This window comes from Stenella coeruleoalba (genome assembly GCF_951394435.1).
Source record: "Stenella coeruleoalba genome assembly, chromosome: 1".
Taxonomy (NCBI): domain Eukaryota; kingdom Metazoa; phylum Chordata; class Mammalia; order Artiodactyla; family Delphinidae; genus Stenella; species Stenella coeruleoalba.
The window spans coordinates 102,726,320-102,783,745 of NC_137169.1; the positions used below are offsets into that span (position 1 = coordinate 102,726,320).

At 43.4% G+C, this 57,426-nt stretch overlaps 1 protein-coding gene and 1 pseudogene across 2 annotated transcripts; both read left to right on the forward strand.

Annotated features, from left to right (window-relative positions):
• Positions 1 to 1,144: 1,144 nt before the first annotated feature.
• CD101 (CD101 molecule) lies at positions 1,145 to 35,217 on the forward strand (the record flags this gene model as incomplete). Its single annotated transcript, XM_079942469.1, has 9 exons — positions 1,145 to 1,187; positions 8,433 to 8,813; positions 10,131 to 10,547; positions 14,569 to 14,955; positions 18,332 to 18,712; positions 19,416 to 19,820; positions 23,211 to 23,621; positions 26,461 to 26,856; positions 34,534 to 35,217. The coding sequence occupies 9 exons, from the start codon at positions 1,145 to 1,147 to the stop codon at positions 34,767 to 34,769; spliced, it is 3,057 nt and encodes a 1,018-aa protein (XP_079798595.1). The 3' UTR covers positions 34,770 to 35,217.
• A 13,304-nt stretch (positions 35,218 to 48,521) lies between these two features.
• Positions 48,522 to 50,017, forward strand: LOC307195965 (WW domain binding protein 1-like; annotated as a pseudogene). The gene has a single exon. The product of its transcript is annotated as a WW domain binding protein 1-like (transcript).
• Positions 50,018 to 57,426: the final 7,409 nt, after the last annotated feature.

Here is a 57,426-nt window from a genome sequence, read left to right on the forward strand (position 1 = left end):
CTGCACCTCGGTCCCCCTTCCTCCCTGGTTGTCTCATGTGGCCCAGCCAATCTTGACCCTCCCTCCCACCCACTCACTTCCCCCCACTCCCTTTAGGTGCCGCACTGATGTGCTTCCAAAATTACCTTGTGGTTATCTGAGTAAACGGAAGTTTCCTGAGAACAAAGGCTTCGTATGTGCAGCACTTACAATAGCACCCAGAAGATTAAAAAAAATTGTTGGAAAGGTGGATGGAACAGGGATCTGCCGTAACTGTGGCCTGAAGCAGACTAGGCTGTTACTGACCCATCTAAATGGAGGCTCGGCCTGGGGAACTAACGTCCTCAGTAAGCTCGTCCCGTGTATGTTCTTGTCTTCGCAGACCAGGATTAAGTTGGCCTGGGTTCGGGGCCAGGCTAACTTAATCCTAGTCTGCGAAGTCACTCCCCCACCATCCTTTGTGCCCAGGCCCATGCTGGGCAGATGAAGATTCCCTTAAATGTCTCTGATATGCATTGAGCACTTTCTATGTACTAGATGTTGTTCTAAGTGCTTTCAGTGAATTAGTTCATTCAATTCTCACAGCAATCTTATGGGGCACATACTGTTAGTATCTCCCTTTTGTCGATGAGGGTTAGAAAAGATTAATTCACTGTTCTAAGATCAACTATTAAAAATACAGTCTGTGCAGACCCAGGCACACCCACCTAGAGTGTGTTATCATCACCATCACCGCATGTCTCCCCAGGTTCATGTCTTCTAAGGGCACTTCTCTCGTCCTTCTCAGTCCTTTCCTCTGCCATGATGGGAGGCGAGGTAAGGGCTAAGAAGAGAAAATTGCTGCTTGATTATTTATTCTGTTTACTTAAATTCCCTTATCATTACCTAATGATATGTATTTAACCAGGAGGAGGCTCATCTTTTCTTATTTTTATCTATGTTTACCTACCCATGAAGATAACTTCATAAGCAGGTAAATGTGAATGATTAGCAAAGAGCCATGTAAAGCAAACTGTATTGCTCTTGGTAAGCCGTCTCTGTTTCTCAGTGGGCTGGAAACCGCACCATCGCTTCCTCTTTATCTTTGTAGTGAGAGCGCAACATCTGTCACTCGGCGTCTGAGCAACTTCAGTGACACCACCAGGAAAGGTCTCTGCTGGTCCAAATGGCACGCTTCCCACGAGTGGCATCTTTTTTTCTCTTTCTGAGTAAGTGTCATCATTCTGTAGGTTACTGTTGTCAAGGAGCTAGTCAAATGGAGACTGTTGGATGATAAAATGGGACAATTTGGTCTCTACAGGAAAAACCATGCCACACATCTCTGGTGCTGGCAATCATTTTTGACTTTTGATGATGTTCTTGGCTACCTAGACATCCTTGAGTTCCAGGAGGTGCAATGTGAGGTTGAGTCCCATGAATCTGATCCCACTGGTTTTTACATTTGTGTGTGTGGCCAGAGCTGCTGATTTTGCTGGCCCTGCCTCCACCTTAAGTTCTTGGGCTAACTCATCCCTGGAGATAGGAAGAGGCTTAACTCCTCAGACTGAGAGGTGATGCCTGATGTTAGAACTCGTCTAGATAAATGTGCCTTGGGGATGTGGCCGGATGGAAGGAAGTGTCATGAGAGCACTTAGGAGTTTTAGGCTAACCTAAAAGAAGGTTCTGGACTTCATCTGTGAGATGAAGTGGGAAATGACTACTAAGAGCCTGAGAAAGGGGCAGGAAGATTCACTTGGCTCTGCTGAGGGGCAAGTGGAAGGACCTCAGCTGGCCCAGGGGCATTTGTACATGGTTGAACAGGATGGCGAAAGGGGAAGCTTGGGGGGAGATGCGTGAACAGATGAACTGGGGAAGGAATGAAATAGTCTCAGAGCAGACAGAGCAGGTAGCAGCTACTTTTTAGTGCTCTGGGTTCTCTTAGCATCTGGTGAAGCCCACAGACCCCAACTTCGAATAATTTTTAAATGTGTGAATTAAAATGTATACGATTATAGGGAAAATCAATCATATTGAAATAGGGTTATTGAAATACTTTCAAGTAAATTTTGATGTAGTCATTTATTTGCTTCATTATTTATGTATTACATAAGAAGATCTGGAGGTGGTCTATGAACCACCAAACTTCAAAGTCGTAATGAGTATGAACAATATTTCAAGATATCTGCAATAGATGTGGTGTGATGTGAAAATATCTATGATGTATTGTCTACCTTCATGACTGAAGAAAATGCTAAATTTCCATTAAGATTAGTGAAAATAAAGATGTGGGTTTTTTTTCCCACCCAAGTTTATGAATCTTTTCATCCCCCATGTGGACCCAAGTTTAAAACTTCTGCTTTAAAGAGACTGGATGGCGTTAGTGAAGGGACTTGGACAATAGGGGAACTAAAAGAGCTTAGAATCAGTGTGACCAAGGCTGTGGCTAATACATGAAAAGGGTGCAGCATTCAGCTCAACGGGGTGCTTAGTAAACCTTGGCTTGAGTTGAATGGGGTTCATGTCTCAAAAGACATTGGGTAGTGTAAGGTAAAGATCAGATATGGGACCTGCTGGGGTGAGAGGTGGCCTGCAGGAGGTTACTGGGACCAGTTGCTGGGTAATCAGTGCCCACTAGACTGGCTTGGCAGACGTTAATGACCAGGTTCACTGGTGGGGCCCTTTGGGGACTGTTGGCTGGTGTCCTGTTCAGGTGTCTGAGTGTGATTCTCAAGTGTCTGTGCTTTGTGTCTGTGAACCATGTGTTTGGCTTGTGTATGGGGAAACTGGGCTTACATTGTGCAATAAGTCAGACCACTGCAAATTCTCTCTTTGTCTTTTTTTTTTTTCCCTAGTGAGTAAGATGAAAGGCCTGGGAAAAGGAGAGTAATAACCAAGGTTCAAAAAGGGGAAGCTTCAAGCCTTTCCATACCCCGTTTAAACCATTACCTAAACTGGGTTATATAATTATTTCTTCTAAATTTAAACTCTTCCTAAGCACAAATTTTGTGTAGAGCCACAGTTTTTATGTGAAAAACATATATATCAGGAAGTAACTTGAAAACAATTTTGGAAGCCTGCTATCTGTCATTACAAATACAGAGGGAAAAATGAAGGAAATTAATTAAATTATGGATGATCAACTGACCAATTGCATTGTTTGGCAAATGTATACCTTGTCCTAATTAATTTTTTAAATAAATATGTAAAGACTGATGAATCCTATTAGAATATGGGGCCAGATGAGGTTAATGTCATGGGTAAATGAGCTCTTAGACTTAGCCTTGTCTGATTGGTCTGTCACCCCTCACCCTGAATAGCTGCCCTACAGATAAAAGTCATTAACATGGGAGGGTCCTGGGGAGGGGCTACTGTTTGTCTTACTGGGGCTGCATTCACGAAAAAAAAAAATCCACTGAATTATGGATGGAAGCATTCTCAGCCTCCAAGCAAAAAGGGATTTTATATGGGTAAAGAAAGAGAAGTCGCTTGTTGTGTTTGGTGTTCTCCAGCTAGGTTTTGTATAAGGTGGAAGCATTGGAAGTTGCTGTTTTTGCGTATCAAAAGTGGCCAGGTGTTGGCCACATTTTATATAGGTCAAATAGCTTCCATTCAAATAATACTGAAATAGAAAATTTGGCAATCCCATTAATGTTTTTGGAAAAAGTCCACACCATTAGGGAATTCTTTGTGTTACAAAAATGGGACTCCAATGCAGTATGTCAATGCCAAGCTCTGTGTCCATCAGTCAACAAGAATCTGACCTGCTGTGCAGAGGTGCCTAACCCTCTGTCTATTAAAAGAGAAAGCAACGGGTCAGTCCTCTGAGGTATTTCACTCTTTAGGAGGAGAGATATGTACAACATCCCACAGGAAACAGATGTATAATAAGATGCTTCAGTGTATGTATGATTCCCCATGCATGGCCATTTGAATTGGCCTCTGTCAGTCATTCCTTTTTATCTCCACAATACCTGTTAAACCTTCACACTGTTTCTTCCGCTTTTCTGAGTACCCTCCCAATCATGTTCTTGACCTCGTGCCTCTACTAGCACCTTATGCCATTCATCATCCTCTCTCTGGCTTCATCCATGTCTCCCCTCTACAGCTCCTCTGCCCGTAGACATGTAGAGGTACCCGTGTCTATCCTCCCTCACTGCTCTGCCCACGTCCATCTACTCTTTCTAAATGCCACCCTATTCTATCTCTTTCCCTTCTCCATGACGCTTCTTGAAGTAGTTTATGCTTCTTGCAGTTGCTTCTTACCCTTGAAATACTCTGCTTCTGCTCTTTGGAAATCTCTTTTACAAAGATTTCCACTGACCTCCTCATCATCAAACTACAAAGACTTTCGTCTGCCTTTAGAGTCCTTACCCTCTCAGCCGCATTCCAGTGCTGACAAGCTCTTTCTGCTTGGACCGTTTTGCTCCTTTGGTTTTCAAGCTACTGCGTCCTTGCTGCCCTGCCAGCTGATTCTTCCCTCCCTGATTCTTCCTTCTGTAGGTTTTGTTCCTCATCCTATCCCCTAAAGAGAGAGATCCTCTAATAATCTCTCTTCAGCCCTCTCCTTACATTCCTGAACGCTTCCCAGTGTTTACATGTAACTGACATAATCTGCATCTACAGCCCAGAACTCTCCCTAGTTAACAAGCATTTACAGGAAGCAGTGAGGAAACAATGGACACAGCCAGGAATTTGACATGTGTAAATCCAAGTTCAGTTCTGGCTGTACCATTTACAACTTTGACATTGCTAAATATGGGAACATCTCAGAGTTCTTAAGAGGACTGGATTACAAATATTTTCAAAGGGTTGAGTAGATTTTAAAGTATAGATAGATAGATATAGCTACAGATATAGACATATTTAAATATTATTTCCAAATGTTTGCTGGATTTCCTTCCTGATTTTTCCATGGTACTCTAATTTAGTATTTCCAAAATTAAATGCACCATCTTCTCCTTCACCTTCGAAGGTACACAACAGTACCTTTTCCTGAGATCCTTATTCCTGTAAACAGTGCCATTACTCCCAGTCACCCTTACAAAACCTGGTATCATCTTTGATTTCCTCCTGCCTTCCATCCCTCCATCTACCCCTTCTACTTCCAAGCATCTAAGACACTGAAAAACTGTATAGATCTTATCTCCACAGTGGCTCTTAAATTATAGCCACTTTCTTTCCATTTCTATTGCCTTTATCACTCCTCTTCTGGGCTACTATCATTACCTGATGTCTACTTCTAACTCCATCATCCTACACACTTCAGGTTAATTTTACTAAGACCTTTCAAATACTTTCAGTGGGTTCCCCATTGCCTAATCAATCAAGTCCAAACTTTTAAACATGATAGTCAAGCCCTTCATGCTTTGGACTCAAAATTCCTACCCACTCTTACCTCTTTCTATTAATCTTCATGTAACTCTCCCCTTAATCCAACTGATTACTCTCTATTTCCTGAACAATTCTTTTGATTACTACTTATACAGTCTTTTCATGAAATCTCCTTCACCTAAAAGGCCCTGTCTCTCCACTTAACTTGTCATAACCTTCTCCAAAGTCCATTTTTAATACTATATCTTCCATACACCTTACCTATTTCCATCCCCCAAAATGTAATGTCTCCTTCCTTCAAATTCCTCAAAGCGCTTTTATCATATTTCTTTCCAGGACAGATGACTACCACCCTACTTGAATAAACTGTAAAATCAAGAAGTCAGAGACTATCCCAAACTCATCTTCATATCTTAGTCCTTGAAGCATCAGAAACACTATAAGTGATTGAACAAATATTTATTGAATTAGTAGGCGAAGCAGTAGAAAATGAAGTGCTAGTTTTCAAAATAAAATGTTTCACATGTGGTACCATCTCTCCGAAAAGTCATAAAAAATGTTAAGTGTTGCCTAGACACCAAAAATAACATTGTGGAAACATGTCCTGACATAAACATCTTAGTGGTACCTCAGAAATCATATTTTTTAAAACATTTTTATCTTGAAATATAACATATAAGAAAAGTTAATAAAACATAAATGTGCAATTTAACTAATACATAAAAAGTAAAAACCATGTAATCACTATGCAGGTCAAGAAATAGAACATTGCTAGGACACTAGAAGCACCCACCCACCTTGCCACATGTCCCATCCAGACACACACACACACAATCACTTTGCTGACTTTCGTGGTACCTACTTCCTAGCTTTTTTTTTTAATAGTTTTACCCATTACGTTTGCATCACTAAACAATACAGTGTGGTTTTCTTGCCTTTCTTTAAATTTTATGGAGAGTATAGTCAAAAAGATTCTAAAGTGTTCAGCATCTTTCATTAAACACAGTGATCCACGTTTCTGCAACCAGTTGCAATTCACTCACTTTCCTTTCTGTATAAGATTCCATTTTATGAATGTACCACAGTCTGCCTGTTCTACTGTTGATGGACATATGAATGGTCTCTAGTTTGGGGGCTGTAATGAACACTGCTGCTATGGATACTTTTTCACGTGTAGCCTGGTGCAGTGCTCACGTTTCTCTAAGATGTATGTCTCTAAGCCTGGCTAGCATTGCTGACAATGTTTTAAATTGCCTTTGTAGTACAATTTTTTGGTAAATAATATTTTAAAATTTTACTACTGTATGGCATGGGGAACTATATTCAATATATTGTAATAACCTATAATAGAAAAGGATCTGAAAAAGAATATATATATGTGTGTAACTGAATCACTTTGCTGTACACCAGAAACTAACACAATATTGTAAATCAACTATACTTCAATAAAAAGTCATCTGTTTTGAAAAAAAATTAAAAATTTTTTCTCCTATGGTCCAACTTCTATTCCTAAATGCGTATTACAAAAAGAGCCTAACATACATATATCACATTAACTGGGATTTATGAATAAATTAGTATATTTTAAATGATTACTGGAAATTTGTGTGATTGGTTGACTGATTGCATATTTGTTTTCCAGTTTTGCATTGATTGTATCCATATGCAATTTTTAGTTGACTGTATCAGGTGATCTCTTACCCTTTCTCCCTATGTTTTTGCAGGTCCCCTCCTATCAGAATTGTCTTCATTCTAAAATACTCAGCCTATACTCATGGTCTCTGTAATGTCATTTTCCCCTCTCTCACTTTTTTTTCACTCTGGTCTCCTTTACTCTTTGTCCTTGTGGATTCAACAAATTCAGCAGATGCTCTACTTCTTCCATGCCTACTTATGAACTCTATTCTGTTAATTCTGTAATACCAGCAATTGCTCCCTGTTGGACCCTTCTGATGTCTTTCCACTGGGCCCTAGGCCCCGAGTGAAAGATCTAGCTCACCCTGTGGCATCTCTGTCATTTGTTCTTTGTTCTTTCTGTTACACAAAATAAACTGGGCTTTAATGTTAACATAATAAATAAATACATACCTTTTAATTTCTAAAGAAGTCTTGATTTTGAAAAGGTGTATGTCAAAGGAAATGTTACCATTGAATAAGATTTTCTCCTTTAAACCTAATACTTAAGATTTGTCCCAACAGGAAACATTCCATAGTGGTCCCAACTGAAAACTTGGGGTAAGAGAACAACTAAACTAAATCTGATCCCAGATCCTGTTGGACTTGACAGTCATCTTGTATGAAGCTTTTCAACAAAGCTGTAGTGGCTCTTTAAAAAATTACAAAATGAAAAACCCTCCACGGTATAGAAAGGAAGTGCTGCTGCTTCTTCAGATGCTAATTTTAGCTAGTCTTGCATCACACCTGGCCGGGAGCTACAGATATTTCCAACCAACCAGCAGGAAAAAGCATGGCACCAGGAGCAGTGCCATAAACTCTGCCTCTCCAGCAATCATTTCTGTGAGAAAAGCTCGATTACAGGTACCTAGGAATTGGAGGCTTGAGGAAGTATATCGAGGAATTTTCCCCTAAAATAATGTAAAAGGTGAATTATTATACATCGTATTTACTTCAGGTGCACTTAGATAAGCAGATATGTTTTATGAAAGTGGTCATGTTACATTGATGAAGCTAAACATTTTTTTTTTAAGAGACTAGAGATTACTATGGAAGTTAAACTTATAAAAGAACAATTAACTCAGGCTTCCCTGGTGGCGCAGTGGTTGAGAGTCCGCCTGCCAATGCAGGGGACACGGGTTCGTGCCGCGGTCCGGGAAGATCCCACGTGCCGCGGAGCGGCTGGGCCCGCGAGCCATGGCCGCTGAACCTGCGCGTCCGGAGCCTGTGCTCGGCAACGGGAGAGGCCCGCGTACCGCAAAAAAAAAAAAAAAAAAAGAAAAATTAACTCATCAAGCCATTCCACTGCTCCTCATCCTGAAGAAGGTATTGAACATTTGAGTTGATTATAGCTAATAACCTGCGATCTCATTTTCTAGAATTGTAATACAGGGAGCTACATAATGTGGCACATTGGGAACTGGAGCACTAATCTATTTTTATTCCCCTTTCTTTCTCCTACTTGCAAGCTAAGCTCAGCACTGCCCAGAGAGAAGTAACAGTTCAGAAAGGACCGCTGTTCAGAGCTGAAGGTTACCCCATTAGCATCGGCTGCAACGTAACTGGCTACCGGGGACCTTCTGAGCAGCATTTCCAGTGGTCTGTTTACCTGCCGACAGCCCCGACCCAAGAAATCCAGATCATTAGCACCAAGGATGCCACCTTCTCTTATGCAGCGTATGCACGGCGGGTGCAAAGTAAGGAAATCTACGTGGAGAAGGTCCAGGGTAACTCAGTCTTTTTGCACATCGCCAAGCTCCAGATGAAGGATTCCGGCGAGTATGAGTGTCACACACCCAACACTGATGGAAAATACTATGGGAGTTACAGTGCAAAGACGAATCTAATTGGTAAGCTGTGTGCCCTCCTCTTCTAGCCAGCCCCTGAGAAGCCAGATTCTCTCCATCAACACGATGCCTTGCAACGTGACATGACTTTATATTGTGCTGTTTGTTTTGGCAAAAGAGCCCACATACCCCTCTGGATATTTTGGAGTTTGTCACAAATAGGTATCTCATATTCCCTAAAGCTCTTAATTCATTTTCCCAATCGACTTTGTCATGAAGAGTTAGATAGTACGTGGTCTTCCTAGGCCTTGCCCACAGCTATTCATAGGTCGATAATAGCACAGCATTAGACAAAGCTTTGAGAGTTCTCATGTCTCTTCTCAGAGGCAGAATATTAACTTGATAGAAGAGCCAGTATTAATATATTTAATATATGTTTATATATAATTAATATAATACCATAGGAAGTAAGTCATTAACTTGGAAGTAATTACTCTCAAACTACCATTCTCTAACATAGTTACCTATGGGGCAAGGGTCATATTATTTGAAATTACCCTTTTGTCCCTTTGCCTAGCAAACTCCTACATATACTTCTGAACCCAGTTTAGGTATTACCTCTTCTGTGAAACCCATTCTGTCTCAGGCAGTATTCCCATCTTTGTTCTTTCTTGATGCTCTGTTCACACTACTGTTATTAGTACTCACCCAGTTTATGTGGTAATTGGCTACTTACATGACCCTCTCTGACCTCACCTTGAGCTCCATGAGAAGAGAACATTTACCTCACTCTCTAGCACAGTGGTTAGCTCTGAGTAGATGCTCAATAAACATTCATTTTTGAATCTAAGTGTTGCTTTCACATAAACTTAGGCTGTGTGATTTCCTTTGAGGAAGGAAAGAATGGTAGGGTAGTAAGATGGTTTTCGAAACTTTGGTAAGGGTTGCATTTTGGCTCTGAATGATAAATTGTAACAGATTATTTCAGAACTTTATTTGATAAAGGAGCAGGTGAAGGCCCAAGGAAGTGAGGTAACTTCCTCCAATTCATGGAGTCAAATAGGGACAAATATAGGATCAGAATATAGTCTTCCAACTCCCATTTAAAACCTCTGTGTCTGAATAGCTAAATTGGTTACAGCCTATGCTAAAAATGTAAAATCAGGGTCAGTACAACAGTGAACCAATAGCTTTGCCGAGTTCCCTAGTCTGTATGTATATAGATGCCAGTGTTCCTGTTAGCAATAGGGAAAGCATATGGCTGGTGGAAAACCGACTCAAAGTATGTACTGTACAGATGTTGGGTCAGGGCGCCATCTTCATCTAAGGAGGCTAGTCTGACAGGTACTCAGTCAATTACAATCATTCCTTTGCATCCAGTCATTCCAGATACCCTCTCTGCTGCCATGACTTCCCAGACTCTCAGTAAGGAGGAAGGTGAGCCATTGGAACTTACCTGTGAGTCATCCAAAGCCACAGCTCAACATACTCACCTCTCTGTCACCTGGTACCTGATGCAAGATGGAGAAAGAAGCCAAGCCAGCAAGATTATTTCCCTCTCCAAAGATTTTATGCTGCTCCCTGGGCCCTTGTATACAGAGAGGTTTGCAGCTGGTGACGTGCGGCTCGACAAGCTTGGGGTCACTACCTTCAGGCTGTCCATAGGGAGACTTCGGCCCTCAGATCAGGGTCAGCTGTTCTGTGAGGCAACTGAATGGATTCAGGATCCAGATGAAACCTGGACTTCCATCACGAAAAAGCAGACAGATCAAACAACTCTGAGGGTCCATCCAGCAGGTAATTATCTTCTCGGGAAATTCATTAACAGCTAGTAGTGGGTATTTGGATGTCTTTCTTCTTTTTTTTTTTTTTTTTTTTTTTTTTTTTGGCTGTGCCACGTGGCTTACGGGATCTTAGTTCCCCGACCAGGGATTGAATCCGCGCTCTCGGCAGTGAAAGCGCGGAGTCCTAACCACTGGAGCGCGAGGGAGTTTTCTCTTTTTGTTTTTTTCTAATCTTTTGTTGGATCAAAAATATCATTAGAGGGCTTCCCCGGTGGCTCAGTGGTTGAGAGTCCGTCTGCTGATGCAGGGGACACGGGTTCGTGCCCCGGTCCGGGAAGATCCCACGTGCCGCGGAGCGGCTGGGCCCGTGAGCCATGGCCGCTGAGCCTGTGCGTCCGGAGCCTGTGCTCCGCAACGGGAGAGGCCGCAACAGTGAGAGGCCCGCGTACCGCGAAAAAAAAAAAAAATCATTAGAAAGTTTGAGTAAATTTTGTTTTTGTCATCTGGGAAGCATAAGTAAGGACAGATTTGGGGCTCCGTCCACGGGAGGTTTTCTATGGGATAAAATCTGTTGAATGTTAGGTAGATTCCACAGCCATGCATGGAAATAGTTTTGTTGCCATTCTTGCCAGGCTCTGTGTAAGCACTTTATCTATAATACATTATCGAATTTAGTCCTAACAACCACCCTCTGAGGCAACTAGTCAAGTCCCCATTTTTGAAACATGACCCTGAGCCTCAGCTAAATGCTCTGCCTTAGCTCGCTCTGCTGGAGCTGGCGTTGGAAGACAGATGTATCTCTCCAAGGCCCTCTCCCCACAGACACCTGCGCCTCAGAGTAGCCTATTTCCAACGTGAAGCCTTGTCTTAGTCACTGCTCCTTCCGCCTTACCCCGTTTCCTTGGAACGGTGTCACTCTTCATGAGCCATTGACACTTTCGCCAAAGCAAGCAGGAAGCCTCCATTTTGATTCCTGGTCTCTCCACATGGACTTTGGTCCAGTAGGAGGAGGTCTATAACCATATATATCCCTGCTAAAAGCAATGATCCAATAGTGGATCATTGAAGTTTTCTTTCTTTTTTTTTAGGAGTGTTATTCTATTCTATTAAAAATTGTCCTGATGGTGGTACGTGTCCAAATTATACTCAGGGAGTCCTTTGGAGACACATCACATGTGCTTCTTTCCCCTCCCTTTGAAAACAATTTTTAAAAATGTAAAACTCTTTATTTTAAAATTTTATTTATTTAGATCAATAAAAGTTGTATACGTTTAAGGTGTGCAATATGATGTTTTGATATCTGTATGCACTGTGAAATGACTACAATGAAGTTCACTAACATACCCATCACCTCACGTGGTTGTGTTGTGTATGTGGTGAGAATTCTTAAGATCCTTCTTAGCAAATTTCAAGTAATACCACACAGTATTACTAACTGTAGTCACCATGCTGTACATTAGATCTCCAGAACTTATTCATCCTGCATAACTGAAACTTTGTACCCTTTGACCAATATCTCCCCATTGTTGCCACTCCCCCAACCCCTGGTAACCACCATTCTACTCTCCACTTCTATGTATTCATTTTGTCAATTTTTAGTTTCCACAATATTTGTCTTTCTGTGTCTGGCTTATTTCACATAGCAAAATGTCCTCCAGGTTGATCCCTGTTTTTGAAAATGGCAAGATTTTCCTTTTTTTCATGGCTGAATAATATTCCATTGTGTATATATACCACATTTTCTTCATACATTTATCCCTTGATGGACACTTAGGTTGTTTTCATATCTTGGCTATTATGAATAATGAACATAGGGGTGCAGATATCTCTTTGAGATACTGATTTCATTTCCTTTGGATATGTACGTGGAAGTGGGATTGCTGGGTTATATGGTAGTTCTACTTTTAGTTTTTGAGGAACCTCCATACTGTTTTCTATCATGGCCATACCAATTGACATTCCTTGTACACTAACAGTGTACAAGGTTTCCTTTTTCTTGTCCATCCTCACCAACACTTGATATGTTTTGTCTTTTTGATAATTGCCATCCTAACAGATGTGAGGTGATATCTTGTGGCTTCAATTTGCATTTCCCTGATGATTAGTGATGAGCATCTTTTTCCATATTTTTGGTCACTTGTATGTCTTCCTTTGAGAAATGTCCCTTCAGATCCTTTGCTCATCTTTATATTAAGTTATTTGGGGTTTTTTTTTTTTTTGGTTTGCTATTAATTTGTATGAGTTTCTTATCGATTTTGGCTAGTAACCCTTTTTCAAATACATGGTGTGCAAATATTTTCTCCCATTTTGTAGATTGTCTCTTCACTCTGTTGATTGTTTCTTTTGTGTGCAGGATCTTTTTAGTTTGATGCGATCCCACAATCTATTTTTACTTTTGTTGCCTGTGCTTGTGGGGTCATATCCAGAAAATCATTGCCCAAAATAATGTCAAGAATGTTTTCCTTCTATTTTCTTTTCTTTTTCTTTTTCTTTTTTTTTGGCTGTGCCATGTGGCATGTGGGATCTTAGTTCCCTGACCAGAGACTGAACGTGTGCCCCCTGCAGTGGAAGTGCAGAGTCTTAACCACTGGACTGCCAGGGAATTCCCCCTTCTGTTTTCTTCTAGTAGTTTTTCAGTTTCAGGTCTTATGTTTAAATCTTTGATCCATTTTGAGTTTATTTTTTTAATATGGCACGAGATAGGGGTCCAACTTCATTCTTCTGCATGTGGATATCCAGTTTATTCAACACCATTTATTTGAAGAGACTATCTTTTCCCTGTTGTGTATTCTTGGCACCCTTATTGGAGATTAATTGACATAGATTCATGGATTTGTTTTTGGGTTCTCTTTTCTGTTTCATTGGTCTATATGGCTTTATACCAGCACCATACTGTTTTGATTACTGTAGCTTTGTAATGTATTTTGAAATCAGGCATGTGATACCTACAGCTCTTGCTCAAAATTCTTTGGCTCTTCAGGGTCTTTTGTGGTTCCATATGAATTTTAGAATTCTTTTTGTCTATTTTAAAATGCCATTAGAATTTTGATAGGGATTGCAATGAATCTGTAGATTGCTTCGGGTGGTATGGACATTTTAACAATATTAATTCTTCCGACCCATGAACATGGGATATCTTTCCATTTATTTGTTTCATCTTCAGTTAGTTTCATCAGTATTCTATAGTTTTCATTGTACATGTCTTTCACCTCCTTGGTTAAATTTATCCCTAAGTATCTTCTTCCTTTTGATGCTATTGTAAATGGGATTGTTTTCTTAATTTCTTTTTTGGATAGTTCATTGTTAGGGTATAGAGATGCAACTGATTTTTTTTTTGTATGTTGATTTTGTATCCTGCAATTTTACTGAAATTCTTTATTAGTTTTAACATCTTTTGGTGGAGTTTTTTTTGGTTTCTATATGTAAGATCATGTCATCTGCCAACAGTGACAGTTTTACTTCCTTTTTTTCCAATTTGGATGCCTTTAATTTCTTTTTCTGTCTAACTGCTCTGGCTAGGACTTCCAATACTGTGTTGAATAGAAGTGGTGAGAGTGGTCATCCTTGTCTTATTCTTGATCTTAGAGGAAAAGCTTTCAGCTTTTCACTGTTAAGTGTGATGTTAGCTGTGGACTTGCCATATATCACATATGCTTTTAACTTCGGAAAATTCCACTGGATATGCTCAGCCAAAAATGAGAGCAAGAAATCACAATTTACATCGATTCAACATAGTATAAAATATTTTATTTAAAAAGATACATTACTGTGTACTTTACACATTATGCATACATCTTGCTTAATAGGATTGCATTCAGAAAATCATGTATGTTGTTCTTTCTAGGTGATTTAAAGAGTAGTCAAGGGCATTTTTTAATTCTAGGCATTTCTTTGGCTTACCTTCTCCTCAGAACTGATCTCCCACATGAAATTCAATCCCTGTACTATCCTAACAGGAGGTACCATCTCTCTCTGGTATTGAAAGGACAGATGCAGTGGCCTCTCTATATATCTGCCTTGCTTTTGTTTCCTAGTGAGAGATTTTCAAGTCAACATCACGGCTGAGAGCACGGTTCCTGAAGGAAAACCCTTAGAACTGGTTTGCCTGGTCATGGGCGGTGGCCGGGACCCACAGCTTCATGGCACTTGGTTCTTCAATGATATTGAAATGGCCCACATTGATGCTGGTGGAGTTCTGGGTCTGAAGGAAAACTATCAAGAAAGAGCAAGTCAAGGACAGCTCCAGGTTTCAAAGTTAAGCCCCAAGTCTTTCTCTCTCAAGATCTTCTCTGTGGGGCCAAGGGATGAAGGTGCCTACAGATGTGCCGTGGCGGAGGTGACAAGAGCTCAGATGGGCTCCTGGCAGGTGCTCCAGAAAAAACAGTCACCAGACAGCTACGTGCACCTGAGGAAGCCAGCAGGTATGTGAAGTCGGGGCCAGACACGATTGGGCTGCTTTTAGATGCCCTCCTTTGTGAGTACAGGATGCCTTCATGGACACAGGGGAGGTCTTCTGAAGTCAGGTGTCAATCAGATCACTTTGAGGTGGAGTGGAGTACTGCAAAGGAAAGCACCCAAACCAGCTGAAGACCTGAGTCCTATTCCTGAGCCATTAAATGGGCCATGATCATGAACACACTATGTACTTCACCTCTAAATCTCAGCTTCTTCAACTGTAAGATAATGACATCTAATCTGACTGTCCTTAAGTACCTTCTTGCCATCTTAGATTCTTTGATTCTATTTGCTGTTATTTCTAATTTTTGTCCATTGGGTATTCTTTCAGCAGAGAACACCTGTATTAATGAAGCCCTCTGTCTCCTTGTTGCGCGCGCGCGCGTATGTGTGTGTGTTTTGAGTAGATTAAGAGGCAAGAGCTTACACTTGCCCCCTTCCTGGGAAATAAACACCCACGTTACCCCTCCTACTCCTGCGACATCTTTCATCAATTCTCTATTATCTTAAACTGATACTAAGTCTTAATTCTGCACCAAAGCATGACTCAGAGTAAGAAAAGAAGAAGTAAATGATAGTGGGCAGACTCTATTGCCTGTATGTTGTTATGATGTCGTGAGATGCCTATCCCAATGGGTCTGAGTACCTGGAAGGCCACTCAGGTCTTGTTTAGTTTCTGAAGGCTGGGTGACCTTAAACGTGTTTGAATTATCAGTGCTTTTTGTGTGGAGAGAAAACTGATAAATCCGCAAGTAATATTAGGATCCTCTGGGCTGGGTATTAAATTCAAAGTCTAGAAAAATGAATTGCCCCAAATTTTTGGTTTTGCAAAAACCAAAATCAAAAACAAACTAAAAATGAAGATATCCTTGTTGTACTTGCTCACTGGAGGCCTCTCCAAAGATAGAAACATTCCCCTTCCATCCTCTTCTCCATCACCCCCTTTGCTGGGAGTGAAGACGCACAGCTTTGGCCTAGAGTGGCGAGCCAGGAAGTGTGTTGGTGGTAATTTTGACACTAAACATTTGTTCTGACTTGCTAGGATTCAGAAAAAAACTATGTAGGCGTGTTTACATATTTACACAGAGCTAAATCTCAACTTCGTGTATCTGTCTCTGCTGGAGCAGATCTGTAAATCTTTCATAAACTCAGGACATAGGAATTTGTGCTAAAGAGACCTAAAGGTGTGCTTCATGGCACACAGATCACGAGCCTATCAAGTAGTTGGTCTTCCCAAGCTAAAAATAATCCTTTGTGCAGGCTGGAGTCCAGCCTGTTTCTTTTTACGTAGAATAAAAAAAGGTTATTAACAGATTTATTAAAGATCCTGTTGAGCATTTGGTTTTGAAACTCAAACCATTACTTCAAGTATGAGCAGAGTTTTATCACTCCGTGAATGTTTTAAACAGAAGAGGGTACTCCCTACTGCTATGCATGTATACCTTACGCATGCGTGGTGAGTGTGTTACTTCTTACCGAGAGGCAGTAACGACCACAGTAAACTAAGGAAACCACAGTTAAAAAGACAAAACAAAACAAAACTGAAGCTGGTTGAAGCTAATCATAATGGTTATATTTGAGTAGTGAGATTATGAGTAATAATTTCCCCTCTAATTTCTAAACTTTAGTTATGAGTCTTTTTTTTTTATTTTGTTTTTATTTTTGCGGTACGTGGGCCTCTCACTGTTGTGGCCTCTCCCGTTGCAGAGCGCAAGCTCAGTGGCCATGGCTCATGGGCCCAGCTGCTCCATGGCATATGGGATCTTCCCAGACCGGGGCACGAACCTGTGTCCCCTGCATCGGCAGACAGACTCTCAACCACTGCGCCACCAGGGAAGCCCATGAGTCTATTTTTAACTTGAAAAAAAAATTAAGTATAATTAAGCCTCTAATACCCAAAATTTGGAAGCAAGTTATATATATGTAATAGATAGATAAATAGATATAGATATATTAACCTATTTGTGGACATTAGCCTTCATTCTGCCTTTGTAACATATACATTTATACATAAAGTGCTTAAAGACTGAACTCCTTCCTCAGCAGAGAAGATCAATTTGCAAATTCATTTAGATCCTATTTAAATTTCTAATGCCAGTTTTATTTCGTTTTCCTGGGAATTCTCTGGTGGTCCAGTGGTTAGGACTCCATGCTCTCACTGCCGAGGGCCTGGGTTTGATCCCTGGTCGGGGAACTAAGATCCCACAAGGCCAGAAAAAATAAATTTGAAAAAAAATCTATTTTGTTTTCCTTTTCTGGCTTTGAACTCCTCTGCTTTCACAAAGTGCCTATCATGACGCACTAACGCTAATAGCTCACCTTTGCTGGGTACTTCTCCTTGCCAGCCGGGGTAAGCCCTTTGCATGTACCATTCGTTTAGTCCTCTCACAATGCATAAGGGAGGTGTTATTATTACCCCCATATTTACAGGAAAGGAAATTGAGGCGTAGAGAGGTCCACTATGTTGCCCAGGATAATTCTGACTCCAGTGACCTTGACCTGAAGCATGAGGCTGGGCTGCCTAGGATGCATGAGCTTGAGGGATCTTTACATTGCCCACAAAGCACCCAGGACAAGGCCTTGCACAGGAAGTATCTGTTGAAGGAATGTCTGCGTTTCTACACATCTTTAATTTCCCATCTGGAAGCCAGATTTACATTTATTGTTTTACACTATAGTTCAGATATAGGAAGGATCTCGCTTCAACAATATATATGAATGAATATATGATTTGAAAAAGAGAAATGTATATGTATGGGTAAATATATATATTTAAAAAAATACTTGGGGGGAAATGTATATATATATTTATTGTATATATATATATATTTATATATACATACATTTTCCCCCAAGTAATTGTTTTCTAATGGCAGTATTTTGAACAGAAATATAATTAACAATACTCCTTCACTGTTCAGAATATATACCAATTAGGGGAAGGTAAGTAAGAAGAGAAAGGTCATTTTGAACTGTGAAAGTCTGAATTCTAAAAAACTAAACACGGCTTCATTACTTTCAGCCTCATACACCAACTGTAATTAATTTAACAAAATATTACCAGATGTTTTCCCAACTAGATGTTCCTAAGGAACAAATCACTAAAAATTAGGGCAAATTATAAATGGTTTAAGTGTAAATAAGTTCTCCTGGTATTCTTTCTGCTGTTTCTACTATTTAAGTGTTGATGAAATCTTTTTTTCTGGGGGTGGTGCAGGAGTGAACAACCTGATCGGATTTGTCACAAAGTTGTCAAGTCCTAATTAATGAGATTTCACCGTTTTTTAGAAAAAATTTCATTTACTTGAAATAATTTTTTCTTTTAAAATCTGTAATCCACAGCAAGATATGTGGTCATGTCTACCAAGAACAGGAAGCAAGCAGTGTGGGAAGGAGAGGCGTTAACCCTTCTCTGCAAGGTAGGTGGAGCTAAAAGTCTCCTGTCCGTGACCTGGTGGCACATCCCACAAGACGAGACAGAGCCGGAGTTTGTGGCTGGAATGGGGCAGGACGGCACCATGCAGCTGGGTGCCTTCTACGGGCAACTCGATAAGCACAGCAACACAAGGCTGGAGAAGACGGACTGGGACACCTTCCAGCTGGAGATCACCTCCACCACCATCACAGACAGCGGCACGTATGAGTGCAGGGTGTCTGAGATGCCCCGGAGCAAGACCAGAGATCAGAGCTGGGCTCAGATGTCAGTCACTGTAAAACCTCTGAGTAAGTGTCAGGGAAATCCTTTTCTGAACTTACGCATCTTCAGTATCTTCCTTCTGCAGTGGAATGCTGTGGAATTCGATTGTGTGTCACCCTGAATCCCCTAGTTATGGTACGTGTACCCCAGGACACAGAGCAGAGTCTCTGGCTACCATGTCTGTCAGCTGATCTCTGAAGTTTACTCATCTTTATAGAGATCATCGTTAGAGTGCAACTTGTAAATTGTTATTCAAGGCTAAAAACAAAATCGTATGAATTGGAATAGACTTAGAAAAGAGATATGCCAAGTGGAGCGGAGCCTCATGCATTTCAGGCTTCTGACAGCTGCAGCCCTGGGATTGCAGAGTCTCTTGGAGCACGTGCAAAAGAGTGATGGTGCACCAAGGAGTGGGGATGAGGGAAGGAGGCCAGCCAGTGGGGCCGGGGAGCACCCCACCCACTCAGCGGCAGCTGTCTAAGCAGCAGACTGGAGAAACACTGCCTGTTTGTTGTCTCTGCTGAGAACACTCTTTAGAAGAGGGTCAACTTTAGAAAATTGAAGTCAGACTTCAGGACAGACTGTGCTGTGAATCAGTTTCTACCCCCACGTATTTGATACTCCCAGCGTATGAACACATAGTTCAATGTGAGGAGGCAATGACTAGGACAACTTGTACCTCGATTTGCTGAATGTATTAGAAATTGTGTTTCACGTTTCTGCCCACAGAGTCAAGTTTACATGTTAGTCTGATGAGCCGTCAACCACAAGTGAAATTAACCAACACCTTTGACCTGTCCTGCATAGTGGATGTTCGCTACTCTGACCTCAAGGTTCTACTCACCGTGACATGGCAGTTCCAGGCAGCTAGATCTCGAGCCTTTGATCTGCTTCTTCGAATCACCCATAATGGCACTATTGAATGGGGGAACTTCCTACCCCAGTTCCAAAAGAAGACAAAGGTTTCACAGTCTTTATTTCGTTCTCAACTCCTAATCCATGATGCCACCGAGGAAGAAGCAGGAGTTTATCAGTGTAATGTAGAAGTTTATGACAGAAGTTCCCTACATGTAAACGGCCCCTTGAGGGCTTCTGCCATCTCTCACCCATTGAGGATCACTGTCACTTTACCAGGTAAACACTACTTGAAATTAATCCTGCTTTATTTTTAAACATTCCTCCCGTTTAGGGTAAGTTATAGAATTAAAGCATAGAATACCTTTTCCCCAAGTTTGTATTATAAGTAAGCACCATATGTAAGTGATATACAGGAAGGGAGGGGGAGGGATAAATTAGGAGTTTGGTATTAACAGATATTCACCAGTATATATATAAAATAGATAAACAATAAGGACCTACTGTATAGCAGAGGGAACTATATTCAATATCTTATAATAACCTATAATGGAAAAGAACCTGAATAAAAATATATATGTGTATAACTGAATCACTTTGCTGTATACCTGAAACATTGTAAATCAACTATACTTCAATTTAAAAAAGGAACCAGAAACACACACACACACACACACACACACACACACACACAGAGGGATATCCAGGTTAACATTAAGTCAATATGCACAAAATGGCCATACTGGTTTTTGTTTTTGTTTTTCTTTGGCTGTGTTGAGTCTTTGTGCCTGAAGGCGGGCTTTCAATAGTTGAGTTGAGCTAGGGCTACTCTTCATTGCGGTGCGCAGGCTTCTCATTGCGGTGGCTTCTCTTGTTGCGGAGCACAGGCTCTAGGCGCGCGGGCTTCAGTAGTTGTGGCATGCGGGCTCAGTAGTTGTGGCACACGGGCTTAGTTGCTCTGCGGCATGTGGGATCTTCCCAGACTAGGGCTCCAACCTATGTCCCCTGCATTGGCAGGTGGATTCTTAACCACTGCGCCACCAGAGAAGTCCCGCCATACTGGTTTTTAAAACATTGAAATACTTCCACACTGACGAATTCTAACTGTTGCCCCTTCCCCATTTCCCATAAGTCCCCACTACTCAGCAACTAAAGGGAACCACGTGGCACAGCAGGGGACATCTAGGACCAGATCCAGTGGTGAGGAATTCTTTCGGATTGGTCAGTACCCATGCCTGATCAGTCATTAAATGTTTAGAATGTGTCCCCTGGTGGTATGGATAATGTAAATCCCATTAAATACATTTATCCATTCATTTTGATATGTTAATATACAAGAGTTAGAGAATTTATGATTACAGTCAAAATAATTTACCTTGTCAGTTGGTAATAGAGGATAGAGATTAAAAGTAAGACACAACTTGGCAAATTCTGCTGTGCTGGTATCTTTCATGACTTCCATTCTCTTAGGGTAAAGTGTTCAAGAGGCTTTGACGTCATTTAGACCTGACAAGCACTGGATAGAAGCATCACTTTAGACAAGGCACCTTAATCTGTCCAAGCCCAGTGACCCCCATATGTAAATTGCTGATGTGCAATTTAAAGATGGTGGCACATTCCTAGTACAGTGCCTGACACACCAAGCAGATGTTCAAACGTGGTAGCAGTCATTATCTCAGCTACTGAGCTATATTTTTGGTAATAGCAATGATCTCCTTGTTGATTAACTCATGCCTTAATTTACTTGTCCTTTCTGATGTATTTCAAATTGTTGATTTAATCCTTTCTTCTTAAAACTTCTCTTTTCTTGACCTTATGACACAAGATTTTCTTGGTTTCCTTCCTAACACGCCGACTGCTCCTTCTCATTCTCTTTTGCAGAATCCTCCTCCTTCACTGACTCATCCCTTTGGGTTTCATCCTCAACTTCCTCTCTTCTCATTCTGTACACTGTCCCAAAGTGGGCTTATTCCTACCCAGGGATTCAGGCTATATACTGACAAATCCCAAATTCATTATCTTGAAATACTTCTCTTCTGATCTCCAGACTCATCAATGCAATTGCCTCTAAGACATGTCTACACTCAGTATGTCAAAACATAAATACACCATTATTATCCCTCCAAAGCTACTCCTCTGACGTAGTTCTCCATGTTCCCACCATCCATCGGTGATCCAAGCAAGAAACCTGAGTCATCCACTACTCCTCCACGTCTACCTCATGTCCAAACTCCCATTACATGGCAAGGTCCTTTACCATCGGATACATTTATGTCTTTCCTGCATCATCTCTTTCCACTTTCCATCTTGAATTTGAGCTCCAGCCACACTGAACTACTGGAAGTTCCTCACATACTCTATGCTCTCTCTCATTTTTAGTCTTTGTTCAAGTTGCTTCTTTTGCATGGAATTCCTTAACCCCTTCTCCATCAGATTAATTCCTATTAACCCTTAAGACGTAGCTTAGAGATATCTCCTCCAGGAAGCCTCCCCTCACTCCCATATTTGGGTTAGACAGTCCTGCTGTGTGCTCTGACAGCCACTTCTGGATACCTCTGTCCCCCCTGGGTGACACAATCCTATAATCTCTAAGCCTCTGTCCTGTACTAGTCTCTTCCTCTAAGCAGAGACTGAGGGGAGGGATCCACAGAGCCTGGAATAGTCTGGCACATAATATAGTACATGCTTAATAAATGTTTGTTGAAGGAATAGTAAAGGGACCTACTGGGAGCATCAATAAGCAGCCACAAAAGTAGAACTGGTGACGTCAGCAAGAAGATAAGCATAAGGTTTGGAAGCCAGGCTTTACCGTTCATCTTTCTGACAAAGCAGGAAAGCTCTGGGTTAAAGGATAGTTGACTCCATATCCGTACAATGTTCCCACAGTCGAGTGGCTGCAAAGAAACGCACAGTTGTAATAGCCCACGTACAACTTCCTCTTGTTTACCCATGTTTGCCGGCAGATACAATTAGACTTAGGCAAACTGTGGATCTAGGAGTATCTGGATAGTGAACACACGGACAAAGCATTAATAGGGCCACTTTCTCTCAATTTGATTTATGAAATGCTATAGAAGAGAAGATGTCGGTGCCAAAATACTGAAGCATTTTCTTTTCTTTTCTTTTATACTGGAGTATAGTTGATAAACAATGTTGTGTCAGTTTCAGGTGTACAGCAAAGTGATTCAGTTATACATATACATGTACGTGTCTATTCTTTTCCCATTTAGGTTATTACAGAATGTTGAGCAGAGTTCCCTGTGCTATACAGTAGGTCCTTGTTGGTTATCTAATACTGAAGCATTTTCATGTGGAAGAGATTGGCTTTTCTGCATAACACTTCCTCCCTGCCCCACACTCCCTATCCCACGCCTCCGGGGCAGGGGTAGAATTAGGACCAGTGGATGGAAGTTATGGAGAAGTCAAATTCAACTTGATATCAGAAAGAGTCCTCTGGTGGCAGCATGTCCAAAGGTGGAATGGGTGCTTTGTCAGTTAGTGAGTTGTTCAAAGGCTGAATGAGCAGTTAGTGGGGCTGCTGAAGAGGGAATTCACACATTTGATGGGTGTAGGAGGTATGGCCCTAGTTGACCTCCAATGTACCTTCTACTTTAAAGTTCTATTTTCTAGCAAAGTAACAAAAGTAATGGTACCATTCTTTGAATTTAGAGAGCAAGCTGAAAGTGAATTCAAGTAGTCAAGTCCAAGAGATCTCCATCAACTCCAACACAGACATAGAGTGTAACATCCTGTACCAATCCACTGGAAACCTTCGGTTGGCTGTTACTTGGTACTTCTCTGCCACGTCCACTAATGCAACCTGGCTGAGGATCCTGGAAATGGACCGAACCCATGTAGTAAAATACGGGGATGAATTTCAGACCGCATGGAGAAAACAAAAATTCCACGCCGAGAAAGTTTCCCAAGACTTGTTTCAGCTACACATTCTGAACGTGGAAGACAGCGATCAGGGCAAATATCGCTGCGCTGTGGAGGAATGGCTCTGGTCTACAAATGGCACTTGGCACAAGCTTGGAGAAAAGACATCAGGTCTAACAGAATTGAAACTCAGGCCCACAGGTAAACCTTGCAAGTATATTCTCACTCATCTTTCTGTAGAATTGCCGTCTTCTCTTGGGCAGCTGTTCTATGGAGTGATTAGATGAAGGTAAAAATATGACCTACAGTCATAGGAATAGTGCCCACCTGCACAGTGACTGCAGGACTGGATAGCCCACCAGAGCAGGCGGGGGTCCCTTTGAGTCAAGCTGAGATTTGGAGAAGCTTAGATGGGAGCAAGATCCCTTTGATTGGTTTGCTTCTCAGCCTGACAGGCTGGTCTGTGCAGCGACCCAGGGTATCGTATCTCCAGCTCTCTGTAAAACAAGCTGTGTCACTCCAGTGGGGCTCTACTGTAATTTGGCAGAAAGAGAGTAATACAAAGCATATTTCTCCCACTGTGAACAGAAACTGTCCAACTCTATAGGGATGTATGGAGAGACTGCTGTTCAACGTTTGGCTGCCTAAACATAAGGCAAATAGAAGTAGTCAACTGCTGGAATGGCTTACTGAGGGCATCTCCTCCTCCTCAGGAGATCTTTAAAAATGAAATAGAGGGCTTCCCTGGTGGCGCAGTGGTTGAGAGTCCGCCTGCCAATGCAGGGGACGCGGGTTCGTGCCCCGGTCTGGGAGGATCCCACGTGCCGCGGAGCGGCTGGGCCCGTGAGCCATGGCCGCTGAGCCTGCGCGTCCGGAGCCTGTGCTCCGCAACGGGAGAGGCCACAACAGGGAGAGGCCACAACAGTGAGAGGCCCGTGTACCACCAAAAAAAAAAAAAGAAATAGAAGTTCCATTCATTTGCATTAGTCTAAGAGTGCCGTGGTCTAAATGTGGGCAGGGTTGATTAGATCTGTCAGCCTTAGTTAGGTCACCTCCAACGTTGATTAAAATTAAATGAACCTCACAGCTAAGGTTTGGGAGCTGGCCAAGATCCAAAAGCACGATGCAAATAAGTTAATCTAGTTTGGCACTGAAAATTCTATTTTCAGTGTAACATCAAAAAATAAGATTATAATGAACATTGCTATGTGTTAGGCAATTAGGAATCCAAAGATAAAGAAGGCAGAGCCTTAAGGAGCTCGCAGTCGCCTGGGAGCAGCAGGGGCAAAGTAGCAGCTGAGCGCGAGGGTCTCTTCCTGCCGCTCTGGCCGCCCTTCTCCATGCCCTTCCTCTCCCTGCTCAATGCAGGTGTTCATCAGGGATACCTGAGACCATTTTTCTTCTCTCTGTGCCTTTCAAAACCTCTTAAATCCCACCTTGGCGGTACCAGCTACCACCTTCAGTGAAACAGCTCTAAGATTTTATGCTTAGCCCCCATCTCCTGAGCTCCAGGCCTTTCTACCCATCTGCTTGTTGCACATTTCTACTTGGTTGACCCAGAGAGCCTCACATTCAGCATATCCCAAATCATCCTTATGTCCCAAATCATCATGATGGTGTTTATCATCTTGGCCATCCCACAAGGCTTATGGCCACTCCATTCTCCATCTGGGTGGCTGGCATCCCTTTCTCCCAGTTGTCCAAGCTGAATCTTGACAGTGTGTGCCCACCCCTTTAAGAAGTGCGCACCATTTCTTAGCTCAAGCCAGCGCTTCCCATTCAGAAACGTGGGACCAGTGCTGTTCAATCTTTTAGTCTATCAAGAAATGCCTAAAATCTTTTTTTGGTGACGTCACTCACTTTGGAATGTCCATAATGAATTCAAATTCTTTTAAAATACTGAAGATATCAAATAAAACATATTTGTGGGCTGTGTGTGGCTGGCTGGGAGTAGCTAGCTGTGTACCCTGGTGTAGGAAGTAAGTTAAGGAAGAGGCCCCAGGGAAAGATACTGAGAAGAATTCGTAAGAATTGTATGAGGGATGCTTTCTCTGAAATCAAAAGAGGAGAGGATATCAGAAGAAAATGGATTTCAGTGACAGAAACTGCAGAGAGGACAAAAGAGGCTGGAAGGTCTCTTGAGCTGGGAAATCGGGCCTTTTCTGGGGACCTCGGCCAGAGCCTAGAGATGAGATTGGAAAGCTGATGGCAATGAAGTAGGGAGTAACTTGAGGTGAGGAAGCAGAGGCAGTACCATGTAAACTAATATTTCACATGCTTCTCCATAAAGGGAAAGAGAGAGTAAAGATGGTAGCTAAAAAAGAATGTAGGATCAGACAAAGATGTTCTTTTAAAGATAGATCAATAAATATGTTTGTAGTAGAGTTGAAAATTTAGTGCATACTATAATTTATTTTGTGTGTGATTACTCTAGCGTTCCAAGTCCTCACCTGTGAGTTAAAAGGGGAACATTTTAAAAAAGTAAATGTCAAAATCTGTTTAAAACTTAGTCTAATCCAATAATGTAAATAGTCTCCTTGAGTAATATTCTAACACATGTATGAAAATGCTCAGTCTCTTGGGTAACCTCCTCTTTCCCTGCGTCTAATACCTGAGGTGAGATCCAGTGTATGGGAGGAGGGTAATTTGCAAAAACAAAAAGGGGTAGTGGTGGAACATGGGACTTGAGGGGTGGGCTGGAAGTTTCGAATGGCCTTTCTGGGAAGCAGAAGGGAGAGCTGAGCCGGGAGAAGTAAAAGCAGCAGAGCAGAACATCCGGCAAAGCTGGGTGGTTTTCAGTGTCAGGTCCAGCAGGCAAGAGGCAGACTGATGAAGGGAAGTGGCTGGTTTGATTCATAGCAGAGAATGTTCTGGCAAATATAGAAGAAGGATAAGGGTCAAGGAAAAGTGTTAAAGATGAAGGACCTGATATCTAAAAATTATAAGATGGCATCCCTTCAATGAGAAGTAGACTTTTCAGAGGAGGTGTCCTATCTAAGATCTGGGTTCTTCTCGAACTTACCGCCATTTTATTTCCTAGGAAGTAAGGTACGCATCTCCAAAGTGTCCGGGACAAAAAATGCCTCCGAGCACAGCGAGGTGGCCATCCGCTGCAGCCTGGAGAGTGCGGGCAGCCCAGCCTCCCTGTTCTCTGTGATGTGGTACTGGAACAGAGAAAATTCTGGAAGTAAAATGCTGGTGCACCTGCAGCATGACGGCTTGCTGGAGTATGGCGAAGAGGGGCTCAGGAGGCGCCTGCACTGTTACCGTTCATCCCCTGCAGACTTTGTCCTGATGATACATCGAGTGGAGATGGAGGATGCTGGAATGTACTGGTGCAGGGTGGCAGAGTGGCAGCTACACGGTAACCCAAGCAAGTGGGTCAGCCAATCATCAGACGAGTCACAGCGTGTGGTGCTCACGGTGCTGCCTTCAGGTAACTAGCGGTTCATCTGTCATGGCTTGCGGTCAGGAGAATCTTTGTCTCCCCTCCTATGCTTTCCCACCCAGCTATGTTTTGCTTCTTTTCAGACTGAAAACAATTTACAGATTCCCGAAAGAAAATGACTTCGCCATTTCTCTCAACAGTAACTCAGTTTGGGCAGACAAGGTTACCTGAGGTTTTGGCATGGACGTTTAAATGTCAAGGGCATCTGACCTCCTCCCCCACTTTCCCTCTTAAACAAAAAAGCCATCAACATTGTATCCCTTTAAATAACCAAATAATGTTGGAGGCAGACATCCTTACCTCTTGGCTAATTCTCCAATCTCAGAAGGCTGACCTGTGGTGGGAGTGAGGTGAGCAATAGGGACATGGTGACTTTGTGTTTGATCTGGTTGAACCAAAATCAGCTATATCTAGATGCTCCCTGAGTCAAAACGAACCCAACAAAAAAAAAGCCTTTCTCAACGAATAAGCGACAAGCTTCTCATTGATGTGTTCAACAAACTATGGGAGTTTTGGTCGTGATAGTCATTGGGTGTGCCTCTCCTGACTGCACCTTGAAAGTCATCAAGGGAGGAAGTGTGTCCCACAGAACTTGTTTACAGGCTCTGGCAAAAAGACAGCTGCTTGAAGACCATTGGCCAAAGGGTGACCCTTCTCTGTGTGGGAAGGTCAACTTATCCTGCTTTAGGAGGTGTGTAGAACAAGAGGTCGTGAAGGAGGAGAGGGCTTCCTTCCAGCCAGTGCGGTGCCAAGCATGTAACAGGCATTCATTAAGCAAAGATTCCTCCAGCCAGACCAGTAAATCTTCCCAGGTGACTAAGGAGCCAGTAGATGTTGTAGCCTGCTCATCCTCTGAGCCATTTCTTTCTGGTGGGGTTTAAGGATAAGGCGAGAGGTGAGCTATAGGTTAAACTTACAGTGAGAGAGGGTCACTGGAGAGGCAGAGGTGTGGTCTTGCTGCCCCATCCCAGGAAGAGTAGAAAGGATCAATAAAGATAACATCCCTACAGCACCAGCTAGCTTTGGGGACAGTCTGTAGGAGGGAAAGAGGGCTACTGAGAACGGATGGTACCTTCTCAGAGTTGGGACAGTTGCATCCCAGCCCCAGCAAGGCTTCTAGAGTGGAAGTCAGAGTTATCTAACTTGTTCGCTGGGGTCCATCATTCTCGTCCCCTGACTATTCTTCAGCAGGATTCTTCTCCCAGGTATCCAGGCAGGATTTATCTTCCTATCAGCTTTTCTTCCATTCCAACAATTATAGGAAGTCCCCACCCTGAGCACATTCCATACATGTTTTCCCACTGGAATTCCTAGGCTCTGTAGATTCAGCCGTTTATGCAGTAGAATAAATAGATAATAACTGTAAAAAGTGTATATTCTGTGGCTAAAAAGCACATCTCCTCTGAGACAGGTGGGATCGTTCAAATCATATATATACTGTTCATCTTTGTGGAATTCTTATAAAACAGCTGTAAAGTTTTTAAAAAGATCAGCTCTGGAAAGAAAATGTTACAGACTGAATGGTCTTTGTATTCTTCACAACTGAAGGAGCTGGAAAGCCTGTGCCTTGAGAACCTGAGGGTTTTCATTATAAGTACAGTTAAGTGTTCCCAAGTAAATCTGTATAATATAGCATCTCACTTCTTCTGCCTGGCTGTTCCTTTCTGGTAGTTGGGAAGACAGTGTGGGTGATGAAAAATCCCAGGGTTTGGAATCAGACAAGCCGAGTCTCAAATTGCAGCTCTATCACCTCCCTACTCGCTATGAAGTCGTACCCTGGTTACTCGGCTTTCTCATAAAATGAGGATTATGGTACAAATGCATACGAAGTATCTAGCACAGTCCCTGGCGTGCTCTAAGTGCTCAACAAACGTTACCTCCTTCTCCCCTTATAACTCCAAACATGCTAGCGACGCACGCACACACACACACACATCTACCTATGTATATATCTATTTATGTGATAAAATACTTTAATTTCTTCAATAAATAACTATATGAGCTTCTGAGGACACACAAAAAATATATTACGGAATCTGTTCCCACAGAGCTGAGTCTGGTGGGGAAGTAAAGTCCAACATGATACGTGTCATGAAAGAAATAGTCTCAGGATACTAAGGAAGGAGCAGAGGCAGGGCTGGGATGAAGAGCTGGGTTGGGAGGAGATCTGGAAAGGTTCCCCAGAGTATGGGGCCTATAAAAAGGAAGGCACATGTTTTGGGAAAAGGAAAGTATATGCTAGATGATCAGAGAAACTGTGGTAGGATGGCAAGAGAGGAGGCTAGTGGGATGGAACGGGTACAGATGTCAAGTGGGTCTTTTGTTTGGAGCTAGGGAAGATAAGCTTTCTCATGGAAGTTACAGAGTGTCGTTGAACAAGTTCAGGCAGGAGAGTGACACATCAGATTTGCATTTTAGAAAGCTCTTCCTGGGAACAGTGTTAAAAATGAATTGAAAGAGAGGTAGGCACAGAGAAGGGAGAACTATTTGAAATTGATTGTAGGGACCCAGGTGAGACAAGATGAAGGCCTGAATTAAGGCAGTGCCTGTGAGGGCTGAGAGAAAGACAGGCATTCTGCATTCCATATTAGGAGATGGGGTCTTCAGGATTTAGAGGCTGATTAGGGGTATGTGGATGGTGAATGAGCAGAAGAAGAGAATCGAGGATGAATACCAGGCTTCTGGCCTAAGATGGATAGTGGGGACAGTCACTAAATGAGGTAATATAGGAGAAAGGACTAAAGGGGAAGATGAGTTCAATTTTGAATAAGTTGGACTGGAATTGAGTTTGGAGTACCAGTGAGTCATCTAGGGAGATCTGTCCAATAAACTTCAGGATCTCCAAATGAGATCTCTACCAGAGTTATAGATTAGAAATCATCAGCTTATGGCCTATAATGATGCCCAAGGATGGATCCCTGAGATACACGGCTATTTCTCGGGGGACTGCAGAAGAGGAACCTGTGAAGGAGAGTGGAAGGAGTAGCCTAGAGGTAGGAGGAGAACCAGGGTATGGTGGTATCACAGACACCAAAGGCAGGAGGGATCAAGAGTCGGGAGAGCCGACAGACTCGACTAGTGCAAAGAGGCCAATTAAGACCCAAATAGGAAAATATCCATTGAGTTTAACAATATAGGGCAGTTACAGAAAAATAGTGAGAAAAGTCAGACTGCAGGGAGAAAGTGGGCGCCTCAAATCCAGTTCATGCTTTCAAGAGCTTTGATGTAAACGGAAAGAGAGAAGACGAGCAAATGGCAAGAGGTGCAGTGAAGCTTTGCTTTGTTTTGTTTTGGTTTGAAGATGGTAGGGACTTGAGCACTGTTACATCTAGAGAGAAAAGAGCCAGTAGAGAGGAAGAAGAGGAAGATTAGAAGAGAATGGTTATGACTGACAGTCCAACATCTTTTTTTTTTTTTTTGCGGTACGCGGGCCTCTCACTGCTGTGGTCTCTCCCATTGCGGAGCACAGGCTCCAGATGCACAGGCTCAGCGGCCATGGCTCACGGGCCCAGCCGCTCCGCGGCACGTGGGATCCTCCCGGACCGGGGCATGAACCCGTGTCCCCTGCATCGGCAGGCGGACTCTCAACCACTGTGCCACCAGGGAAGCCCAGTCCAACATCTTGAGTGAACTTATACCACCTCCTGATTGGAATGCTCCTTCCTGGTATCTGTCCCAGATCCACACCTACTAATCATTCACCGACCAACTTAACTGCCACTTTCTCAGTGACTTACCTTATTTTCTTAGTCATCCCACCTGTGTAACATCCATCCTCAGTGCCACACAATACCTTCTGAGAAGGCAAAGACTGAATGTCTTGTTCTCAGCACTAGCACAGTGCCTGGCACAGAAACTCAAATACTGAATCCGTGTAGCTGCCCTCCCGGTCAGGACCAGCCTGTGTATGAATAAAGTCCAGTTTAAATACAATAGGCTACCAACTCTCACTTCTCAAATGGTTTTCTACCACCTTTATTTGGCACTTCTGGGTTGGGTTAGTTTAGGATTACTTGATAGAACTGTGAAGCGTGTAGATCCTGTGAAGGCAGAAAAGTTGAGAGGTATTTCCCTGGTGGAACGCACCTTGCATTTTTCCTCTCCATCTTACTTCCTTAGCTATGACGAAGCCAAAGCAGGGGCTACAGCTACTTGAGTCTTTTTGTATCTCATTCTAGAGAATTCTCTGTGATTAATAGGCAAGGCTGTAAAGCTTTCTGGGGACTGGATTATTTGTAATAGAATGGCATTTGTCACTATTTCCCAGCTTTTGGGGGGTAAGGATATATTTAGAAAGTGGATTCTCAAAGGAGATATGCCCCATCACACTGATGTTTCTGGAGAGAACATGCTATTTTATCAACGCTACCCCGGTGCTTCCAACGAGGCCTGGCACATAGCGCTCGGTTCAACAAATGCTTGATGAAAAATGAGCAAGCGACTCTCCAATGGAGTTGAAACTGATGCTGTAAGGGGCTCACTTACTCTGGGATGCGCTTGTATCAGGTTACCTAATCCTGCTTTCAGTTCTTGGCAGGAGCCACCCCTCCCGCACGGCCACACCTGGCACGTCAGCTGCCCAAGTCTGGGGTTGGGGGTGCGTTGGTAGCCCCCTCATCATCCTCCACCTTTCTTCTCCTAAAGTCGGTATTTCTGGGGTAATATCAGAAAGGAACGCTCCTCATGATGTGTTTGGCTGGGGGTAGAAGCAAGTTACAAACTAAACCTTGTGATGCAGTGTTCTCATTATACTTCTGGCTCTTCCTTACAGACCTTGTACTTGGAGCACTGAGCACTTACTCAGATTGCTTCAAAATGCCAAACCTTAATGGTTTTGAATGTCGCTAATGCTAATCCAGATACGGGTGAGAGGCAGATGGTGGGAATGGTGACTGTGGGATCCAGAGCAAACACCGCCCTCCCAGGAGAGGTAATTTAGAAGCACTGACAGTTTCTAGCTGTTGGCCAATTCGGCACTGCGAAGGGCGCACTTTGTCGTCCTTGGATGGCAGATTGCTCGAAGCCCAGCCCCATTTAGATAGTCAAGCCCTCTGGCAGTCCCTTCACACGGAAGGTTAGAGTCTCAGTGGCAGAAAATCCAAGCGCCAGGTTTCTTTCCACCTTCTGTGTGCCGGCCCCATCCCCCCCAACATCACACCACCATCCTAGCAATGGTGACCCACGGGTGCCGCGGACTCTTACCTCCCGGTTCTCTGCCTCTCGTGATTGGAACAGGAAGCCAGAGTCTCCCAAGTAATCATTTGACTCTCAGCTGAATGTCACCCACCCACCCAGGGGACAGGGAGATCAGAGAGTCAAGGGAGAGACGTGGGCTGTGGAAGGACACGGCCAAGTCTGCGGTCCCTGAGTGAGGAATCATCAGGTTCAGCCCTCTTTTCTGCCTGGTCTCTTGGGAAAAAGTCACCTATGATTTTCCTAACTTTCTTAGTAGCTTTCTAGCTGATATTTATTTCTTGCTGACTCAACAAATGTGCTAGGCACTGTTTCATGCTTTATTAAGCATTATCTCATCACAACTCTAGAAATTATTATCCTCGCTTGATTGACTAGGAAACTAATGATTAGAGAGAGAGGAAAAGTAATTTGTCCAAAGTCAATAGCAGTAAGTTGTAGAGCCAGGATTTGAACCCAGCTCTCTTTGAGACATAGGAGGTGCTCAATCCCTACTCTGCACAGGAGTAGTGTGAAGTAGCAAGGCCAGACCTCTTACCCACTCTCCAGCTCTATGCTCTTTCAGCATTTCAGTCTGCACTTCCTTCTTAACCATACGCTTTCAAATGTATTCAGGTAAGACCTGGGAGAAATATTGTAGTCAAGCCAGGGCCTTGGAGAGAAGGGTCAGGTAGGATGTGGAGAGGAGATGAGAAAGAATTCAAAATCTATCTTTATCATTGCCCACCCTTTCAAAAACAAAAACCAAATCTAGGGTGGAGAATATAAATGAGACCAGAGAAGAACCGGGCCACAAACCCCCATAGCTCCTTGCCAGCCCTGTTCAGAGCTGCCAGGCTAACGTTCAGTGATGGTCTTTACTCTGGGTAACATGATGATAGCTACTCCTGGGTTCCTGTGTGCGCAAATCACTCACACAATTGACTCATTCTTTAGTCTCCATTGATGACCTATGAGCAAAGTGCTGCACAAGGGGAAAAGATACGTAAGACATAGGCCCTCTCCTCCCGGAGTTTACAATGCAGGAGCTGGACACAGGTTTAGATTCTTTCTTAACCTCCCACAAAGAGATGTCCTTCAGTGTGCAAAATGTATCTGCAATGCCAAAAAAAAATGGAATTCTTGCAGCATGAGGTTGGTCGCAATGACCTCTAAACCTGTCATCTTCATCTCTAAGCGTCTGTAATCCCATGAATCCTACAGCTTAACCTCTGAAGAAGAAAGTGCTTAGGTCATTACAGTTTTCCAATAAAAGCACAGCTACTATTAGCATCAGATTTTTCAGAAGAGCCCTGGTTTTGAATATCCTGTCATAAACAAATGTAGTCAGAAGACTACATTTAATAGTTGGTGTCTCTTTAAGCATATGTCTTTGTGCATCGAGAGACTGAATCCCTGTCCTTTGACTAGTCACCTGAGGCACTGCTTCCTGGAGCCTGTGGCACTGGCAGTTCTCTCGCCTTTGCTTCCCTGGCTGTGTGGCCAGGAACCCCTCGGGGGCTGCTGGTGCGTACTCTGTGTGTCCATGTGTTGATAGCACTTCCCCTCGGACTGCAGCTGCCAGATGCTTCAGCATGCCTTTATATAGTAGCCTTTGCCCATGTGGTTGCAGTGAATCCAGTTTAATTCAGATCAGCAAACGTTATCAGGCACATGTGCTAGGCACTGCAAGGACTATAGAAACAAAGGACACTGTCAGAGCTACTCAAGTAACTGTGCTGACAAAGATGGTTAAAAGGGGATGAAAGAGGTCTAAACAAAGGCATGTGTGAGAAGAGGATAGAAAGAAGAGGAAAACTGCCTGAGGAGAGGTGGAAGGCTGGAGTGATGGAGAGTGAGGCCAGTAGGACCTCGAGGATATGGTGCAGTGAGCACGCCAGGTAGAGGTGATGGTAAGAGCAAGAGGGGAAAGGAGCTGAATGGGGGTGGGAGAGTGTGAGACCAGTTTGGAGATTCAGGAAGGGATGGTGCTTCTTACTTGTAGCTGCTGTTGTTCTTATCAGGACAGTGCAGAGCATGCGTGTGCGCGTGCGCGTGCGTATGTGTCTGTGTGTGTTTTCAGAAGCAGCAGTGGGAATAACTCAGTTAAAAATTCAGGACCGGCAACAGAGTTGGGAACGAGGGTTGAATTATAGATATCTTTTCTGAGGAAAGAAGATTAAAGGAGAGGTTTTCTTTTCTGTTTTGTTTTTCTTTCTGGCTGTTCGTTTTAAGTAGGTCATGGGAACCTCTGGTGGTTGGAAATTGTTGGGTGAGGGGGAGTCAGGCTGGAACAGGCCATCCTGGAGCTCTCTTCTCCCAGCTCCCTTTCCTTTGCTCCTCGCATGTGATTTAAGGGGCACACTGCCATTTGGCCCCGTTATTCTTACATATATTTTCCTGTAACAATAAATCCCAGAAGTGTTTATAACTGATGAGTACAAATAAGCTGGAGACTAATTATTCTCTTCATTTTCTTCCTTTTTGTCGCAGAGCCCACGTTTCCTTCCAGGATCTGCTCGTCAGCACCTTTACTCTATTTCCTCTTCATCTGCCCCTTCCTTATGCTCATCCTTCTGTTCATTTCCCTCCTCTGCCTGTACTGCAAGGCCAGGAAGTTGTCAACTCTGAGCCTAAGCATACGGAAAGAAAAGGCCCTCTGGGTGGACCTGAAAAGTGCTGGAAGCAGGACCGCACACAGATTGGAAGAGGACGGTGAAGACAGTTGAATCCCGAGAGGCGCCTGCAGCCCTGTGGAAAGAGTGTGGACTTTGAAACTGGACTGACCAGGAGAGGAGTGCCCCCTGCCTCTGTCCTCCTCTGAGTCTGCGGCCTGGGGCGAGGTACCTAGGACTCAGAGGGAACATTTATTGAGCGCGTATGTGGTGCCAGAAACCGTTAAGTGTTTCTTCACGTGTCACCTCATCTACCCATCGCATCCCCCACAGGAGCTAGGTGACTCCGTTACACCGTCTTCCGCTTGCCACACCTCACGGGGCTTAGGTTCTGCGTCCATAGATCTGTAAGGAGAGGAGTACCTCCCTCACGCAGCTGCTGGGGATTAAATGAGATCCCACGGCAGAGCCCAGGGCGATGCTCCCCTCTCTTATGTCACTGATTCCCTGGACAACACTCAGTGTTGGAGCCACACACTGGCTCCAGGTAACCTTTTGCCTCCAGATAAGACACGTAGGAAAGGACCTGATGCCAGCAAGGAAAAGGGGTTGGGACTATGCCCTTCATTCACATCAAATCTGCCTCCCAATCAGACTGTGGCTTCCTTCAAGGCAGAAATCCCATTTTCTCCTCCACTCCATCTCCGTCCCATCTATAAATGCCACTGACGAGCAAGCTCTGCATAGTAGGTGCTTCATCAGTATTGGTTCTTTAGTGAAAGGATAAGGTATTTTGTAGCCTGACTTTCTTTCCTTTTTTTTTTTCTTTCTTTTCTCCATAAGACTTATTAAGTCATTGCTAAGGAAAAACTTTTTTTTTTTTTTTTTTGCAGTACACGGGCCTCTCACTGTCGTGGCCTCTCCCGTTGCGGAGCACAGGCTCCGGACGCGCAGGCTCAGCGGCCGTGGCTCACGGGCCCAGCCGCTCCGCGGCGTGTGGGATCTTCCCGGACCGGGGCACAAACTCGTGTCCCCCGCATTGGCAGGTGGACTCTCAACCACTGCACCACCAGGGAAGCCCAGGAAAAACTTTTTTTAAACATTTTGCAACAGTGCTCCAGTCAGCTCCCCAAGGCCTCATATCTCCCTTTCCTCCCCACACCCAAAGTTCCATCTGGCTCCTGGCTTTTTTAGCCAAAGCCTTATTTTCCTTGACCTGACAGCACCGGGTAGCAGGAAAGGTGGCTGTGTCAGTTATCTGAGGGCAGAGGACTTAACAGTGCCACTGTCCCGTCCTGCTCCGGCAGGGGCTAGGAGGTCAGGGGGAATAGTAATCTCAGCATCCTCTATTCTCAGCCAGGAAAAGTCAGGAGGAGGGGGATGGGGAGTGTCATGGCCGAAGGCTTCCAACCACTGTCCCCTAGGAGATAACAACTGTCCCCACTGGGTCTGGGGTCCCCTCACCTTTGTTTCAAAAGCAGCTTAGACCCTGTTGTAGCCAGAATTGGAAATCAATCAGTGCCACCTAACAGGCTTGAGAAAACACATCTATTTATTATCTATGTGACCAACAGGGTTGCTTTAACACTCATTAATTTGCATTTCCAAGGCTAGCAATTTATTTTTAATTATTTTATCAGGCACACATGTCCTCTCCAAACATAATTAGTTCCTTTGCAAGGGGATTTTTGGTGGCTATGAGGACTCCCACCGCAGGCCTATGGGTTCCTTGATTTCATCTCCCTTTGTAGCCTCATTTGAAATACTCCAAATGTTTTTTTAAACAGGTCAGAGCATTTATTTCTTCTCTCTCAGATAAGGGAGCAAATTTTTCCAAAAGCAAAGCTAATGTTAAGATTTCTTAACATTGAAGTGTGATGCTCCCCCCACCCCCGCCGTTATTTCCAGAAACCCGTATTTTAATTGAATATTGAAAGGAAAGAGAATGGGATTGAGCCCCATCAGAGAATCGGAATAGATCCTGGTGCTGCCCCCATTTCAGGCACTCTTACCCCCAACCACTGTTCTCCCTCCTTGCCTGGATACTGCCTTTCAGCTCTCAGCTCAAACACCAGTTTGTCACATTTGAATTCATCACAGAGACTGCACAGACCAGACACTCAAATATCTGACTGCCCCACCCAGAGCAGAGCATGGGAATGATTACTGCCCAGTGAGCACCTCCTGGGTGTCGAGCACTGGGGTAGGTGCGTGGGATCCAGTGGTGACTCAAGCAGACTCCACCCTGCTCCCCTGGGACTATCACCTAGTTTTTTCTGGATGTTCTGTTTTCATTAATGGGAACTAGATAAAGCACGTTGGATTTTCTAGGAAGTCACACCACACCATTTGGCTTATAGTAGTTTTCAGGTAACTGAAACCCCAGCATCTTCTTTCTACCTTTCTGAACTTCTTTAGAATAAAATTTGTTTTCATCCAATTCAGCAGGCATTTTTTACATGAAACCTCTTCTCTCTCCAGTTATGCCCTTGGCCATTTTAGTTTTTCAGTCTTAACAGAGAAGTTTACTTTTACTCATTGATTTCAGCTTTTCTATTCTATGTCACCACCTTGTTTTATTTTCAGTTTCTTGTGTTAGTAAATCCTCCCTGGCAACAGGACAAACCTCTGTTTCAGGAGTTGGCTACCTGTAGCCCACAGGCCAAATGTGGCCCACTACCTGTTTTTTTAAAATGCAATTTGTTGGAATACAGACACTCCCGTTTGTCTAGATGTTATCTATGGCTACTGTCATGATATAATGGCTGAGTTGAGTAGTTGTCACGATAGACTCTATGACCTGCAAAACCTAAAATGTTTACTATCTGGCCCTTCATGGAAAAAGTTTGCCACGCCCTGCTCTCTTTCAGTGGCTAATGTTCTGTGAGTTTTAGCCATGAATTATGTTCCTGGGAAACTTGATTTGAGGTGTTATATCTGTATCTGTTGTATATCTGACGACTTTAATAAATGATCTTAGGCTCTCCGGATTGGTGTCTCGTCCAAGCAGTTCTGACGCATGAATCCTCTCTACCACACTCCCACTAACGATGAGAAACTCATCACCCCAAGGCATTCCACACCATCAGGTTGAGTTGCAGGACAAGATGACACAAAGAAGAGTAAGGCATGACTACACTCCTTTCATTATTTTCAGTCTATTGAGATGCATGGATAGGAACAACTGTTTTATGGCAGAAGATGAATGCAGTTGGTAGAAGGTCACGTGCCCTAATAGTTTCTCACAATGGTACGGGAGTTATTATTCATCCCAGAGTTTCACGGCATCTCCGTGCAAAAGGGGCTGGTATTCCTTTCCTGCAGGTAAGAAATTGAAGCTCAGAGAGGTTGGGTTTATCCAGGATCACTCCACCATAGGCAAAAGAGTAAGAGCTCAAAATGAGGCCCACTGACAAAAAAGTTCTGGACTCTTTCCACAATCAACACTGCTCAATACATTGATATCAGAAAAATCTGGTGATCATAGTATCCACCTCATATGAGGATCAAATCAGATACTTACATGAAGATAAGTTTTAAACCATTTCAAGTCATAAATGAAAGTAGGCATAACCCAAGTTTTTCCAGGTCTTACCCATCCATGCGCATGAATGAAATTGAATCAACAATAATAATCCAAGTTCTACATACTTTTGCCCCAGAGTCTTGGCCATCTATAAAGTGTTCTTCAAGCATTTCTAGGGCTTCCCTTGGATTCTGGGAATTCATATGAGTTCACAAACAAGTCCCCTCCCACAGGGCTTCCTGCTGTTCTGTTCAAATCTATGAGCTCCCACTGCAGCAAGGATGCTGGAGCATGTGAGATGCCAAAGCTAGACGGTGGTAAGCAAGGAAGAGTGCCTAACCCTCATTTTGTCTTTGCATGACACTCTGTTTGGATTGCAAACAGGTCCAAGATTGTTTGTGCCCCCATGTCTCTATAAAGATTTTCTTGTGAAAACAGTTCCTTTTAGCTTTCGTTTAACATCTCCTTTCTCCATAGGGTCTAGACACCAGCCTGTCTGGAACCAGTCTGTGAGACAGGCTTCACGCTATGCTCTCCATTTCTTATTCTCAGCTCCTAGGAACCTCTGAAACGTCTTCATCACAGGCCCCCTTTCTCCTGCAACGTGAGTCATGCAAATTGAGCTTGTGGGAGGCTCCCCACTCATCAGACAGGTCCAGAGAAGTTGGCATTCCCAGTAGGCTCAGCTCAGACTTCTGTTATGCTGGCTTTTAATTTTTATCCCCTAATGCAGTAAAGTTCTATGGGCAATGACAAATCAGAGACAACTTCACAAAGGAGGTATCATTTGAACTTTAAAATGTCAAAAGATATTATGACAGCAGAAGTTGGAGTAAACAGTGGTCTGGGGGCAGAGTTAGCTTCAAGTAAAGCATAGTGTATAGAATAGCTTTGGTTTGATTTAAGTGTCAGATTTATGGAGGGGAGCAATGGGAGATAAACATGGAAACGTAGTTAGGGCAAACTCTAACTGCGGTCGGGGAAGGGCAGGAAAAGAAATCATGAGCATGGGTAAGAACTTGGACTTCATTTGGTGGACAGGGTGAGCCACTGGATGTTATCTAGTAGGGAAAGAATAGCTGTTCTTTAAGAGAATTGAAAAAGCAGCAGCTCAGGCGATGGATGAGGGCTGTGGGCGAGGGCTGTGGCAGAACCAAGGTGAAGCAGGATAGCATCCTCAGCAATCTCTTCTGCTTTCCCAAGTTGTATAATGGAGATAATACCAATTTTGTGAGGGTTTTGAGAACTGAACAAAATTATCGAAAAGTTTCTGGTATTATATCAAGCTCACAGAGGTAGCTAATATATATCTGTTAAATACGACATGTGTTATCAGATTCTTCTTCTGTTTAAAGAGTATTTGTTAACCGAATTTTCTACTTAAAAGTGTAGGGATAAGACAGAGTTACATTGTTCATTATTTTTGTTTGTTTGTTTTTTGCGGTGCGCGGGCCTCTCACTGTTGTGGCCTCTCCCGTTGCAAAGCACAGGCTCCGGACGCGCAGGCTCAGCGGCCATGGCTCACAGGCCCAGCCGCTCCGCGGCATGTGGGATCCTCCCAGACCAGGGCACGAACCCGTGTCCCCTGCATCGGCAGGCAGACTCTCAACCACTGCGCCACCAGGGAAGCCCACATTGTTCATTATTTTAACTGGCTTTCTATTTACTTTATCTTTTTGATACTTGCATTTATGTTTAATTTACTTGCTAGAAATTTGGAGTTTCTACCATGTCATCTCTGAATCCGAGGCTCCTTCTGCACCAGTTCTGACTGCCTAATAGAGGTGTTTTGACTAGAAGCATATTTATCACATTGAACAATTTGCTGAGATGGAGGACCACATTGGATAAGGAATTATTAATAAGTTCATACATTGTAAATAACCAGCAAATGAAAACTCAAGTTCATTACATCAGGATGGCTGAAATTGAAAAGACTGACAATATCAAATGCTCATAAGAATTTGGAGGAACTGGAATTCAATACACTACTGATGGGAGTGTAAATCTGTTCAACTATTTTGTAAAATAGCTCGGTAGTTTCTAATTAAATTAAACATACATTCACCCTATGACCTAGCAATTCCATTCCTTTCATTTACCCAAGAGAAATGAATGCCTATGTGTTTATAGCTCTATTCATCATTGCTAAAAACTGGAAACAAACCCATTGTCCATCAGTAGTCGAATGGATTGGTTATAGTTTACATATACCATAGAATACTGCACATTAAAAAAAAAAATGAACAGGGCTTCCCTTGTGGCACAGTGGTTAAGAATCCACCTGCCAATGCAGGGCACACGGGTTTGAGCCCTGGTCCGGGAAGATCACACATGCCGCAGAGCAACTAAGCCCGTGAGCCACAACTACTCAGCCTGAGCTATAGAGCCCACGAGCCACAACTACAGGAGCCCACGCACCTAGAGCCCATGCTCCACAACAAGAGAAGCCACTGCAATGAGAAGCCCGCGCACCGCAACGAAGAGTAGCCCCGGCTCGCTGCAACTAGAGAAAGCCTGCGCGCAGCAACAGAGACCCAACTCAGCCAAAAATAAATTAATTAATTAATTAATTAATTTTTAAAAAAATGAGCAAACTACCAACTTACACGACAATATGGAAGAATCTCACAGCATTGTTGAGTGAAAGAATCCAGACACAAGAGGGTATGTAGTCCAAGAATAAGCAAAATGAATCCATGGTGACAGAAGTCAGAATAATGATTTCCTCTGGCAAGGGGAGCGTTGACTGTGAGGTAGCATGCAGGACACTTCTGAAGCAACTGAAATGTTTTTTATCTTTATCCAGGTGGGGGTTTCCTGAGTGCATGCATATGTAAAAAGTCACTGAGCTGTCTTAAGATTGAGTACTTTACTGTACGTAAATAACTGAACTTAATAATATATAGTTTAATACATATTAATATAAATATTATAATAATACATAACAATAGTTTACTATATGTAAATAACTTAAACCCGAGTTTTTAAAAAGGCATCTTTTGGGACTTCCCTGGCAGTCCAGTAATTAACACTCTGTGCTGCCAATGCAGGAGGCCCGGGTTTGATCCCTGGTCAGGGAACTAGATCCCGCATGCCACAACTAAGAGCCTGCATGCCGCAATTAAGAAAGATCCCACGTGCTGCAACTAAGACCCAGTGCAGCCAAATGAATATTAAAAAAATAAAAAAGTAAATTAAAAAATACCTTTCTTTCAAAAAGTATTTGAGAACCAACTAGATGACCAACACAGAAAAAGGGATTGTAAATAAAAGAGAAATAGTTTTATTTATTCCATAAGCATTTTTCTGATCTCTAACGTGTACCAAGACATACACTAAGAGCTAGGCATGCAGAAATAACTGACATCATCCATTTCCACAAAGAGGAAAGGGGAAAGAGATTAATGAGTTATGAGAACTGAATCTTTATGACAAACCTGTGAAGAAACTGAGATTAAACCACAAGCCAGGAAAAAGCAGTTAAAGTGTCATGCCTAAGGTCACCTAGCATTAAGGGGCAGAGCGTGTGCATGGACTCCAAAAGCAACGCTCTGTCACAGTATGCTTCCTCTAGCTGTAGAGATTCTGCCATCTCATCATGAGCAAAGATCTGTACACATCCAAGGTGATGAGAGGATCATTGGGACAGAAAACAATGACAGGTGCTTGTTTTGTCACACGCTCTCTAACTGCTGGTTGGCTCTAGAAAGGGGAGATGAATTTGGATTGGAGGAGCACTCCTCCAATCCAAATTCATTCAACCTTTGCCCTCTTTGCCCTGGTTCCCACAGATTTCCATTCAGCTCAGCACATGTTGATTGAATGGCTACTCTGTGCTGCCTTAGGATGCTGTTCAAATAGACACACGAGAGTATGTTTTGTTATAGTCTCCCATGACTAAAGGCAGATGTTATGAGTTCTTCAGTCTGTCTTTAGGGAATCTTTGTATTGTTTAATGGTCTGTCCAACAGCAGCTACTTGTACCACCTACTGGCAACAGGAAATTGTTTGAAGATTCTTCTGTTCTCAATACCCAAGATAGGACCAGCCCAATAAAAGGACCCAAGTGTTAGAATGGCCTTTCTTCCCCATGTGTAGGTCAAATATCTTCTAGCCCTAAAATTGACAAATAGAGCTGCTTGTGCAAAAACATCACTGTTGAAGCAAAAAACTGAGCCTGTTACAGGAGTCTGAAGAGGTTGTGGGCTGGCCTTAGCTTCCAGATGGAGTAAGGGCTACTGGCTCTGTGTAGTGTCAGCTCCTAACACATACATCTAAATTCCTCACTTGAAACCTTTTTCTTTGTTTTAATTTTCCTTTTATTTAAAAAATTTTATTGAAGTATAGTTGATTTACAGTATTGTGTTAATTTCTGCTATACAGGAAAGTGATTCAGTTATACACAAATATATTCTTTTTCATATTCTTTTCCATTATGGTTTATCACAGGATACTGAATACAGTTCCCTGTGCTAGACAGCAGGACCTTGTTGTTTATCCATTCTCTACATACTAGTTTGCATCTGCTAATCCCAACCTCCCAATCCATCCCTCCCCCCTCCCCCTCCGCCTCCCCCTCCCCCTTGGCAACCACAAGTCTGTTCTCTATGTCTGCGAGTCTGTGAAACCTTTTTCTTGATTGAAGGAAGGTATTCAGTGTGGCATGAAGTATGAATCATTCAAAGGCAGTAAACCAGGAGGCTTCCCACCTGGCAACAGAGAGCTAAATGGCAGCTGTGATATTTAGTAACCCTTCCACACAGAAGAAATAGTCAACATATGAATCCTCCTAAGAAGTCAGCTGTAGCAAGGCTGCTAACTACTCCCTCTTAGGGTCTTCCAGTTTGACTTTTTGGTCGTTTTAGGTGGCATGCCCAATGAATACTTAATTTAATAGTCAGGAATGTGAGATCTGGATTTAGATGCCTAGGTTCAAATCTTGATGACATCAGTCACTGGCTGTGAAATCCCTGGCGGTTAATCTCTTTGCCTCACTTTCCTCATCCATAACTATGGAGGGAATAGCCATTCCTTCACATCATTTTTTGTAAGGATTAAATGAGATATGTGCGTAAAGAAATTAAAACTCATAAATGTTAGACATCGTCTTTATCATCATCAACAAACTGGCCATTTTAATCCTTTTTACTCCTGAAAAGGAAACCAGTTACCTGCATTTAAACTAATTTTTAACGCAATAGCAGAGAGACAGGGTATGGAAATGAAATGCAAGCATGGGCTTTGCCACAGAATAGGATCATTGCTTGGGTCCACAGTGCAAGAGGCTAATTTAGGGAAAGGTAAGTGTAAAGTTTCAGGAAAGAGTCAGGATATCAAGGTAGCATGGACAGGGGAACGTTTAGATAAAATTGTCTGAGTGCTTTACAGTTAAGTGAGAGGGCTGTGTAGTTTAATCCAGGAGTTCCAAGGGCAGATATATAAATATATAGGAATTAATGGAAAATGAAGTAAGCAGAGACTCCTATCCTGAGGTACTTTATACCTGTATTAATTAGCTAATTCAATTTACATGTAGATTTGAGCGCAAATGGCACATTTGGGAAACAAATGTTATGGCAGATAGCAAATAATTAGCTTGAGAATTTGTATTAGTCTGCTCGGCTGCCATAACAAAATACCATAAACTGGGTGGCTTAAATAATGGAAATTTATTTTCTTACAGACTGGAGACTGGGAAGTCCCAGATCAAGATGCCAGCTCACTGGCTAGGGTCCTCTTCCCGGGTTGTAGACTGCCAACTTCTCACTGTGTCCTCACATGACAGAGAGAGACAGAGATAGAGAGACATATAGAGGGAGAGAGAAGGAGAAAGGGAGGGAGGGAGGGAGGGAGGGAGAGGGAAGGAGGGCGCCTCTCTGGTGTCTCTTCTTATAAGGACACTAATGCCATCATGAGGGCCCCAACCTCACAACCTCATCTAAACCTAATTATCTCCCAATGGCCCTGCCTCCACATACCATCACCTTGGGGAGGAGGCTTCATCATATGAACCTGGGGGGACACAATTCTGTCCACAGCAGCACTGACAGTGTAATGAATGAATTGAACTGTGGTTTTCCCTGTACTTGTGCCCTTCATGCCTGTTTACATGGGTCAGATGGAGTAAGTTATTTGAGTGCTACATGTTTGGTATTTTCTGTTGTATGTGCACACACATGGGTAATGTGTACAACTTAAAAGCAAAACCATTCAAGCATGCAGAATTTCCCCACCTACCACTTAGCCATGCTTCAGCTCTTCCATCAGATATAGGTGATTACTAAAGTGGCAGGAATGGTGTCATCAAGAAAATGTTTCAGGATGAAAAGGGATTGCTTATTGCAGAGCTCTGGGTGAGAATACAAAGAACCTGTAAGATTCTCTTTCATAGCCAATCATTAATGTTGTGTTTGTCTCTTCTGGACCAAAGGAGAAGTGTTGAGGGTTTGGGGGGGTGGGGTAGTGGGGAAAACAGGAGAAAAAGAGGAATGGGAGAGAAGAAATGGTCAATTAGCACATAAGAGTGAGAAAGCAGAAACTGAAGCCACAAACTACAGAAAGAAGATTCTCACAGCCCCGGCCCCACCCAAGCTCTTCTCTTTTTTTTTTTTTTTTTTGCGGTACGCGGGCCTCTCACTGTTGTGGCCTCTCCCGTTGCGGAGCACAGGCTCCAGACACGCAGGCCCAGCAGCCATGGCTCACAGGCCCAGCCGCTCCTCGGCATGTGGGATCTTCCCGGACCGGGGCACGAACCCGTGTCCCCTGCATCGGCAGGCGGACTCTCAACCACTGCGCCACCAGGGAAACCCCCAGACTCTTCTCTTGGGCTTAGGTGGGTCTCTCTGATACCCTGCACCAGGTGCCAGTGGCTTCTGAAGGAAAAAGACCACAAGCTTTCAGGAAGAAACGCTTCAGATGCCAGGAGAGGCAGCAGCCCCACAGCACTGGGGCAAGGCTCGTCATCTCTCCGGAACAGTAGAGAGCAAGTTCTGTCTACTGTGTGTGGAAACACGTCTGTCAACTTCTGCTCAGAGTAAGGTGGAAGTAAGTCCAGGAAAGAGAGGGTGAGAGAGTACTAAAGAAGAACTGAAGAGCTAGGAAGAGCTAGATCTCTTGAAGGGGATGTCCTGGGCTGCCCAGGAAGGCTGCCTCAGATCTTCATCAAAAGAATTATTAACTCTTCTTCTCATCGTTGGACTGTAGCAAATCGTTCCCTTGGAAACTTCCTAGGCTTCATCCAAATGCATGTAAACCTTGAGAGAGGACCAAGAGGGAGAAGAAGGGTGTGGCAGATTAGATAAGATGTGAGAGGTGACAGGTGCTGTGAGGCAAATCGATGAGACAGGAGATGATGTGACTGAATGGGAGCCTTCATCCTAAAGAACTACATCCCCCTGAGGCTTTAGGCTGCACCAGTGCTGCTCACCAAGAAAAAACATCACCCAGATTCACCTCACTTCCTTTTCTGCCATGCTTTGCAGGCTGGGACGTCAAGGGACAGCTATAGAGAGAGCATGCATGACCTGCAGTGAGGCATTTGAGCAAAAAGGAGCAACGTGGCATTAATGAGACTCCATGTGTGACTGAATGACAATGCCCAAAGCGCGATGACCAAGGCGCCATGTTTACCCGGAAGAGAGCTCTCTGGGTTGTGCTAATGTGTCTGCCTTGTTCAGCACTTTTACTGGCAACTTGGATGAAGTCAAAGTGAGCAAGCTTGTCAAGTGTTCAGTTGACACAGAGCCAGGAGATAGCACTAATGAGTCAGCTGACAGGAACAAGATTCAAAGAGATCTAGACAGGTTAGAATGACGGATCAAAACTAACAAGATGGAAGATAGAAGCTATAGTTAAGTTCAAGCAATTAGATGCACCAGGTAAGGGAGACAAGTTCATGCATGAGTAATGAAAGCAGTGGTTTTGGTTGATTGCACTCTTGATATAAATTACATATATTTACATATATTACATATTACATATACATGTATTACAAATTACGTATATTACATATTCCATATATTCCATATATTTACGTATTCCAAATTACATATTATGTAGCGTAACATTTGTTAGAAAAGAGAGAGAGAAAACATTTTTGCAGATTTATATTGCATACATAAAGTGGTCATATCCAAAAAAAAGGAGATAATTATCTCACAGTATTCTTCATACTGAATTCTATTTGAGATGACTCAAATTAAGCAAACATTCATTGAAAAATGCCCGCGATGGGGTCTGGCGAGGAGAGAAGTAATTGAAGCAGTTGGAGCAGTTTCTCTGAGGAATTTGAGAATATGTGTAGAGTGTGGGGAGGAGGAGATAGTCATATTCAAATATTTGAAAGTGACATTGAAAAGAATTAAGTGTCTTATGTGTAACTCCAGATGACCCATAAAGGGAAGTTTCAGACAGAAAGATAGATTTCTGCTCAATATACATTAGAATTAATTGACATTTTGAGATACCCAAATAGAGAATTTGCTGTGACAGGAATTTTCTAACTTAGACCCATTAGGGCTGATGTGGAGTGGTTTGAGAGGACACACGAGGTGACTTTAGGGTCCCTTCCACTCTATGGTTCAATTTATTTCACTTAAAATGTATGTATTGAATTTCTACGCACCGTGTATATAGTGAGTGGTGAGCAAAACATAAGCTGCTCTCTTGGCACCTACATATATAATCGATGGAGGAGACAATCAATGGGGTAAGCGACAACTTACTATAAACTCAATGCTCTGTAGAAAGCAAACAGGGTGCTGAGATAGAGAAAGGTAGGAAGGCCCTCCATAGATAAAATGGTCAGGGGAAGTCTCACTGAAGGGATACTTAAGTGAGACCTAAAGGGTGAGGGGATAGGCTTTTTAAAGGACTAGGAGAAACACTCCCAGTAGAAAGCACAACATGAACAAAGGCCTCCTTGGTAAGACAAAGCTGGGCACACTGAGGAAGGGAGAGCAGGTCAGCGTAGCTGGAACACGGGAGGCGAGGAACGGGAATGGCAGGGGTGAGAGGGAGAAATAGGCAGAGCCAGGTCACATGGCGCCCTGTGCGAACAAAGATGAGGCTTTACACTTTTCTCCTAAGTTCAATGGAAAGCCACTAAAGAGTTTTAGGCAAGGAGAGACAGAATCTGATTCACGTTATAAAAAGGTTGATGAGTTCTTTAAGACTGTTTAGTACGGAAAAATAGCAGAAAACAGAGGCTGTTCTGTTCCAGCACGTAGGTTAACTCAGAAGGGAAAGGTAGGGAGAACTAGCTAGAACTCTGCCAGAGTTTCCTCAGCTCTTAAGAGCCCAGCCTCTAGGGAGGCTCAAAACATCATGGTAGAGGGCTTTGAAGCACTGGGCAGTGTATTCATTCTCAACTTGAGAACCTGGAATCTACCCTACTGTCATCTGTGGCCTTCCAGAAGAAATGCAACTCAGAGTGACTGCCAGAAAACAAGTATAGAGCCACAAGTGGCCTTGAGACTCTACGTGATCTAATTTCTCAAGAGGCAAGCGTCTTACAAAACAAGTGAGAAGTGTCCCTTCTTTCTAGTAATATTTGGAATTGGAGTTGAGGATAAGGTTAGAATTAAGCAAACTAGCTAGAATAGAGTTAAGGGAAAATAGATCTTGCTATAAAATTGAAATTCGATACCAGAAAGGAAATGGGATGAATTGAGAAAGTCCAAGAAAGGATTAATTACAGGAAGGTCAGCATTAAATAGCTAGATTGAGAACTAAGCAAGTTTAAGAGGTGCTGTGGTGAGGTGTGGAGATGTGGGTCCTACAACTGATAGAATAATAACATTGCAGGCCATATAGAAAAATGGGGAAAAAGAGAAAAAAGCTACCAATAAGCCTTCCACCTTAATTGGCATTATTATTAATTTTGTGCATGTCTTCTGTTATTTTCCCTTGCATCTGCTTTTAATATCGTTATTAGATTTTTGTTTAAGTCGTAAGAGCAATACATGTGAATTGCAGAAAATGAAACCTGCTCTGGTCTCCCAACCCAACCTCTCAGAGGTATACAAATGGAACATAGTCTTAAAAGTTAATAGTCTGTTAAAAGAAGTCAAAAGAAGATGAGATATATCTATACACACACACACACACACACACACACACACACACACACACATGCACACACACAATGGAATACTACTCAGCCATGAAAAAGAATGAAATTTTGCCATCTGCAGCATCATAGATGGACTTGGAGGGCATTATGCTAAGTGAAATAAGTCAGAGAAAGGCAAACACTGCCTGATCTCACTTATATGGAATATAAGAAATATAACAAACAAGGAGCAGGAACAAGAGGGAAGAGGAGGCGGGGGAGGGGGATGGAGAGGAGAAGCCTCCTGGGTGGCGTGGCGCACCTGCTCCTCCAGGCGCTGCCCAGCCCCCTGTCAGCCAGGGCTGAACCCCCGCAGGATAAGGAAACCTGCGTGGGTCCCAACAATCAAAGCTACATCTGTGACACAGGACGCTGCTCTGGACGGTCTCAGTGCTGCAGCTACTACTATGAATTCTGGGGGTTCTGGCTCGTGTGGACCATCATCATCCTCCTGAGCTGCTGCTGCGTGTGCCACCACCGCCGAGCCAAGCACCGCAGTCAGGCCCAGCAGCGGCAACATGAAATCCACCTGATCGCCTACCTGGAAGCCCACAATTACTCAGCGCTGCCATTTCATTTCAGGTTTTTGCCAAACTATTTACTACCTCCTTATGAGGAAGTGGTGAACCGACCTCCGACTCCTGCCCCACCATACAGTGCCTTCCAGCTCCAGCAGCAGCTGCCTCACAGTGTGGCCCTACGGGCGGCAGCCCCCGGGGCGCCGACCCCACCAGGGGCTCCCAGGAGCTCAGAGCAGCCCCTAGCCCGGGCCCAGCAGAAGCAGCACGCAACCCCCGAGCATCACTGACCCTGAGCCCTCCAACATGCCAGCAGACCCAGCAGCCGCCAAAGCCCCTGGGATGGAGCCCAGCGGCTCTGTGGCCGGCCTGGGGGAGGTGGACCCTGGGGCCTTCCTGGACAAGGATTCCGAATGTAAGGAGGAGCTGCTGAAAGAATACAGCTCCGAGCAGGGCGGCGCCCTCCCTGACAGCAAAGACAAGACGCCCGGCAGACGTCGCCGCTTCACAGGTGACTCGGGCATCGAGGTGTGTGTGTGTAACCGGGACCACCATGATGAGGACCTCAAGGAGTTCAGGGCACTCATCAACGATGCTCTGGACGGGCCCCTGGACTTCTGCGACAGCTGCCACGTGCGGCCCCCTGGCGACTAGAAGGAAGGGCTCCGCCAGCCCTCCGAGGAGCAGGCCCGGGAGCCCGGGCACCCTCACCTGCCGCGGCTGCCTGCCTGCCTGCTGCTGAACACCATCAACGAGCAGGACTCCCCAGACTCCCGGAGCAGCAGCTCCCCAAGCTAGAGCAGGCCCTGCCTGCGCCCGACAACTTGGCGACGCAACCAGGGTAGGGGAGAACCATGAGACGAGATTTAAGTGACTGTGTTCCTTTTTTTTTTTTTTTTTCCCCTCTGCTCCTGCGTTTTCCTGCATCTCCAGGTACAGTTTGGGGTGTGGGTGCCTCGCCCCCCATAGATACAGTGTCACGGAGGGCCGAGAAGTTGTCCTGTGACTCATTCCTCATACCCCACCCCGTCCCCCTTTACCTCTTTTCAAGTCACGTGTCACTACCTGCTTGGGTCAGAGAGATGTGCGTTTCAGAAGCCCCCAAGGAGGGGATGAGACTGTGCCCTGAGGTGACTCTTGGTGATGGAGTGGATTCATGTTCTGGTGTGAGTTGATGAGAACCTCGCCGCGTCTCAGTCTGAGAGAGGTGGCAGGTCTCAGCCCTGGGTGAAGCCCCAGTGGTCCGGGGATTGTCGCCCCTTGCTGCCAGTGTCTCTGGAGCCAGAGTTGGGCCCCTCCTGTGGGAGGATGAGAGCTGACCGGCGGTTGCGTGGCGGGTTGGTAAAGGGCTTTTGCTCTCAAATTCCAGGTGATGAGATCAAAGTGGCACGATGCATCCTGGAGGGGCCCCTTCCCAGCAGGTCCTGGCTGGCCGCGGACTGGTTCAGTGTGGAAGATTACACCTGCCTTCTCTTTGTTTTTTTTCTTTTTTAAAAAAAACAACAACAAAAGCGAGCTGAAAATAAGGACTTGACCAGTGGGCAGGCAAGAATTCTGTTTTAGAAAAGGAAAATTTGTGGCTTTTTCCCAACTTGGCCTTCAAAGAGTCCTGACTACAGTTGAGCCAGAAGGAGATGTTTTGTGTGCAGGCTTGGCTGGGGGCTATCTCTGGAACTTCTGCGGGTGAGCAGAAGGGCCTGCACTGTGGCAGTGGATAGAGGTGCAGCTTACCGCATCTCTGCCCTTTGATCTGTGTCCACAGGTGACCAGTACCCTCCCCCATCCCAAGAACACATCTGCCGGCCTTCACGTCTCACTGTTCTCTACGAACAAATGAGGAAGCTGTGGGTCCTGAGAAAGGGCAGTTCCGCTGCCTGACTCTCACACAGTATTTTCTCTTGATTCTGAGTAAGTTGTTTTGTTTATTTGTTTGTTTTTTCAAACTGACCATTTGGAAAAAATGCCTTGGTTATCTGTGGTTTTCGTGTCCTTTCCCTGCTCCGCCCCGCCTTGAGTGGGGTAACTAATTTTTGTAGCCTATGTAAAGTGTCTAAGTGGCCCAGGTAGGAGGGCGAAGGCAGCCATCCTGAAGGACCACAGGATCCTTATTGTTGTAGTTTGGCTTCAAAAACCAGTTGAGCTTTGACAGGAATAATCTGAATGGAGAAAGCAAACTGCTGAAACTAACATTCCCCATCCAGCCCTGTTCATATGAAGAGTTTGGTTCTTCCCCCACTCTTGAACGATGATATTCAGACTAGGCATTGATGTTATGGTAAGAAAGGAAGGTATATATATATATATATGTGTGTGTGTGTGTGTGTGTGTGTGTGTGTGTGTGTATGTATATATATGAATACACATGTATATATGTGTATATATATATGTATATATACACTTACACATAATATAGACAAATCCAAGGCTGTGAGGTGAACGAGTGTCTGAGTTTGGAGTCCACAAAACCAAAATCCATGTTGAACAAAGTGCATTCTGTATACAGTGACTTTTTGGATAACCTGTGTGTGTCTGTTGTGTGTGAGCCCCCAGCCCTGTTTTCCTGTGACTACACTTTGAACGGCAGCCTCTCTGCTCACGTTACCCACGTGTTTGGAGCAGGCGCAGCCCTCTCAAGGTAATTTCTTTTACGCATTTACTGTTTGCTGAGCAAATGTCTGTGCACTTGGGTGTACTCAGCAGCGCTGTCGGCGGCAGTCCCCACGTTTGCCAGAGATCCTGTGCTCCAAGTAGAGGTTTTACTCTACCCATCACTGCAATTTGCACATTGCTCCGTGGACACTCGGAGGCCTGTGTTCTGCTCCCTGTAAACAGAAACGTACTCTGAGCCTATCTGCCTCCCTCAGCTGCTCCTGGCCCTCGGCCTCAGCCCCCGGGGGTGTCCACAACAGCTCGGGACAGAAGGCCAAGGTGGAACCTCCGACAGAAGCTGGACTGGATCTTCAGTGTCCAGCTCGGACTGGCTGTGGCTCAGACGTCAGCCCTGCCCAGAATTGCCAGGAGGGTTTGGCGGCCACCATAGTGTCGTAGGGCTTACCTCCCTCTGCTGAGGTTCAGCGCGTGGCTGGTATGTGACGAGAGTGGGCAGGAGTGTGCCAGCAGCCCTCAGATGCCTTTCCTGCCAATTTTTTTTGTTTGTTTTTATCCCAAATAACTCACTGAAGTGTCTCAAAGGAGATCAAGTTTTACCAGAATGAACCCTGCTTGAGTTAACTGGTCGAAGGGATGGATTCTGGCCCTCTCAGGATTCCTTCTCGTCAGAGTGGGGAACTGGTCCACGTGTTTACTGCTGAGTTCACTGCAGCATCCAATGCGAAAGGCACGAGAAGAAGAAAACGCAGCCGTTGGAGCTGGGCTCGAGTCCAGCGTCACAGTCTGGTCTCTGCTACATGAGCCTGCCCTGCGTGATGAAAGACGGAAGTAGGGAGCTGAAGGACTCAGGAGGGGGCCGGGGAGATTTGAGGGAGTCTGGTGTTCCAGGTGAACGAGAAGAAAGGGGTTGGTCGAGGGTTTGGTGCTACAGTCGGAAGATTTGCAAATGCTAACACATTCCCCTGTGAGGCACATCACCCTTTGTCAAGTTATTGCGAATATGTATTTTAAGCAATAAGATTCAGCTGGTCAGACTTTTCTGGGCAGTCTCCGTGATGCATTTCCTGTGCTGTGATTGTTCTGAACACAGGGTGGCTCTAACCACTGTGAGAAGCCCAAATAAAATCAATCCCCGAAAAAAAGAAAACAGAAGCAGACTCACAGATATAGAGAACAAACTAGGAGTTACCAGTGGAAAGAGGGAAGGGGGGAGGGGCAATATAGGGGTAGGGGAGTAAGAGGTACAAACTATTAGGTATAAAATAAGCTACAAGGATATATTGTACAACACGGGGAATATAGCCAATATTTTATAATTACTATAAATAGAGTATAACCTTTAAAAATTGTGAATCACTATATTGTACACCTGTAATTTGTATAATATTATTATACATCAACTATACTTCAATTAAAAAGAGTTAATAGTTTGTTGTTAAAAACATTTTTCAGGGCTTCCCTGGTGGCGCAGTGGTTGAGAGTCTGCCTGCCGATGCAGGGGACACGGGTTCGTGCCCCGGTCCGGGAAGATCCCACATGCCGCGGAGCAGCTGGGCCCGTGAGCCATGGCCGCTGAGCCTGCGCGTCCGGAGCCTGTGCTCCACAATGGGAGAGGCCACAACAGTGAGAGGCCCGCGTACTACAAAAAAAAAAAAAACATTTTTCAAAAGACTATAATTATATATGCAATTCTATTACTTAACATTCTACAAACATTAACATTAATATTTCTTTGATCTCCTTGAGTTAATAACAATTAATGTCAATTTTGCTTAGGTTTTAGGTTAAGTTTCATACAAACCTTTAAAGGAAAAAGGCTTTCAAGACCATTATGAAAGAGGAAGATGGTGGCTAATAAGCTCATGAAGAGGAGCTCAACATCAATAGTCATTAGGAAATGCACATTAAAACCAAGCTGAGATATCACTTCACAGCTGCTACAATGACTATAATAAAAAAGACAGACAATAACAAGTGTTGGTAAGGATGTGGAGAACCTGGAACCTTTATATGTTGCTCTTGGGAATGTAAAATGGTACAGTCACTTTGGAAAACAGCTGGAAACTCCTTAAAAATTGACACATAATCTTACCACCTGACCAGCAATTCCTCTTAAGGTATCTATCCAAGAGAAATGAAAAAAAAAAAAGTCTATATAAAGACTTGTTAATGTTCATAACAACATGATTCCTAATAAACCCCAAGGGAAAACAATCCAAGTATAATGGAGTACCATTCAGCAATAAAATGGTTGAAACACTGATATACTCTACAATACGGATGAACCTCAAAACATTATGTTAAATGAAAAGGAACAGAGGCAATGGACTACATATTGTATACTCCATTTATAAGATACGTCCCAAAAGGCATACTTATAAATACAGAAGGCAGATCGGTGGTGGCCTTGGTGCTGGGGGTGTTAGTGGGAACTGACTACATACAGATTTGAGGGAAGTTTTGGGGGGTGATGGAAATGTTCTAAAACTAGATTGGGGTGATGGTTGCACAACTTTATAAATTTACTAAAAAAGTATTGAATCGTACACTTACCAGAAAAGAAAAGTGGATGAAGGAGGGCCTGATTTGAACCATTTTGGGGATAATATTTTAAGACCAGTGACATTTGGAATGTAATATAAAATATGGTACAACAAAAGAATTTGTAAAATCTTTTCAATTTTCCAATTATAACCAGATTTGTCTTTACTATATTCTCATCCTGACTGTGCCTTTATCAAAGTTTAAAATGGTCATATATTTGAAAGGCACAAAATAAAATGAAATCGAATTACCATTACATATCGTTAAATAAAAAGAATGAAAACAGCAGAAAAGGTGGACCTTGTGTTTGGCTTTTGTGTTAATATGCTGCTACCTAGTGATCATTTATAAAATGGCAGGACTTGGTTTTTTTTTTTTTTGGCTTGGATTTGTTGAGCCACGTCTATATAACAGAAATATCTGAATGCTTGGCTATGTGTAGGTTAAATATCTAAATGAATCACTGAATAATTTATGCTTCCTAAAAATACTGTAGTGGCGAGAACTGGATTGGGAGGCCCCCCAAAATGGCTTCCAGTCCCTGATCTGTCCAGTGTCAGCTTTCTGACTTTGAGCCAGGAATAGATTCATCTTCTGGTTCCAAAGGTCAAGGAGAGGCTCTGTAAGGAAGTGGCTAATAGCATGGCCTTGGGGCAAGCTCCTTAACTAAACTTTGGTGTCCTATTTTTTAAAATGGGGATAGAAGAATACCCACATCCAGGGTACCTGTGAGAACTACATGTAAGAATGCGTGTAAAAGCACTTATCTCAAAATATACCTCAGAAGTTAGGCTACAGTGATGTTTCCCTATAGTAATAATGTGGCTCATGGGGACAAAAAATCCTTTATCTACTGTTTAAAATTAGTTACCACTCCCCACCCCAAAGCAATTAACAAAAACCCAGAAGGATATAAATTCGAAATATACTTAGATTATCAGCTAATTGGAAAAACATATTTGGACAATTTCATTTTTTAAAATAATGAGTAAAGGTAAAGGCTGCATAGAACTTGGAATTTTACAAATAACTTGAAATTTGGACTTGCTGATTATTTTAAAACAATCCAGACAGTGACAGGGATGTCAAGGGGTGACTTCTAGCTGGTACTCTCACCACCAGTATCTTATGGATGCCTGTCACGTTTAATATATGCCAGCCAGCACAATTCTGACCAGATAAAATACAACTGTTTCATTTCCGCAAGAATTAAAATGAGCGTTTGCTCCCCTCTGGATTTTATTCCACAAGTCAGTGAACCATGCTGCTTAAGGATGAATACCATCTAAAACTAAAGGGTTTCTACTATTTACTCCTTCATCCATTAATTTCCTTAGGATGTCAGAACATCTAGGTGATTGAGCTTAGGTTTTATTTTCCATGCAGATGTTTTGGCATTGCTTATACAGTGTATCTTTGTCTTTAACAGCTTTATTGAAGGATAATTTAGACACCATCGAATTCACCTATTTAAAGTGTACAGTGCCCTGAGTCTTGGGAAATGTATATAGTGGTGCAGCCATTACTACGATCCAGTTTTAGAACAGTTCCATCACATGCTTTACGTTTGACCAGCCCCATACAGAAAGAATTCATTGGCTCATTAACCTGTGGATTTAAACTATCTAGCTCTAGGACCTAGCCTAGCCATTCATTCTGAATCAATCAAGTTTTAAAGAAAAACAAACTCAAAGTCTCAACTTTACTCAAAATAGGGGTCCATAAAGCACATCGTGTCCAAAGGGCTCTCCAAGAGTCTACAGGCTAATTACGGATATAAATTAAAAATAAGTTAATATATACACAGTAATGTATGTAGTTTGAAAAGTGTATATTGTATAATTCACTATAGTTTATGGCCACCTTTCACAAAAAAATTTGTTTGTATTTTCACTCTTATAAATATGATTAAGTGGGACAAACTGTCCAGAGCTTAAACATTTTGTTCTAGCATATCCCAAATTTATGGGAGAAATATTTCCCCTTTCTGTGATTTGGCTGTGAACACTTTCATGGGGTTGGACCTGATACTGGCTTGAATACTTGCAGAGGAAGAGCTTCTTCCTCAATGGGATATTTAAGAGGCCCCAATTTTGTCTTATTTGTTTCAAAAAGACATTATTCAATAAATAATTAAATTATCATGCCCCTTTTCCTGCAAATCCAGTATTCATGGTCCTCTTCTCTTAATACAGCATTAAAAATGTGCATAAAAAACTCTCAATGCAAGAATTACAATCTGGGAATAATGAAAATGCCTCTATTTATTTATTTGTTTTTTGCTCCTTTCCTGTCTCTACGTTTATCTATAGGTGTTTCAGAAGGATAGTTATGTATAAACTAACTCCACTTTGCTTCCAGACACATCTTTATCTAGTCCTACAGAGTTTACTGCTAACTCCACTCATCTTGACATTTAAATACTATTTTACATTGTTATTTAAGTGTTCAGTATGTGCTAGTTCTGTCTCCTCCAAATACTGAGCAAGCTCTTTGTGGTTAGAATAGTCATCTTAGGGCTTTCCTGGTGGCGCAGTGGTTGAGAGTCCGCCTGCCGATGCAGAGGACGCGGGTTCGTGCCCCGGTCCGGGAGGATCCCATGTGCCGTGGAGCAGCTGGGCCTGTGAGCCATGGCCGCTGAGCCTGCGCGTCCGGAGCCTGTGCTCCGCAACGGGAGAGGCCACAACAGCGAGAGGCCCGCGTACCGCAAAAAAAAAAAAAAAAAAAAAAAAAAAAAGAAAAATGTCATCTTAAACTTTGTGTATGAATAAATGAATTGTATATTTCTCAAGCACGTGGTCCACATTGGGCACAAAAAATGCTAATAAGGGCTCATTTAATTAATAAATGATAACTTGGGGCTTCCCTGGTGGCGCAGTGGTTAAGAATCCGCCTGCCAGTGCAGGTGACATGGGTTCGATTCCTGGTCCGAGAACATTCCACGTGCCACGGAGCAACTAAGCCCGTGCGCCACAACTACTGAGCCTGCGCTTCTAGAGCCCGTGCTCCGCAACAAGAGAAGCCGGCTCACCACAACGAAGAGTAGCCCCCGCTCGCCGAAACTAGAGAAAGCCCGCGTGCAGCAACGAAGACCCAACGCAGCCATAAATAGATAAATAAATAAAATCTATTAAAAAAATAAATAAATGATACCTCAGGTTTGTCTCCCCTCCTCTGGAACCCCTAGGACATTTACATTTATCATTTAGCCCAGATTTCCTAGAATTTGCAATTTCCTGTCCTACGGTCTCCATAAGTACAGTTGCACACACCATATGTCTGGACATATGGTCCTCAGTAGTTGTAAGACGAAGCCATCTTTCTTGCAGTAAGTCTCTGATTTCTATTTCTCCCTTTTTGTTGACTAAGAGATCTGATTACGATTTCAAATAGTCCCCTTTCTTTTAACTTCACCCTCTATTTTTAATATTACAAAAAGCATACTAGTAGAAAAAGTCT